The 50,837-nt window shown below is 43.4% G+C and overlaps 1 protein-coding gene across 1 annotated transcript; it reads right to left on the bottom strand.

The window, feature by feature from the left end:
• Nucleotides 1-13,062: 13,062 nt before the first annotated feature.
• Nucleotides 13,063-47,442, bottom strand: LOC104408320 (lysine-specific demethylase 2B-like; the record flags this gene model as incomplete). The annotated part of the gene is made up of 6 exons (XM_010017878.1): nt 13,063-13,149; nt 21,019-21,473; nt 29,342-29,468; nt 35,479-35,594; nt 46,308-46,461; nt 47,349-47,442. Coding segments are annotated over 6 exons (1,033 nt in total), but the record flags the coding sequence as incomplete, so codon positions are not given.
• Between the last annotated feature and the right edge of the window lie 3,395 nt (nt 47,443-50,837).

Genomic DNA, 50,837 nt, shown 5'->3' with positions numbered 1-50,837 from the left:
CTGCTGCCGGGGTCGGGACGGGAGGAGGGAACCTCCGTCCCTCGGGAGGAGGAAAGGCACCGAGCAAACTTCGGGATTTCAAGTGATCATGCCCCTGCTGCGGCAGAACCAGCGCCGGGAAAGGATGCGATAGGATGGGATACAAGGCAACCCCCGGCTTGCAGAGTTGCTCACATCTGGCCTCACGCTGCTTCCCGTACGGGCACCCCCTTTTCTGCTTGCTCCTGAGGAACCATTTCCAGCCCTACCCTGACCCACTACTCGGGTTTTCCTATAAAATATCCTCCCTGCAGTACGAGATGTTACCCGTCAGTCGATCAGGGACCTGTTCTAGATCCAAAGGTCACAGTAGGGCCAGCATCTCAACCGGACGCTGCCTTTGCCCTCGCGAGCTTGCAGCTGAGGGTCAAGACACACAGGCCTGGATTTGAGTGCTGAGATTTAAATTTCCCATTGGATTGATGGGCCTGCTTTCAGGGGAAATCCCGATTCCGTGCAAGTTGTTAGGATTTTGCCTCCGGCTCCTTACGCCCACAACACAGAATTAAATATTTGCATGTGCTGAGCAACCAAGAAGCCAGAAAGCAGCACACCTAATGGTCCCCGCATCAGGATTTTTGGCAAACTAGTTTCAGTTCAGTTCCCTGGTCTCAATTACCACATGGCCACACGAACACTTCAGGTAGGCCAGAAGAAGAGGCAGCAACAGGCAAGAGCTGATGGCAATGCTGCCTCAGGCCCACTCACAGCCCTTGGGACACCATCATCTGCACAAAGCCTGGTCACTCAAGTTTTAAGTAACAAAATACAGTCAAACTTTAAGCACTGTTTACAGGCGACTGCTGATAAAGCCAAGTGACTCATCTAATGATGTCCCTTCCTTATTTTGAGTACCTTATACATCCACTGCCTGTGTGCATGTCTGTCCTCTCACAAACTCAAACTATGGCTACGTGAGGGTCTTCTCCCAGTTCTGCTCATCTGTGATGCCAGGAGCGAAGCATTTACTCGCACCACATGATGGTTGGGTACGTTCAGCCTGTCTCCTCAGGTTTCTCTCTTCCCCCATTGTGTTCATACACAACCAGGAGCAGATGAAAGCTGAGGCACGAAAGGCATGTGCCTAAGGCCTTGGCTTTCAGAATCACAAGGTAATATCAGAATCCAGTGTTTTCTGGAGGAGAGAGGAAGGGGGGATGCATGTCTCATGACAGGGCTACAAAGGAGAGCTTTACACTATGAAGCAAGGGTAACCGGCACCATTACAGCAGCGACTGCGGTTCCATTATCCAGCCATCCTCCAGCAGAGGCAGGAGAACAGATGACATCCAGAAGGAGGATGCCTGATCCCACACCTGCCAAGACCCAAGTCTCCACCAGCCCATGCCAATTCCACGTGAGGCTCTACATAACCTGCCTCACACTTGTTCAGCCCTCCAGCTCCATAATCCAGACAGGAGAGAAAAGACAACTTGTGACATCCTCCAAGGACAATCCACCAGTCACACCATGGCAAAATGTCATTCACAGCACGTTAAGTCAAGACATAGATCATCCTACTCCTCTCATCTGCAACACGTACAGGCACTCCGGGTATTTGCATCAGCCTGTCTGGGCTGCAGCAGGTCACCAAGTATAACCCACACTAAAGCTCACTCCTCAGCCACCGGAGAGCGTGTTCCACTCTGCTGCTTACAACTGCAACCCAAGTGACAAATGAGCTCTAATTACGAAGCCCGCGTTAGGAGTGAAGCCGCACATGCCAACAAGATCTCCAAATCATTTCCAACTGCTAGGAAAACTTTGCTGAGATGGTGTTTCAAAAAGCCCATTTGGATAGGATATGATATAAAATAGTAAACTGGGAATTGGGGCAGGGGAACAACACAATAAAATCAACTTTTCTGAGGATAATCGCTCTCGAAAGATCTCATCTTGTACAAGAGCAGCTAACCATTCAAAGAAATATTTAATACACAGAAAGAACTATTAAGAGAGCGTTTTCCAGCTCAATTCTTTCAGCTTGTCTACACTAGAGAACACTAAATTACGACAAATAGTGAGCAACAGCGTGTATTTGACCAGCCTGGTGCAGTTTACATCAGCTTAGAAAGCAAAATAAACAGCCCTGACCCTGCTCACGCCTGTATCGGTATAACTGTGTCCACACTTCAGCTTTGCATGATATAATTCAGCCATAAATAACATCCTTAATTAAACTGCTGAATGAGCCTTAGTGAAAACTGCAGGAAAACAGACAGTACTTTCTATTCTCAACTGTTGCTTTGATTGCACCTCACCTGAAGTCATACATGTCTCATCAATATCATAATCTTCTCCACAGAAACCAATTACGTTGTCACAAACTGAGACAATAACCTCAAGCAAAGAATAAACAGCAGGAGCAGATCAGTGCCAAAGAACCAGATTTTATTCTCATGCAAATATCCTTAAGTAGTAAAACCAAGGCGGGGGGGGGAGGAAGACTACAACCCCTACCTTGTACTCACTTGGAGCATCTCTCCTACCAATCAATTTCAGCCAGTGCTGAACAGGATCTGTGTTTTCATATTAGACACCAGAGTTCATGATTCTGTGATTCTCAATATGAGGTGAAATCAAGTTTTTAATGTGGCACAAACACCTCTGATTAATCTTCCCTTGAAGTTTTTTATGTATCTCTATAGAATACTGCATTGAGCTGGTATTAGAAAAATATTTACAAGGAAGCAATTGGAAAACAACCTCAACCTTGTTTCTATGTAAGTCCTTGGGAAAAGAACTTGTGATTTGAGCTGCTGCTGCTTTCTGCAGGCCAGCACGTATGTTTCTGAAAAGGAAACCCACTGAGATGTTTATGAATCACTATTATTGACCTGTATCAGAATAAAAGAGTTACCCAATAGCTTTCCAGGGTTCATTGTTTTGGTGTAAGTGTCCATTCACTTGAAATACGATCTTAATGGTTGGGCCTGGGCAAATTTCATGACACTTTTCTCAAGAGTTCTAGCCAATATTTCAGTCACATTCTCAAACCAGCAATGACATTCTGACAACCTAAGTATCCATCTACCATCATGGTCTTACTACTTCCTACTGTCTATCTGAACTATGACATAAGAGTCATCACCGGATGCACTGAGTATCCATCACAATCTCTTTAATAATCAGTCTGATTGATCAACCTTTGATCAAATACTCAAGACAAGATATAATGATCGCTCCCTCCATGTAATACCTACTGCACATTCACTCCCTAACCAGCATCCACCACAGGAGAAGCAAAGGCAGCAAGGGTTGTATGACTATGTCCTGAAGGACAGCCATGGACTACTACAGTGCAGCAGAGGAGCAGCAGCCAAAACAGTAGCAGCCCAGACAGAATGTGCTGATAGTAACTCACTCCATCTCTCCAAGAGGCCTTAAAAACAAAGCACCCCTCCAAACCCCAACATCACGTCATCATAAAAATATAATAAAACTGCAGAGTATTAAAATATCAAGTTCATCTACAACAAAAGACAAGCTCTTCTCTGCCAGAAGAGCCGTGGTGTGATTGGGACTATCCACTGGGAAAGGAAGGAAACCCTGCCATGCCTCCTTCTTCCACTGATCCTTATGCCACGGAGTGTTTCCACAGCACAGTTTGTGTTTCTAAGAGCCATATTCTGTCAGTAAATGCAAAAACTAGTGAAATAGGCTCCTTAGAAGATAAGAAGCGACTGCCACGCTGTGGAGGAACATGCAAATAGATGTGGCTGAAAGAGTGGATTAACCAGAATATGTAACCTGCTTTCCTGGAAGTGCACTGACACACGGAACGCTGCAAGACAGTCACTTGTGTCCAACCTCTGGGCAGCAGCTTTAAAATCTAGAGACCAAACTCAAACATTCAGAGGCAAACAAATGGCGAGCAAGGGAAAAGCCCAAGTACAGTTTGCTCCATGAGCGCTCAGGTGCTCTGCTGACACCTACAAACCTGACTTAGATACGTAGGGAAACATCCAGGGTATAAACAACCAAACCACACCAGATTGTGCTTTTATCAGAATTTATCCATTTCTTCTTTTGTATTTGCTGATTTTCAAGAAGGAGAGCACTTCTGTACCTCTTCTATCTGGTCTACCAGTGCCTGCAGGAAAGTCACGAAGTTGAAACAAGACCTCATTTATATTCTCAGCAGCATTTAATTTCTATGTGCTATGGAACTCAAAGGAAGCCATCTTCTCAGGGACAGAACATACAATTCAATTCTGTTCTGAAAAGTGCACACAGGATTAATGTCCATAATTGTGCAGCACGTGGAATGACAAACGCCTTCCCCATTGCTCTGCCAATGTGCTTCGATCCAGAAACAAAACTATTAAATCTCAGATAAGTAACTCAAAGCTTGAATGGTTTTAATGTCAGGGTGGGGGAAAACATGAGGATGCTGGAACACTTAAACCTGATTCAGACCTGAGCTTGTTTGGTTTTGTTGGCCAACTCAGCACTGTAGACGATGTACACCAGCTCCTAGTGACAAAAACTAAGACCTGTCAACTCATTTCACACACACTAAGAAAAAGATCTTAAGACTAAAGTAGTTTTTATCTGCACTTTTACTGTCATGAAATAAAGAGAAAGCTGCTCTCTTGAAAAATGGGAGTCAAGACGTAGCTGGGAAGAATTCCTCTCACTGAATATTCATGCATATGGTAGAAGAATGACAATGGGACAGAACACATAAATCTTCTTGTGTGATACTTGGAGCACAACGGCTTGAAAATAGAGATGTCTGTTCATTTTCCCCAATCCATTCAAATTTCTACTCAGAGTCAAAATGGCTCTAATTTACCTGTTTGATGGATTAATCGCATAAAGGCATTGGTCAGATTTCAAAGCAAGCAGCTGAGAGTTGATAAGAAGGGAAAATATGAAGTCAAAGATGTAAGATTAAGAAGGTGCTCATTCAAGTCCTTGCTATTTATAATTACTCCCTGAAGGGACACAGTATTTCAAGTACAGCCTCTTAAGGTGAGAAATTATCTGTCAAGTCACCAGGCAAAGCTTTTAGGAAAACACTGAGGCAATACACAGTGAAGCTCTCTGGGCACGTTCTGTGTGATACACATACAGCAAAACCTGAAACTCCTCTGGCCTGCATGGAGTTACCACAGAAATGAATTTGTCTTGAGGATTAATGTTCATAAGAGACTGAAGCAAGGCTAAATAAAATAAACAAGCCAGGCAAGGAGCTGCCCCAGGAAAGCAAATGCTTGACAGAAACTCTTCACCAGCCTTTACTCCTTTGCACAGTGCCCAAAGCAGTCTTTGGTTCTGGTGTGTGAGTTTTTCTCCTGCTCCCAAATGCAGCAGGGAAAGGGCTCAGTTTGATAGAGCTGCTGTGGGAAGTCCCCTAAAAAAGAAATCCCCCAAACCTCAACTTTGTGGGTTTGTTTCTTAATAGATTTGTCAGGAGCCAGATGCGGGGTATCTTTCTGAATAGATTTCAGCTCTCTCCTACCACATGGCATCTACAATCCTACAGTAGTAAAAGAACAGAAATTATTCAAAATTATTTAAATCACTGATTCCAATCGCAATTTAAATCAGTGAAGAGAAAAACAAATTTGAATTTATTTTAATCCTCATTTTCTTTTGTACTTAAGTTATTTTCTGGAAGAGAAATTAATTATTAGCATCTGATAACTACCAAGAAATGTCTGATTTGCAGTAGATGATGAACTTCATAATCAGGACTTTTTATCAACAAAAGGATTCACAATACACACATGTTTGTATATGCAAATCTTCCTGCAGACTATTGGCATTTAGAATTGCTGTTGACACCAAGCAGAGATCAGGCACTGCTGTGTGAGATCACTTCAAACACCTTTAAGCTGGCGCCTGGCAAGGACAAATTGTGACAGTTTTAATCCCATTTTTGCTCCTGTGCCACTTGGAATGATGGATCTAAAACTTAGTTGAATCTCAACCAGAAGAATACATCTTACAACAAATTACACAACTGTTTTGCTGTATTTCTACTATTCCACCCCCCCTCCAATTCCCCCCCCCCCCCCCCCCCCGACTTTTTCCAGCACTAGAAGGACTCCATTTTACTTTAATGCTTAAGTACTTGTTTTTAATTGTCAGCATTTGCTTTCTAACACATTCATATTCCCACAGGAAGTACCCTGAATAGATCTCCAAGGACTGGTCTGTCTTAGGGGATTTGGCAGAGTTTTCCCACTACTACTACGAGGAATGTTGCTTTCCTGGTGGTAGCCCCTGGGCAGGCTCCTGAAACTGATGTTGTTTTGATGTTATGCCATTTCTACATGCTCAGATCTGTTGCAGACACCGCTCTGGTTAAAACACTAATTGCTGGAACTAGTACCTCACTGCTCCTGCTCCTGTGGGTGGAGCTGGCCCAGCAATAGCTATGGTAGGAATTCTTAGTAAGCAAGCAAGTAAAAACTGGAAGTATTTATTCAAAGGTTTTCAGGAATGTTCTCTGTCCACCTAGCACCTCTCCCCCCGCATTTAAAGAAAACCTGATGAAAAACAATGCTCAACACTTCTGAAAAATCACGTTAGTTTCAAGTCGAAGTTCAGCAAAACACTTTAATTTATGCTTTTACCCCCTCTTTTTTGCAGACCATCAAATTTATTGTGTCCACTGATTCTCTATCCATTTACTTACTATTTCTTGAGTTTGATCCAACACACACTGTTGTGTATAGGTTCACAGAATTGCAGCTATACATAAAGGAGCTCTGTTATTAAAAACTGGTAGATCTTCTTCCCTTCCCAGCACTTTTAATGTGAAATACCATGAAAAGGGAAAAAGGTTCCTTGCTGGAAAAAGCCAGCAGACACATGAACATGCTGAAGGACCTCGATGGGGTTCACATATAGAGATGGTGACTAATATCACTGCCTTTTATGACTTAAAATACAGGGTATTTCTAAGAGTCTAACACCGCTTTCACCACAGCTGTCTACCGGTTTTCTTACGTGCTGCTTAGTCCAGACTATGCACAATGAGCAGAAATCTTAATTCCAGCCTAAATCCATTTATGGTACGTTTATACTCACTTGTTCTCATGCCAACACTGTCCATTAGCTTAAATAACTCTTCCCATCCCCTGGTGCTTACACTCCCTGCAGTACTTAACAAACATCTCCCCCTTCATTGTGCCATGCTGAACAAGACATGTTCTTCCAGCCTCCACTCTTTAAACATCACATCTTTAATACTGTTTGTGTTTGTGGAGTCCCATATCCACCCGCATCTCAAAACTGCCTATACTGAAACTAGAACAGTGAGAGAAATGATCAAACATATGGTATGGTTTGTGTACCAGAAAAGATGGAAATTACCAGTGTTTTTCAGCTTGGGAGTGAGGTGGGGAAGACTGAGAAGCAGTAACAGGGATATAAAAAAATCAGTGATAGCACAGAGAAGATGAATAGAAATCTCATTCAGATTTCTGAAAATGCATGATACAGAGAGCATGAAGTGCATTTATCATATTAAAGGACATCTGAAACAACGTAAGGAGGTACTTATCTACATGGTGTAGGGATGCCACAGGATGCTGTGGAGATCAAAAAGATCAACAGGTTCCACAAAGTATTAGGCAAATTCATAGCGGGGTAAATATTCTACACCAGGAGACACTAAACAAAAGATGAAGAGACAATCTTCCAGCTTAACTGGAAAGATAAGCAAAGGAGAGATGGCTGCATGTCTGCTCTGTTTTTAACTCTTCATAGCTGTGCCTGGCCACCGTCAGAAACAGGACACCAGGCTATAAGGACTGGCTGGTGTGATGGGGCATGACTAGCTCAGCCTTCCCTCAGTCACACTCATCAGCCTTTTGCTCTGCCTCTCGCAGGTTATTCCTATGAGTTAATCCTTCTTTTCCAGATGCACGGATGTGTCTGTGAAAAAATGTGCCTAGTAAAAATAATGGATTAAAAAAGAAACTGCTTTAAGACAGAATTCACTAATGATGGGAATCGGATGCTGCCCATGGTAACAGGAGAGTAGAGTCAGAACTCCTCTCATTGCACCCTCAACCCCAAAACCAACAGCAAGAACCCAACCTGAGAGAGGTCTTCCTCTTGGGTGGTTTTTTATGATGACTTGTTCTTCCTGGTTCTCATGCACTGATTGATACAAAGCTATGAACATTATCTGCATTGACAACTGCAGGGAAAGTTGGGTTTTATAAAAACAAAAAACATAACCCAATTAAATTTTCAGTTTGTGGCCTTTACTAATTAATAGTACTCCTTTAAATAAGAATATTACCATTTCCTTGGTATATTTCTCCAGTACCTTCTCTTTAAATCAACAGGTAAAAATTACATGGAAAAGTGGATGAACGTCAGAAAAACGGCCACATACTGCAGCACTGCCAACCAGCTACTGACAATCCCTTCACCTCCTGCTCACCCCCAGACCTATATATGTTTGGACACTTTATCATTACAAATGCAATGGCTGCAGCTTTGAGCAGGTTAGAGAGATGAGAGTCTGGCTCATAGTCTGCATTTCTAACTCTTCACAGAGCAAGAGAGTCCAAACATATCTTAGTTCTTTATAGCTGCTCTTCATACAGACAACTAGAGATCTTTATCACAATAAAAACAGAAGGCACTGCCATAGAATGTAATTACATGCTACTATAGTTGACTGTTGTCTTCCAGAATAGGAAATGGTTTGAAAAATGCATAGTTTCTGCTTGGGCCATACTCTGAGTTCCTTAAATAAAACGCTGCCCTAATCCCTGTGCAGACAAAATGGGAACCCTCGTATTCTAGGGCTGAGCAATCTTGAGTGGGCTTCAAGGTCTGGCTTGATGTTGTCAACTTCTGCACCAGTGATCTGCCTTGTGTACAACACACTGGGGAAAATCAGGTGTAGGTTCTGGTCTCTCTTCACACCACCCAGAAGTTCACATCCCAGGGATGGGGAAGGAGTTAGTTTGTTAAGGTTATTTCTTACTCCTCTTTAGTCATTTAAGAACCCAAAATCTCAAGGCAGCACACCCTATGGAGTTCTTCCTTTTGGAAGGACAGCAGGCTATCATCACAAATCCCCCCAGATAACAGCACCCCACCAAGCAAAGGCAACTTACTGCTGCACAAGCCCCTGGCAAAGGAACAGGGGTGGGTTTCCATATCCTCAGCTGTATCCATGCTCTGCAGCCAGCTGGGTAAAATCTGCTGCCTACCCTGAAGGTGCATAAACTGTCAATCAGGCACCAGGACAAGTAGGTTTCAAACATCCACTTGGTCCCACATTCCTGATTCCTTGAAGAGGCCTAACGTAGGATCATTGTACACAGCAGAATCCTTGCTAAAGTCAAACAGTTTGGTAAATGAATCATTATCAGAGACTTCTGAAACTGGACTGCTTTCTCTCACTGTACAGCTAAAAGAAACAGGCAGGTTCTTGTTGCTTCTGAAAGAGCATTTGCAAAAAGGAAGAAAGAAAGGTGACTGCTGGAGAGTAATTATTGTGCTAAATGATTATCAATGAATTAGAAAGTACAAAAGACTCCAAAAAGCTCCATAAAGATGACTAAATATGATCGGGAAGAGGTGCCTATGAATCACACACCGTTTCTCCATTACCATAAAATAATAATGGTTCATACACTTTACTATAAAACTTTCTCTGAGGGTGTCACAGATCTGTATAAACACAAAGTTCACCTCCCAACCTCCCAGGATGGGAAGCACCATCTCCATAGGGAAAAGCCTAGGGAGCAGAAATGTGTCATTCAACTCATGTAACACAAAGAGGCTGCAGCAGAGCTGGGGACAGACCCTTGCCCCCCATTTTGAACACTGACCACAAGACCAAGCATCACCCGTTTGTTTTATCTCCTTTTGATTATTACTTTTGATTATTACTTCTGTTTCTTTTCTCAGTGAGTAATTTTTTTGGATGGCAAACAGCAGTATTTAACTGACAGTCCCAAATGCCTTTAGAAAAGGAAGATGGGAGTGATGTTGCACAACAGGACCACAACATCCAGATGGGTCTTCCTCGTACTCAGTTACACGTCTTGCCCATTACACCTTATCCACTGTGAAGTGTGATTCAACGTGTTTCTTCCCTAAACCCCAGGATTTCAAGCAACCATTCTGCAGCAGAGAACTGTGCACACTTGGCATGTCACACCAACAACACACAAAACAAACTGTGACTCAGTTTTCAAGGGAAATATTTGCTGCTTCAGAAATCATCTCGATTATTAAAGGCGCGTTCTTTCCAAAGCAAGTCAATGTAGCTAACCCCACCCTGCCACAACTTGGGATATTCACACAGTTTAAATCACTCCCTCTCCCTACTCCAGGCATCTTCTACTTCAACAAGAGTTCTCCCCCTCTGCTCTATGTTTTTCCTGCTCCATCCTTTTTCAGTACTTGCCTCTCTCCCCACCCTGCTCTCTAGTTGTTTCTAGTCTCTTCCCCTCCTTTCTTTACAGTCATTTCCATTTTCTTTGAAATGTATTGGCATTAAATGCTGGCTTTATCCTTCCTTCTCCATCTGCTGCTCTTGTCTTTCTAAATCTCTTCTAGAGCCTTCTCTTGGGAGAAAGCAAAAGCCATGTTTCACCATTTACTGCCTTCTCTTTCTGGATTTCAGTTCTCTTCTTTTTCTTTCTGCAATCAAACAATCCTCCTCTCCCTGGAAGCTGATATACCAGCTACAGTGTCTTCTTACCAGCCCCACAAGAGCTGGTACCGTGCTGCATTGTATCTGCTGCTCCTTTTGAACACAAGTATCCCAGGAAAGGCACTGTTAATAGTTGGCATTTCTCCTATATACTACAAGAGCAATACAAGAAAGCAAAATTACTGCTAGGTTTTACTCCCCCCTGCTTTGCACTCAACATTCATGGAACCTTCTTGGCCATGGGGACTTGCTCCACCAGCTACAGTGCAATTTTAAAGGGAGTTTCCCCCTCCCTAAGGGTTTTCTTCTCTGCAAAATCTTCTATTTCATTATCAGGACTTACAGGGAACAAAGGAGAAATAACCCAGCTTAACTGCTATTGCAGCCTTTACACAGATCTCCCCTAATTTATCTTTCCAGTGTATTTTCATTTGGGACTCAAAGGCTCAACACTAAGAGGTATCTTCCTTGCCTGTTCACTTGGCCTCTGTAAGTGGAAGATGACATGGACAGCTGCCAATTAGGAGAGCAACAACAAACTCCTTTTGGGAAGCAAGCAGCCATATCTGCACCTGCACCTTTTAACTAAAACATGAGACAGAATCCACACTGATCACAGATTAAACTAAGAAACTATGGTGAGAATGGTGAAAGGATTTTTTCCTGTCTGGGTTATTTCCAAACTTCAGTCCAAAGCCTGACTGTGAAAGTTTCCCTTGTATATGTTATTAGATGATGTGTTTAACTGTTATTGTACACTAACACTGCGAATGCTGCCTCCTAAAAGGTTTTGCTTTCAGAAAGGCTCAAGGAAAATAAAACCCAGAAAGTTAAAAAGAAACCCTTGCAGCCAGCACCATGGATTTGCAAAGAGGGATGAGATTTAAGTCACAAAAAACACAAATCTTTTACACTTACAGTTATGCTGCCAATGCACAGAAAAAAAGTACAAGAAATGAACCATTTATCAAGGATTCCAAAATAAAGTGAACAAGAGCATTAGCAAATGCCAAAGCTTATAAAAGCCTCAAAACACTAAGATCCACACTTCTTCCAGGAGCTCCAAAGATACAGCACAAGAGTCAGGGGTTTCTTAGCTTTGTTTTTTATGTTTCACACAGCAGCTTTTCTCTGGTCACAGAGATTTTGCTTTATTCAATGCCTGGAGTAGACTTTGACTGATGAACAATCAGCAGCTACCAAAGCAGTGGAGTGGAGACTCCGACACCTATTCCTCTCAAGGTTTTCCACTCTTGTTTTTAAACAAATGTTTTAAACACAAAGCATATTGTCATGGATTTATTACAAGCTAAAAAGGAAATATCTATTTAACAAGATACAACTTATCTGCAACGTGCTCAGCTAAAACCCAACAAGGAACCAAGAAGGAACATGATATGCTCATTCTGCCCCACTCTCCCTTGGCAGTTTGATGTTTATGTCTCCTGCTTCCCATCTGAAAACAGAATTCTCATGGCCACCAGTGCTAATCTGCAAAGCTGTGACAAGTGCGCCGGCACCGAGAGTGAGAACAGGGACAACAATTCACTCAATTATTTGAGAGTTCTCTGCAATAACAACAACAACAGATTTGCAGCTAGAAGCCTGATTTAACTGACTGACCCTTCCAGCGTTTCTAAAGAAATTATATATTATAAAACTAATTCAGTGAAAAAATGGAAGTAAAAATAGAAGCGATGAGACATCTTCCAAATAAGCAAAGCTGCTTTTACAGCATGCTGAATAACTGGAGTGTGGTAAACATACCACTGTTATAAATAACATCCAGCCTTTAACATTATTCTTTGGTTCATTATTTCAAGCTCTTTATAAGCATTAATGCAGCAAGCCTCACGGTTCTCCTGCACAGTGAAGAGATTTACTCCCATATATGGGAGGAAAAATGAAGATACAGGGACAGAAAACACCCCTCCACAGTTACAGTGGCACAACTGTGCTGAGAATTCATTCAGGAGGTCTCGTAGTGTAAGAGTAAAAAACATCCTCTCACACTCAGCTGTGAGTGCTGTTAAATGACCAGTTTGTACCTTAAGATTTACACATTGTTGAGCTTTACACGAACTCTGGCATCAACATTTTTACATGTAACCATGACTAGTAAACGACCAAGACACACACACACATTTTATACAGATCAGTATGGCCCAAACATACTGTTTTTAAATGGACACAAACAGCTTCTCCCTGCTGAGGGACTTCCATGTTCTGCTTCAGCACCTAACCATAAAACCTTTAAAAATCACATTTCATGTTAAAATTGCTAGCAGCTGCCAAGGTGTCACATACAGCACTTTGTCACGTTATAGGTAACTATACACCAGGACCCAGCACAACAGTAAGAAATTGTCTCTCATTACCTTTGGGGTCTTCTTGGGCCAGCTGACCACAGGGACACCCGAAATGGCAAGATTTTGGTCATCATCAGCATGTTCCTTCAGGATGTTCTGTTGCAAATGAAAAGGCCTTTATTAACCAGAGAAACATTTCCCCAGCGGAAGAGTGCAGAGTCTTACAGAAGACAATAATCTACTTTGATGAAAGACAGAGTGACAAGATCTCTGCTGTTACATCTCTGCAAGTTACTTTTGCTTCCAAACTTTCAATTCACACTGAAACTCTCACACCTGTCATTAAGATCCAAGCTGTGAAGTTTCCTGCAGAACAGACAGCAGAATTAGCCATGAATTACCTCAGATATTACAGACTGCTTTAAAATTGGTGTATCCAGAAGACTGGTGTGTTTCCACTGCTACCAGTCTAATACTAGTATGGTCTCTCCTACTAAACTGCAGCTCACTAAATCATAAAACAGTCACCACAACCAACACTTTCTCCACCAATTTAGGTTCTGCCACCATTATTTCTGCAGTCACAGGGCATCAAGTGTGTAGTTTAGGGTGATCCCCAGATGCCTGAACATTCCGGTAAGCCAAGATACAGAAGTGTGCACTGTAACCCCTCATCTTGTTGCACATGGCAAGTCCAGAGCACCATTATTTTCACTGGCCTTCCTTCCACACTGACCAGGGCAGAGCTGCTGTGATCTGGTTCACTTTATGTGCTCCAGTAACGCATTCAGGATCCTGAGTATGCACTGGGAAAGGATCTGACTCTGGCCATTAAGGAAAATAGATTTGTCTCCCTTCCTTCCTTCCTCCCCCACCAAATCCTTTTGCTTTGATGCACTGTCCTAGAAATTTCATGAGTGGGTTGCACTGCCTTACACAGTTTCTACCACTGTGAATCACTCCCATGACCATAAAACTCAACGCAGAGGTGGGAGAAGAGCTCTAACTGTACTCAATTGTGCAGCTGGGAATAGTCCACACTTGTTTCCCGTGACTCTCTACAGACTTACTAACCAAGCTACAGAGTTCTTCATTTAGAATTTAGGTAGCTGAAGACAACAACAAATGAAAACAAAAACCAAGTGGGAAGGAGGATTCTGCTGTGCTGCTGAAAACTGAAGCCCAAATAAGCACTAACAGATTAAGGGGTGTGGGGGGAGAAGGAAATGCTCCAATAAACCAAGTAAGAACTGCAGGTTGGAAATCACCTTGTAATAGAATTCAGGAGATAACCCCAGACTATGAAGTTCAACGGTGTTGCCACCAAGTATACAGACTTCTTGAAAACAGCTCAATTAGACAACAATAGGCACCAGGCTTTGTCAGTCCCCAGCGTAGAGCTTAATTATTAGAAACTTCACAGGCTATACAAGAAGAGCTTAAAATACAGTAATTGTTTTAATAGGAAGCACAGTTGGAATTCATCTGTAATCATCCAGCTAACGCCCGGAGTACGACGGCGTGTTCCAGGCCCCAGGAGCCTGAGCAGGCAGACTAGCATCCAAATTGGGGTTTGGAGGAGTGTCCCTGGGGCTGGTTTGCCTCCCTTGGGGCTCAGACAACCTGCTGGATTGAGCCCAATTCCCCAGACTGTGCTTAAATGAGAGATGCTAACCGACTAATAGACACTGCAGCACACCAGCACAGTGCTGCTGCTTCACATACCATCACACCACTAAAAGGCTCTTCTTGATACTGATTACTCCGAAAGCAGCACCCAGGACCAAAACAAGCCCAGTTTCGTCAGCCCAGCACTGTGGCTGCACTCAGGAGCTTGCATAGGCACAGCCTGGCTGGTGAGGAGTAAAATGCAGCTTGCCCCAACCTGACCATGATCAGTCTGTTGTGTACCTCCAGACCTGCGTTCTCCAAGTGAAAAGGCTAACAGCTTTCACACAGGGACTAGTCACTGGCAAATTAAGTCTTGGCTGAGCTGAGGTTAAGTGAGCACCTCTTTTCTCTCATGTCCTTTTTATTTTGAGAGAGCGATCACTGCATTAACTGAACTGTGACCACATTCTGAGCCACTTTTCAGTCCTAAAACCAGAGGGGTCTTTGTTATTCTGATAGCAAAGCCAAATTCTCCAGAGCAAGGTGGCAGCTTGAGAACCATATAAATAAAGGACAAATTAATCCCCCTTTACTTTGCTACTCTCAGATTTGAAAGCTTGTAAGACAGAAAACCTTAACATTTCCACTAACAACTGTCAGAGACAGCGAGTTCAATAGAAAGCAGAGTATATTCCAAGAACTTGGCAAGATAATGAAGGTTTCTTGTTATCGTATGTATCACGTGAAAATATTATCCAAAAAGAAATGTCAAACTATGGCAGTTTATCATCTCAGCCAGCTGAAAACAACGGATGTCTGAGCAGCAGAACCACAACCACTGAGTGCAGTGTCAAGTGGCAGCGCACAACAGGCTGGAGGAGGCAGACTTGTGTTCACCTGCTCAAAAAAACCAAGAGAAAGAGAAGATAAAGCAAAGCCACAGGGCTCCAGTTAGACACAAACTGCTGCTCAGCCAGCACAAGGCTGCCCGATGCACTACGCTTGAAGGCTGTGGTGACAACAGCAGGTCTGAAGGGAAGAAAGTGATTAAGCTTGTAAGAATTCAGCTTAGCCATTAATTTCAAAAGCACAGCAAGGAATGACTCCCCTGAACTGCATTCAGCAGAGGGAGTTTTTTCCCTGTCATCAGAATGAGAAGGGGGTAAGATTTCCTGGCAAGAAAAAGTAAGAACATATTTCAGTAGATATCATCTGTCTTGCACAAGAATCTTCTGCTGCTGCCAAGGAGATGCGGATATTTGACAAACTCTCTTCTTCCAACTGAGTTTCTTCTGCCTTAATGGACTTCCACAGTCCCTTCTGAAGAACAGCAGCATTTTTGCTTTGAAGTGGGGAAGGTCTGTGGCATTATTAGGAGGCAGATCTCCCAATCCTCTTCCCCAACAACGGCAAAGGAATTACCATCCCTCTGGTAACACAGCAGAAACGCTGTGTGCTGAAATCAGAGGCTGCACACAGACAAGTATCACTAGAGAAGTGTTTAATGTGGGATGCAGACTGGCACAATCAAAGGTCTGCTCAGCTTTACGTGTCCTGTGATGTGGGGTGCAAACACCACCAAGGAGTTAAGATGGTTACCTCTTTATTCCCTCCTTCATGCTTAAGTTCACCCCAACTGCATCTTTAGTAGACTGACATACTATTTAGCAACTAAATACGAAGTAGAAAAGCCACACAATGAAACTCTTCCAATCCCCAAGGCTACCATTTAAGAAAATTACTTCTCGGTGATTTTTTCCCCCTCCTCTTCCTCACCAGTGTAGGTACTTTTCCAACAGTTCAGCTGCTACTTAATTCTTAAATCCAGAGCTGGAGTTGTTGCACCATTTCCTATTTCACTTTGGGGCACGTATATATATGGAAAACAAGCTATGCCTGCAGGCTGCATGTGCTTCTAACAGCAGCACCACCAGCAAGGACGAGAGGGCAACGGCTGCAGCGTCTTCTGGCTGTTCCCCCTGCCAGCAAGCACCCTGCCAAGCCTTCTGTCCTTGTGCAGCTTGGGTCAGCTGAGCACTTTTGGGGAGGGTGTGTTGATCTGCACAACAATTTCCCCTCACATTTGCTGCACATACAGCTCGCACAGAGCCCATCCACAGACATTTGGATACAGAGAGTGTTGCATCTCCTTGGCTGATTGTTCAGATGCCATCTGCTGCGGAGCGAACGCTGCTGCCCGTAATCGCTGTTTGGAGGCCTCTGAGAAGCTCCTTTGGTGGTGAACACAAGTCTCATGTGAGGCAGTGCCCATACAGCAGAGCTCCAGCCAACAAGAATTTAATTCCTTGTTTGAGCTGAGGGAAGAACTGACCCACTCCCCAAGCGAGGCCCGTGTTATGCTCTGCAAATAAGCCTCCCTTGTGCTGCAGCACTCCATCGATCATGGTGATAAATGGGTTCTCAATCTGCAGAGGCATTAGCTTGGCACTTCTGGATTGCTGTGTCCCACTGGATAGTTGCAGTTAGTTAGGAGCTTAGATGACGTGTAAAGAATTTACACAGGCTTAGTTTGGTTTTCAGTCTCCCTTCTCCTAAGAAAAATAAATTACTTCAAAGAGTCTCACCTACTTGACATTAAATAGCTGTACATAGTTGTATTTACCACTAAGAGCAGTAATCCAGCTGCCCATCCTTTGCTGTATTCTTGCTCAGATGGGAAAGCATGGATTCTTAGTGAGTTACCTTGATTTGTGCTGTGAAACTTCACATCACCAAATAAAATGTTCTCCTTTCTCCAGTTTAACTACCCATATCCTATTTTCTGAAAACATTAATTATCTTAGTGAAGCACAAAGACAAACCTGAATGTCGTACAGAAAAGCTCCTGAGTGTATTTAATTAACAAATAAAACTGCCACTATAAACATGGATTTATTTTCTTCAGGAAGAAACCTGTTTAAGGCTTCCCAAGCAGACCAAGAGCTTTCAGACTCCGTCAGAGCAAGTTCTTGCCATGCTTTTGTCAAAAATAACTCCCAAATGGGTGCACTAAAAGGGTACTTTTTAAAGGCTGTATTATTAACACATCATATGCTCAAAAGTCAGGTTGCCCATGAAATAAACCTTGTGAATACAGTCACAGCATGTATGATCTGCACAGCTGCTTCTGCAGGATTTCTGCCTCCATGAAGCTACACAAATGACTGGTGCTCTGGATATCCATCAGGATGAGGCAAAGGTGCCAGGCTTCTGCTCACTCTGCTGCTAATGCTATCAGCAAAATCCCCGCGTTAATTCCTGTACAAATTGGAAAACTAGGAGCAAAGTAAGAATATGATTTAGTGGTCAAGGAGATAAATACCATCCTGGTAAAGTGGGCTGCGTTTCTTCCATCTCTAGATGATACAGGTCAAATCTTTCAAACGAGGTTTCCACAGGCACTCACTAGTTGTATGTTCCTACTCTTCCTCACACCTGGCTTGGAATCTAAATGCTAAGGATCAGAACTGCTGCTCTGCAGAAACATGAAGCAACTACAATTTTAATACTATTATCTTTTGCACATGTTGTTCTTAAATAATGCCAACTTTTCTGCAGATGACAACTGCAGCACGTAAAACCAGTCTCTAAAACTATGGTTAGTTTTATCTTAATCTCTTTTCACCTTAGTTCCCTACCTGTGAACCAGAGATAACAACAGCTCATCAGTTACCACTTGTGAAGCACGTGAGTAAGGCAGTGATGAGTATCACCAGGAACCCCAAGGGAACACTGGTATCACTGTTCCTCTGAGGGTCTGAACAGGATGACAATGTACCTAACACACACTGAAGAGCAAGGACAGAACAAAATGCTGAACAGCCACATTCTGCACACTAAGACAGACAGGAACCCTGCAAGGACCATTACACTAGATGACTCTTAAGGGGCTGAAACCAGTCACTTGGCAACTTTTCCATCAGCATGCTCTATCCTTTGAGGGTAGAGGCCCTAAACATACACTGATGCACTTGGTTTGGATTACTATTTTTTTTAAAAGCAAATAAACTGAATAAACCAAACTTCATGCTTTAGTATCACCTGGGTTACAAGGAAATAGGATGCTTTGGCTCTACCACATAAGTGAAAACAGTGTCAGAAAGAAGCAATAGGTTGTTGCATTCAGAATCCCAGATGGGAATGGGATACACTTCCTCAGTAGCTGCCTTGGACTATTTGCTGATGAGGAGCAAGGGAAGGCTTGGGCTGGGAATCCTGGATTCCACTCCTGACTTGAGAAGAGGAAAACTCAAGCCAACACTGACCCAACTCCTTCAGAGCACCTAAAAAGTGGATGATGGAGCTGTAAGGGGAGTTACAGAGGAAGCAGACTATGGGCTTTAATTCATTTACTATGCTGTAGTAACTCCCATTCTCTGGTAATTGAGGGCTACCTGTGGGCCAACACTGTAAACAAGATGGGTAAGAAATTTCCTTAACAGTTCTTTAGACATGGTTCAAGAAAATCTTCAATATCCTTTTGAAGGTCTTACTCTGCCTGATCAATCACAGGCTCACCCAACATACAGAGGTGATTCCAGAGAAAACAATTCTGCAGCACGGATGGTGTTTAGATGTGGTCATGGGCTCTTTAACCAGCAGGGAACCATCAGTATCCAGATGTTGGGCTACATCCCGATGGTTACAGCGTGTGCTGGCAAGGACAGAAAGTTCAGAAGCAGGCAGTTATCAAAGGAGATGGAACATCAAGACTGCAGCTCTGCGACATGCACAAAATAAATGGGCAGATGCCCACTTATTACCAGTTAAAGCACAGTATCACCAAAAAGGGCCTTTTTCTTAAATGTCCATTTGCAGTTCTCCATCTCTGCAGCCAGCAAAGCCACTGTTCCGGAGAGGAGTGAGAAAACATGTATCCCTACACAGTGCTTTAAACCAGATTCACATATGGTATCTTGCCGTGTTCTGCTAAGATGTCTCACATCGCACTGGAGTATGTCATCAAAAGAGCATGTATGATTCTGAACATCTGCACTGGTTATGATGTGTCGTACCTCCTTCTGGGATCTCAAGAAGGGGCAGTTTATTTTAAGTGAAAATAGGTTTGTGTTATCAAGAAAAGTAACACTGTCATTCCTTCTCCTTCACCACAAATTCAGCTCCTGGTCTTGAAGCTTCATTTTGATTTCTGATTAGAAAAGAACTGATCACAAAGAAAGCCAGGGAATCTATAGCTCCAACTTGGGGCATGTGTGTCCACTTTCATGGCTGATTTTGCAAGAAGAGACTTTCTGAGATCTTGTGGTTTACTAAAAGGAGCGCTGTGTATCACACTTCCAGGCTCCAAGATTGTGGGATATGGTTCCACTGCACGCTGCATATGTTCAGCCTGCTTTCTGAAGCCTTTCCTAAGCAGCTGTTATACTACTTGCACTAAAAAAAGCACAGGCTCCCCTTTTACCATATAAACACGTATTTTTCCCCTCAGATTGTGGCTTACACAGCTCTTGTGTATAGAACACAGGTAGCTGAAAAACCCCACTGTACATAGCACCAGCACAAAACTAGCAGTCCACACACAAGCCCAGGAATCAATACTCATAGCTCCAAATCAGGCCAAATTGCCATGAGCACAGGCTGACAAGTTTAGCCTTACATGACAAGTCTCATCAAAAGCATACAAAGAGTATGCTGCTCCCAGGTTTGATGTGAATTAACAGGCCTGTATCTGATACAGTGTGAAAACAAGACACAGAAAAGCTAATCAAGTAGCCCAAAGGGATGCCACGGATCAGGGGCAGGGCTGGGACTAAAAGCAGCAAGGCCATGTGGGTCTTCAGGAGGAATTTATCCCTAAGTCAGATGGGGTATCACGTCCAGTATACTAAAATCTAAAGAGTTCTGCCATTAGCGAGCATTCACTCCTCACATCATCTCCAAAAATAGTATGTTGTACCAGTGGAGAATAACTATCAACCTATAGAGGGCAACGGAGCAAAAGAAAATGAAAAGGTGAAAGGGAAAAAAGCAACTGAAAACATCAGACAAAACAGCTCTGAATTACAACCCAGTGCTTACAGTTTGTATGTCACTTATTAAGGTGTACTCAGAAAGACACTAGACCAAAACCAGCAGGTTAAGACTGTAAATGTATTACTCATTTGAGGTATTATTACACATGGGACACAACTGAGAGGATCTAAACTTTTGGCCACTACTGTAACAGCCAGGAAGGACCACATCAGTTAAACCAAACTGCAAACAGCCACCTCCCCACAGCAGGGATGGCTTCTGTTACAGCCTGTTTTCCCTCTCTCTGGCACTGGAGGCTGATATAAGCTGGTCACTACACACAAGCTGCCATCCCTCTGCTGAAGAGCTTTGCTTTCTGATCTGCTGTCTTCTGTGCCCACAGAATAGAGTTTGGGTGGCTCAGCAAGCCATCACACCTACCTTCATGTCCTCTAGGAGAGCCTGTGGATCTTCGATGCCTTCTGGAACACACTTCTTGTTCTCTGGGAGAGATTCAAGCTTTTCCACCAGGGCTTTCAAACCCTTCAGTTCAAATTCTGTGAGGTGAGTCCATTTGGTTGAAACTTCTGTAGCTGGAGACCCCGTTGGTGTTTTGGGATAGTCCGTGGGGGTCGTCGATTTCACACTGTCATCGGACTCATTGGACAAAGTTCTTTTTAGGTACCTCATTACTGTGGCTTTTTGCTTTCTTCCTGCACCCTCCTTCCCTTCTGAGTGTGTGCTGTTGGGTGAAGAGGAGCCATCCACCAAGGATTTGGAGTTCTTATCCAAGCTGTCATCCTTCTCCTCCCGGATATGGGCATCACAAGATTCTTCATCCATGTCTAACCACGAATCTGATGAGTAGCTGTCTGTGCTGCGTTTTCTTTTTGCATCTGGAAGTTAGAAAAAGAATGCTGAATTTCTAGCCAGTGTAAATCAACTTAAGCATTTCTCTATCACTGGAGCTAGGTGCTGCCTGTTGAAATGAGTATTGGATAACACCTAGTAAGTATGTGACAGGAATAGGCTTTTTTCAGCTGAATTCTAAGGGGGGGGGGGTGTTGTCTGTTTAACACTGGTTTTCATTAACATCTACTCAGCTCAAATGACTGGGAAACATTTAGGGAAAAATTATGCTTTCTTCAAAGCTCCAGCCCTCTATGCCTTCAATTAGGAGTAGGCAGAGCTCTTAAGTCACACACAATTAGTTTTCCCACAAATCCAAGAGAGACCAGATTCAGCAGCTTTACAGCTTTAAGAAGAGAGTTAGCACAGAAAGAAGAGGGGGAAAATGATGGGAGAAAGCACGTTGAAATGCTCTACATCATCATTCTTCCAGGAACTCTGCACAGCATAAAACCAGCTTCTCAATACTTCTCCTCTTTGAGAGCAACTGTTGGTAAATCAAGAACCCCCGCTTGTTACCACATGAATACTCACTGCTCTTCTAAGGCAGAGGATTACAATTGCACTTATTTTACAGACAAGAAGCTAAAACAGACTGAGAAATGCAGGAACTGTCACAGAGTTACATGACACTGGTTTCCTTAATGCCATCCCTGATACATTCTAGATACTTCTCAGGAAAATCTAAAGGCAAGTTTCTATGTCTAAAGAACTATTAATTGTAGTTTTATATTAGGTTTTCCCCTAAAACTTCAAGTGTTACCCAACTCTGTGCAATCAAGCATTGAAAGCAATGTAGGAAACTAGTGGCCAAGGTTCCCTAAAGCACACAACTCTTCTTATTTATTAGACACAATTTTCTTTACTAAGTGAACAACACTGAATGCTCAGGAATTCTGTGGAAAATACAGTTAACACTGGCAACACCCAGTGAAGTCCATGTGAATTTTAATGCTGGCCAAAATGGGTATGAGATCAAGCTGCAAACAAAAACACTCTGCAAAGGAAACAGAAGTCAGACAGAAAAAGTGAGTGAACAATTAATGAAAAGCTCCTTTCACAGCTCTCATGCTTTGCAATGCAGTAGCTTTGGATTAGGACAATGTGAATCATGCTTAAGGAAGGATTAAATGGACATTAATGAAAAAGCTCAGCATCCGGTTGTTTAACAGTGAGGTTCAAAACAAACGCTGAAGCCCAGTTCCAAGCTGGCAAATTCATCCTTATCACAGGATATATAGAAAATACATCTGAAAATATAGATGTTATCTGTCAGCTGGGTAACAAAGATGCAACAGGCAGCGGCAGAGTCACAGTCTGAGGGCAGCCTGTCCAGCTTTGCAGTTGTGGATAAAAACTCTAAGGCCAAACACCCCTCTGTGTGGCAGTGCCTAAGAGCAGAGTTGCCCACTTCATACCTCCCAGGGCAAGTGTGCTGTCACTAGAGTGTCTGCAAAAATCAAGCATCTCTTTCCATTCTCCTTCAGTCATGGTTGCAATTTTCCTCGGAATCAAAATGGCCATAAAATTACTCCTGAAAGGCACACTTAAGCTAAAATGCCTGTGAAAAGATGGCAGTGACAAAACCCACCAGGTACCAGCCAGGCTGGTCACAGCCAAATCCAGCTCCATCCACAGTGCAGGGTGATTTCCTCCCTGTATCCCTCCCAAAAAGCTTTTCCCTGAAGAAGTAGAGCACAGTTTATTTTGTGTGCTGAGGTGATGGCTTGCAACATTCCACAGCAACTCCTCCTCTCTGGGCTGTGCTAATACACCCCCATGCTTCTCCCAGAAAAATAAACAGGATTAGAAAATATCTTAACCAGAACATTTAAAAAACACTAGTTTATCCAACTTGGATTTAACAGTGTTTTTCCCTTTGTTCACAGTAACTAGCACACTTACCCACCTCACAGGGCTATATAATCAGCTTATGTCATTCTCCCGTTTTACAGCTGAGGAAACAGATGCTTGGGAGAAAGCACGACTTGCTCATTGTCACACATCAAATCTAGGGAAAAACCAGGAATCAGAATCCAGGCTCTTGGATCCAGGGCTGGAGCCCCTTCTCTAAGCCACACTGCCCTGGGTGAGCTATTTCACAACTGACTGAAGCACAAAAGCCCAGCCTGGATGGGAGAAGATGCCACTGACAGAAGGGGAAAGCAGATACACATCCCCTATGCTACCAGTACAGCATCATTAACAGAAACTGGTATGAATCCACATAAGGAAAATAGGTTTCTGTCTTCCTGTGCTGCAGCTCTGCTGAACAGGAACTAACGGCTCTAACTGGGGCAAATCACAAGTGTAGATAAGGCCTAAAGAAAGAGAAGGAGATCACGTTATGGAGGTGTGAATAATTTACTCCAAGTAATGCTTTGGTGCAAAGAGAAAACAGCCTTCGAGAGACATCTCCACTTTTTGTCTCTTGCTCTCATCTATGGAAACAAAAGGCAGGAGGAGGGGAGCTCCACAGCATACTGGGGGCCTATTCCCATCAGGAACAATCACGGGGGGGGGGCACCAATTCCATTCTGCCAGCTGCCACCCTTCCCTGCCACCGGCTGTCTGCACAGGACAGGGTTAGGGTAAGAACAGGCAGAAACCAATCTAAACCTCACCTCAAAATGAACCATCTCCAGACGAGCCCTGTTGTGGGCTGCTCTCTGAAAGCTGGGCAGTTACAGGATGCTCTGCCTAACTTTATCTTTGAGGACAGGGCTTACCTTTAACCTGAAGTGTATCAGTGTAGTCTGGAGCACGAGAGGATTACAGCACTGCTGCACCATCAGATTAAGAGTGGGCTTTCAAAAGACAACAACTGTCTGCTACTGCTGCTAATTCAAAAAGCAAGCAGCCACACAAAACACTCCCACAAGGGAATCAATAACAGAGGGATAGCTGCAAGATGAGGAAGGTTCAATTTTGTGTTTTCACGTGTTCTGTTGTAATGCAACATGCCATGATTTTTATCTATTCATTGTAACGAAAACAGCTTCTGACTGAGAGTTACTACCTGTGAGCAAGGCCCTACTAAGCATAATCTGCATTTACTCTGTTGAGAACTGCATTTTAAACTCTGTATTACCAGGGTTTCACTCACTTGGAGGTGTTAGGTTTATAAAGTCTCTCCATGAAGAAGTGCTGCTGCTATGTGCACCTGAGGTTTCTTCTTCTGAGCCAATGCACCAGCCAACACCAGGTCAGAACCCCGGTTGCAGAGTGATTATCCAGTCTGGGCTCCCATAGAATTTAGTGCAAAAAGACCTTTACCCCTCTCCATCTCAAAGCAAATAAAAGCAGCTTATACCAACCAACCAGAGGCATAACTCAGTGAAGAGGAGGAGCAGCACAAGCTTGACCACAGGACAGAGAGCTACAAATACCTTTTCTATAGCAGTTCAGTTCTCTGTGGGTTCTGAGCAAATCACTTAACTTTTCTCAGTTATCCACTTGTACAAGAAGGATAATTACACACAGTTTCTTTCCTTGCCAGAAAGCAACTTGCTGTATTGCAGAACTTAAAAGGGAGAGGGGTGAGGTGTAATTATGAAACCTTTCTAAACTCTTTAGAACAGCCTAGTGCAGAGTATCTACCTGGCCATTCCCAGCTCCAAACCTGACACACTGACTTGGGAGCAGCAGTTACTATTAGTCTGCTAAAGACAGCAATGACATTTTCATTAGCAGAAAAAACCTGAGCACACTGGCAATGGAGCACTGCATGGAGTGCCCCACAAGAAATCACTCAATATAGTCTAGTACCTGCCTATCATAAGCAAATCTATTCTATCCCCTGAGAAGAGGGAAGGGGAAGAAAGGACGGACATGGCTCCTTCTCTGTGCCAGAGGGCACATTTCCTTCGTCCATCAGGCTTAACATAGAGTTAGAGCCATTCTGTTAAAATTTTAGCAATGGGAAACTTAAAAGCTGCAGGCTACAGAAAAAGCACATTTCTGATAGCCCAGTATCTTCTCCCAATTACTCTTTGTCAGCTCACTCTCAAGATCCATATCTCACTGAAGGTCAATTGTGGTTGAAAACATCCAGTACAGACTCATTCATGATAAGAGTAAAAATAATGAAGACATATCCATCCTGAAACAGTGCATGTTCAAATCTAGGAGGAAGCCCAAATAAGATCCCTTTCTGATTTCAGCCAGCAGGACAAATGTCACAGTTGAGAGACGGACAAGGGAAAGAAAAGAGAGAAAGAGAGATTGTGTGCTTTTACAGCAGCCTGCGACTGCTGTCATGTCATCATTCCCCAGAGTGTTTGCTCTTCTGTGGAACAGATCTGAAAAAGAACAGTCTCACACACTAACTATGAGGCAGCTGCCTGAAAACTCATTCTAGGCCTGGAGAATGGGAAAGGAAGCCACGGTCATCATCTTCCAACTCGCTCAGAAACACATTTTATTTAAGGAGTGGGAAGACTCAAGGTTTCAGCCTTGCCAAACACTGAGGTGGGTTTAGGTTTTTTTCCCCTGTCTGAAGTTTTGGGAGTTGAGCCATTTAGAAACCAGAAATACAAAGGACAATGCAAGTTGCTATACTAGCACGTAACTATCAGAAGTACTGCAATACAATCACAAAAATACACTTTCATGAGTAGGCAATGCCTTGAAAGAGTCACTCTGAATTTAGCAACCTTCATGTCAAAGCAAACAAACACTATGCAATGAAAACAGAGTATGAAAAGTCTAAAGATATCCTTAAAACACAACTGCTGATGAGCTCAGGTTTCTGCGTGCTCCAAAGAGGTTCTTGTATCACTGCAGTAATCTCCTTTTTCTCACACAGGAGAACAGAGTCTCCACCAATTGTGTGCAAACTACCACCTTGGGAGTCTCAGAGACCATGGGCAGCATCCTGCGCTCTCTGCTGGACGTCCTCCTCAGCTTAGAACCAACTGTTGCTTCATAGCTTCTGAGATCCAGTAAGACCACTATATTAGAAAGTATATATACAAGAAAGCAGCACAACTCAAGGGTGAAAACTAGCAAGTTCTAGCACCCAAAAGGAAAGGTAGAAAGCAAACATTTAGAACTAATTATGACAAGGAAATGATTTAAAAACAAATAGAAGAAATATTAAATTATTCCAGAGAAATTTCTGAAAATGAATACAAGGATGTGAAGAATTTTTTCTTAAACCAAGGAGGACAGAAGACAATTAAATCTATTAAGGGGCCTGCAGAGAAGTATTTTGTTTCATTACTCTTGAAGAAGAACAATGGGAAATTACTCGTCAAGGGATACTCTCTCGTGGGAAATGAAGAAATTGCTTGCAGATAGAGAAGTCTCTAAGGAAGAGACAATTTAAGGACCTTAGCAGTTCTGAAGCTTAAAAAGTAACAGCAGGGTTTTGGAACACTGACCTCATGTGGATGTCCCATCCCACAGCAGGTGAATGATACTAAGATACACACACCACAGACCAAACAAGTGTAATTCTAGGGTTACAGTTCATAGAGGTCTGAGTCAAGAGGCTGGACACTGAGACCCGTTAAAAGACAAGTATTTGAAATGGTATTACACAGAACAAAGCAGCACAACAGCTTTGTAAAGGGAAGTAATGTACCCTTACTCCTTTGTATTTGGCAAATGCCAAAGCAAAAAAGATCCAGTAGATCCAGCAGATACAGATCTGGGCTTCTGAGCCACAATCTCCAGCTGAAGAACTATTTTAAGGTTAAGATTCTGCCAAGAAGTAAAAAGCCAGTTTCTGACAAAAAAAAAGAAAGAGTACACATCTGTCTCTCCTGGAGAGAAAGGCCCTGGCTGTCAATGGCAGAGATTGTATCAGCATGCTAATACTCTGAAGTCAAGAGATAGCAGGCAGGTGGATGAACTACACGCTGTCAGTAGACGCCTCCTCGGTAAGATGAACGTACCAATCCCTTCAACACAGTGAGAACAGCTCAAGATGTGCCCAGCCAGCCCCCCCCAGCCCCCAGGAGGGCTGCAGGTCAGCTCATCAATCCTACCGGCAACAAATACATTCAGTTCTCAGTAGGGTTAATTTTCAGTCAGATCACAGAGAGCAGCTGCACAATCTCTGGAGTTCCCAACACAGAAGAGTCTTGTGAGAGCAGCATGTTTCTCAAAGCGGCTTGAAACGACCATAAGACCATGCTCAAACAACAGCAAAACAGTTTCATATTCACTGTCCACAAAGCCAGCAACTGAAGCCACCAGAGGAGACAAATCCCTGACCATGTCACCACCAAACCATTTTCCATAGAGCCAGCCAGGCTCCTTTTCCTGATGCCTTTGCAGCTGGCACTCTTTGGTCATGCAAAACAATCCTTTTCCCTCCAGACAGTGGACATCTGTGGTCCCCAGTGAGCTTTAATATGATTTGAGTCTCTCGGCTAGTGCCTGGACTGAGGCACATTTCATTGGGATCACCAAACCATTACCAGTAATCACTGAGTTGGGCTGGAATTCACACTGGTGATTTAGCTGGAAAATATCCTGAACTATCCACCCTCCACATGCAATTTGTTCTGAAATCATACCTCGGGATCTGGCACCCCCACCCTGAAGGATGAGCCTCTTCCCATGCCAGTGGTTTACACAACAGGAGGTTGTTCCTTGTTTTCCAGTGAATGCAGTTATCAGAGTTCTGTCCCTGCTTTATGAAGAGCTGATCCAAGGGGCTAAATCATCCAAGAAGAATGGATGAACTTCCATAATGAGAAAAATTCCTCCACATAGAGTTCCTGCTTAATTAACCCTTCCAACCAGGGTCTCACAGAGCCAAGGAGAGACATGGAATATGCCAGATTCCCAGTACCCCAAGCAATTTCCCTGGTCTCTCTACACAGACTCTCAGCTCCCCCAAGTTATTCTTGGTCAGTAAAACTCACTGGAGAGTGATGTCTACCTCTTCAATCCCTTCTACCAAGAGTAATGCTGGTAGGTGATCAATTCCTTCCTCTGTCCAGAACCTGGGGCAGTTCCAACCACACCAGGTTCACTCCAAGTGGCACCTTAGGGTGCAGGAAGCACAGAGATTCTTCAGCTCTCCCTCCACACTTACCAAGAGCTGGTTAAGATTTAGCTGGTGCTTGTGCTACTTTCAGCCATTCCGCAACTAAAAGCAGGGAGGCCACATGGCCCATCCTCTTGTTCCATTAAAGGGAGGAAAAAGAGGGCAGTTCAGCAAGGCAGCGACTGGAATTGTCACACACTGATGTAAAGCTCGCATCAGTGCCAAGGTAATGCCTTCCTGCTGCAGGCACGTCTATCCATCTCTGCTATGGTCCATTTTCAGCTATTGCTGTAAAGGTTTCTTTGACCTCCCTGCACTTGGGTTATAGATCACAGAGATTTGTGTAGGTGTTTTCTGGGGTTTGTTATTCTGCAGAACTAGAAGTCAGTCACCAAACAGAAAGAACTACAGCAGAGATTAAAGAGAAGAGGAAGAAGCCAGGTTTAGTGACCACAGTGCATTCCACAGAAGAGACTCTCTATAAAAGGACTAACCATCCATCCCACCAGCACAGTTGCGATGCGCACATTTCTGGCTACTAAGGTACTGTGCCAAACACGGCAGTAAATCATCTACTGTTTGGCAGATCATCTCCACACAAACACTACTGAAACCAAGGAACAAACGCATCCAAAAATTATTTTTCTAGGATCCACTTGCTAAGGGAATGTTCAACAAATATAACTCGAAGTAGGTTGGTAATTCATGGAAATGCTGAAGAGTCGAGACCTTCCCCACCCCAAAATTAAGAAACAGGTCTCCAATCCATAATCTGCTTTGCAGAAAGCAAAGCAGCAACCAGCCTAAGGTGCCAGCACCAGCTCTGAACATGCACTCAAAGGATTCACTCACCAATTAACATTGATTCTTTCTGGTACTCTTTGCTGAGGTGGCAGCGCTGGGTCACACAGGACACGTATCTCTCCAGAACATACCAGCACATTTCATAGTAGAAAGGATAACGGAATTTGGCATGCACCTGAAAGCAAGATCAACACTGTCAGTCCATGGGGAAGGGAGAGAAGTTTGCAGCACAAGGGCCAGTCATCATTCTCATCGTGTTATCAAGAGCACAAACAGTATGCAGGAGGGGGAGGGGAGAGGATGGGAGCAGAGTGAGATGTATGCCTTCAGCATACCAAATGAGGAGCCTGCCTGCCTGCCTGCCATCATAGCATCATTTCTTGGTTCACTAATTTGTATCCTCTTGGGGTGGTGGGAGAGGAAAGGGTTTGTGTTCTTGGGAAATCGTGAAACTGATGGATGGCCCCTACAGCATTATTCACCTCCTGTATAAACATAGGGTGGTCACATACAGATGTTAGTCACTAGAACTCAAGTTAAAATAAAAGTGGGTTTGTTTTATTTCCTAAACACTATGATTTTTATCAAAATGGCAACATTACCTAAAATGAGTCCAGCAGGAAATACACCTTTTCCAATTGTGGCCTTCACAACAATTTGATTAAACAAATGAACGCACAAAATCTTGATTACTGGTACCTACACATTAAAAGTAAAAATCCCCTCCTGTGGTTTACACTTTTGCCACAAACAGAATAGAAAAGCAGGGTTTTAACAAAAGATTCTGTCAAGCTGTGCACTTTTTCTTACATTGCAGACCTGTTGTTCTCACACAAAAAGCTTATTCTCCAACACTGTGTATTTGTGAAATTATTTCAGATTCAAAAGAAAACAAAGTGGGTTTCCTTCCTTTGCTACACAGTTTTCTATCTATGGGAGGTCGCTATACCAAAGAAGAATGTGGGAAGCTCCTAAAATGCAAGACCAAATGCAGATTTACTGGGATTTGTTAAAATGGATGCCATGCACCTTGCATGCTCTTGCACTTACGCTGCACACTTCTTTCTCCTGGTGGCACACAGGAATTTGCACGTTGCAGGCTTACATGCATGCACTGCACTGGGATTGCAGGAACTGCTTTAAGGCTTTCTGGGCATATGAACTGCTCACCTAGCCAAGAGGTGTCCCCCCACCTTTAATGGGCTGCACCAAAAGGGAGCAACATCTTGGAATGCTCATTTTTAAAAACCAAAACCAGAACAACCACCCCAGCTCACCCCAAAGACTGAACAGAACCACTAACCCAGCACCTGGAAACTCAGATTCACCTCTGCAAAGCTGCTGAGACATCTGCCTGGTGTTAAAAGCATCCACTTGAGCTTATGAGTGGCTTCTTCTAACACCCATATCTGAAAACTGTCCCCAAGGTGGACAAAGAACTTGTCTCTGCTCCCAGGGCACAGGCAACACAACACACTTTTAGCAGTAAACCAAAACGTAACAAAGGGGAAAGAAATAACCTGTAATGTCCCACTAAATGGATCACAGGGAAGGATTTAAATACTCCGTGGCAATTCCCAGAAGTTCAGATCTCTTAAATTCAACACAAATGTAGCTAATCTGAGCTGTGTGTTGCTATGGGTCATGCATCCAGCAGTGTTATACCTTTGTATAGCAAAGTTGATTGTTACAAAGCATACATACCACAAAGAGAAGGGGGGGAAAGACAAAAAAGGCAAAACCCAACCAACATCTCCCTAAATGTGAGAACATTTAACCCCAGGGCCTTTTTGCACTGGAGAATATCTTCCCCTTGGTTTACTTATTTGTCATAAAGAAGAGATCAAGTCACTTATCACTATTATGGAACACAGGGGAAATCAGCCATGCTAAAATATATGCTAATAAAGGAACTCAAATTTGTCCAAGAGAGCACTGCAGGAAACAAAATTTGCAAAGAATTGACTTACAAACAGGGAGCCGCCTTCCACCCCTCAGCCTTCAAAAGGTTTTCAGCCACATGCCTGGGAATATTAAAGACATCATTGCTCAACATTTGTTGACAGATTCTGAGCTTCACCAAATTTAGTTGTTACCAATGTTAATTCAGTGTGAAAGACAAGGAAGTAATGCATGCAGTGCTCCCATTATGTATATCAATCTTTAATATTCAATTTGAGTTCCTAATTGCCTCACTATCAATGTTCCAACCCACAGCAAATCCCTCCATGCCTCTGTAGTGCACTATGTGCTGGGAAGGCTCTGCTGTTACAAACCTTCAGAAGGAAGAGCTACTATATGTAGCAAGAGATACTGTGCAAAGATCAACAGTGCCTTCTGCCAGTAAAGCAAGTCTAACAGTGCTTTAGAAGTCTTTTAAAGTTTGCCTTATGGAAAAGTATAGAGAATTATGTTCTTTATGATATCCTTGGACATTTATTAATTATAATGGATGGGAACTGCGTTATGTACATGTCCATACTTTTTCCATTGTACACTTAGGGTCAAATGAACTCTTAGGGGGAGGAGGAATAAAAGAAAGAAAGAAAGAAAGAAATTAAAAATGTTCTGTGATGAATTTAAAGTGTAATATCTGATACAGACATTGCCAGAGGACTAAATCCCCCACCAGCAGGGAAATACACTGGATCATCTAATAGGCATTTCCAGCTCTAACTTCTGTGATTAATAATTTACAATCCACTGAATATATTTTTTAATTATTCCTGTATAGTGAGAAAAACCCTCTCTGGAATATGATCCATTTCTTCAGTGGAAAGTGAAATTGAGAGACTTACATCCCTCTCCAAAAGCAAGCCAAAAAACCCTGAACAAGGCACACATTTTCCTTAAGGAAGTGTTAGGCTCTTCCACAATGTCCATTAAAATCATTACAAACTCCACTGTGTTTAATCAATCCAATCATAATATGGAAAAACAATGTCTGAGTGTTTATAAAATAATGAATCTATCCACTTAGAATGGTCTTTTACACTCCAGAAAACACAACCAGTAGCAAACACCATCATCTGTGAGTGACCACCTTACGTATCTATTTTGAGTGCTTCTGGCCCTATCCATGCTCAAATATTTTAAGGCAGTTAAATTTAGATGAGTTGGGAGTAAGTTGGACACATTCTTCCTCTTCAGTACTACGGAGCTATAGCATCCCTACGCCAAGATGATGGATCTCTGCATGGCAGTCTGCTTTGCAGTTATTAGAATCACAGAATGTTTAGGGTTGGAAAGGACCTTAAGATCATCTAGTTCCAACCCCCTTGCTGGTCTAGCAGAGGAGCTAAACAGCTCGGCCTGTTTGACTAGCTGTTAACTGGCCTCTAGGAAAGCCAGACTGCAAAATGAGAGGCTCTACAAACTATAAGGCTGGAGAATGTTTGTTTACCTCAATTGCACATTAGGAGCTGTTGCCAACAATAGACACGGTTTTTATTACTCCTTAAAACTATTTTTAAATGGCTATAACCCTCTTCAAAAGTCTCCCAGGGATATGAGAAATTAAGCTGGAATAAGCATGACAAGTATATAAACCAGGCAATTTTATCAGGCTGTAAATCAGCGTTACCGTTTCAACCATCGTCTCAGCTGCTAAGACAATAACAACTACACCTAGCATAAAAATGACTTTTGAGTATCAGCAAAGATGATTAAGCATTATACAGCAGGTTTAAACACAGTGAAACCTCCATAAAATCATCTCTGTGCAAAATGAAGAGGGGAAAACACACCTGTATTACACTTTGCTTTGAGTGTGGCATATTACTTCATCAATCCCATCATGTAATTTACTTCTGTGCCATACACAACGGGGAGATCAATAGTGATGAGGAACTCATTTGCAGTATGTTCACTCTGGTGAATTTGTGTGAGCTACACACTGTACTGAGCCTGCTATACCAGCCAGGGGATGAATAGGATTATTTGAACAAAGACATTACAAACTTTGGTTGGCAAAGCAAACAACGTAGTACGCGCTGGAACCCTGTTTTGAAAACATTCACTCCTTCAAGACTCCCATGTGATATTTTTAGGTGGTGTGGGGTATTATTTCTAAATAACAGTACTGATTTGCCTGCCTTTTATCATACTTCTGCATGCCTTAGTTGCACATCTTATATTTTGAAGAAAATCTAAACTGACAAGAGGGAAGGTCTGATTTGGGACTTCCAAATGCTGCAGCACCCCCTTCCAAAAAGCTGTGACAGGACATTTCCAGAGGCAGATGCCCAGCTCCCAGAACCTCCCCAGAGGATCAGGGTGTTAGTGACTTTTAAAAGGCATTTCAGTATAACTAGCTGGCAAGGTCCTAAAAGTTAGCAAAAAATATTTGACTGTTACAGGGAGTTCTACCTCCTGGTATAAAAGCTTAAGAGATCAAAGCTGCACCCAGCTTCCCAAGAAGAAGGGCCTGACATGAAGCGCTACTGAGCAGTTACAACCCAATCTGTGTGATCTTGGGTTGCTCAAGTCCTGTGGGAACAAAACATCAGCTTTTACACAGCTTCAGGAAAAAGAGCATTTCCTTCCCATCTTCCCCATAGACATCAATGGAAATAACTTGGTTCTGGCATCAATCCTTCCTCCCAGTCTCCTCCATTCTCTGTACAAATTCCCTGTGCTAGCATCCTTCTGGCAACAACACACCCTCCCCTTCAGCACGTATATGAGCATATATTGCTGGTTCTGATCCACAGTGACTTTGAAAACCTCCCTGTGCCCTGGAGTTCTGTCTAACTACAGTGAGCCTCTTCCTGCCTCTGCCATCATAACCTTTTCCTGTCCAAGTCCCTTCACACTTCCTTAAGACACTGGATATCCTTTCCTAGGGACACCTGTTCAAGATCAGGCTGAACTCCGCTCCAGTTCTCTACCTCCACTTCTTCTCTCTGCTACATTCCCTCCATTCCAATTCCCCTAAATTTCAGCTTTTGTCTTCATCTCTCTTCCACTGAGAATTCATTTTTTCTGCTTAATATTCCATCTCTTCATTAAAATCACCCCAGGAAGCCAATGGCTCCCACCACTGTTTTGCAATGGGAAGATTACCAGGCCCTGTACCCCCTGCAAAGTAAGGGAGGGTGAGGGGAGGACCCCCCTCCTTTCACAGACTCAGAGATGGATTTCAAAACAACACATATTTGCTCCATGCCTACACATTCTCACTGCAAAGAAAACAATTTGGGGTAAAAGCCAAACCAGAATTGTGCCCTCTTGTAGAGGTGAGCAACAGCGAACTGTACCAAAGAATTGCAACTTCGTACCATTTTGCCAGCCCCAATCTCCATTAACACCATAACCAGCACTTGTTCCAGTGGTTTACCAGCACTGGCTCAGTGCAGTGCCTCCAAAACAGTCAGCCAAAGTCCCCATCTGAATTTGCACATACCACTGACCCATTTTTGCACAGGAATGCTACAGTTGCCTTGCACAGCCCATTTAATAGCCTAATAAAACAGTGGCACATCCTTCAGATTCTGCTACTTCATGAATCTGCTTCATGAGGCATATGATGACTGCTGTTTATTAATCAAGGGTAACCTTTCCACTCCAAACAAGGAGGCCACACGGTAACCTCCTCCAGGAGGCAGTACTCCTTCCATCAGGTAGGTGCTACAACCAGATGAACATCACAGCGTTCAGATTAATGTCCCACCCCAGACTCTTTTTATTCCAAGCAATTCTTGCATAGTATTGAGTCACTGTAGAAGAAAATCCTGCACAGTACGTAAGAAACATGTGGTTTCATACACAACTTCTGTGCAGCTTCGGGCAGGAGAACCATCCTAGTCCCATGAATTCTCCAGGCTCGGATATCCACTCCAGGTGTGCACAGAGAGATGACAAGCAGGGGGTTACTGGTGCTGGTACAAAGGTCTGTAAAGCGCAGTATGTTTTCATGCAAAAGGGAAGGTGTTTGATGAAAGTTTAACAGACAAAAGACACAAAAGGGACATGTCTGTGGGAAGCAGGGAAAACAGATGAGTAAATCCCACTAAAAATAGCCAACATTTGAAAGTCTCATTACTTCGTGTTTACCTCTTGTTTCAACAACTCTGACACGGAGATCCCGTCAGTTCTTGTTTGTCAGAAGGGAATACGACAGAGAGACTATGACAGATCACAGCCACAAAGAACTGTTCATTTAAAAGAGAATCAAGTGTCCTTACCCTTGTTCTGTCCTCAATTTCATAGATGCGAAGCTGCATGGGAACATTAAAGCTATGCAGGATATTTCCACCAAACACCAGAGAATCTACTGGAGTATAAACCGCATGTATCCACCCTAGAGAGGGAAAGCAAAGAACTGAGAATGCCTCGTGCTATGTAGCATTACAGAGCAACTCGCAATCAAGTTGTAACCACCCCACAAACCCCACTCTGCAGGGGATGAGAGGTTAAAAGGTATGCTCATAGCCACATTTTAAGACTAGTCATAGCAGAACAACATCTTATGATGCAGTCTTAGAGCCCTCTGTAAATTGGGTTCTTCTATTTATTCACGGCACAGTTACAGTGTTTACTGGGAACACACAAGCTTGTGACTCAACCACATCCATGACTAAGAAGTAAATTCAGTCTGTTCGATACACTTGGCTTTCAGATCTATCTACTGGCACCTCCAGTAGGGTTGCAAATCATGTTAGCAGTGGTGGTGGGCTAGGGCTGTGGAACTGGACTGAGTCACACCAAACTTTTCACACCAGCACCAGAGCATCCATCTTCAGATGTCAACAGCTTCAAATGATTACCAGCAGCCCTCCTTTGGAGGTGAAAGTTTCACATCCTATTATCAACTTCCTGAAGCAACCAAAAAGGTTTTTCACTGCAAGCTGTAACTGAAGGGATTTAACATTCCTAGTACTGGAGCTGATGAGGCTGTTCTGACCCAGTCCTGCAAAGGACTGAATTCGTCTCACAGGCTCCAAAGTGAGGGAAGAAAACCCAGGCATAACAGTTCAGGCAGCCACGCTCCAGCTCTTCTGTTTCTGCATTGTTTGCTTGGTATGTCAGCAGCAGAAGCACTGGCTATGCAAGACTGTAGCCTCTGATCTCTGCAGTGAAAAAGGAATTGATCCTGCTAATGATCTGGGACCCACAGAGACCTGACACTTTTTTTTCTTCTTTTTTAATGAAAAGCATTACAATTTATAAGCCAGCAGACAGCAAAGCAACAAAGGGGGCAGTCAATTTTCTCCTAACTGTGCAGTACTTTCCATTAAAGCTGTGGCAGCTTTCCTTCACTTCCAGATCAGTGAGGGAGCAGGAAAATACCATTCAGTTCTCCAGCTAGCAGCCTCGAAAGCTCTCCTCTGCACCAATCTTTAGACCATAAAGGCCTGCAAAGCTGCATCTGAGAAGTCCTTGAGCCACAGCAGATGGCAAAACTGGGGCTTTCCTTTAACAGATTATTGGTAGGAGAGAGACAGGAAGGAAAAGAAATCAGCACTTGAATTTTCTCCCTGGAAACAAAAGCTTATTGCCCTGGATAGTTGTCCCTGAATTTCAGAATCACAGAACGGTTGAGGCTGGAAGGGAGCTCTAGAGGGGCACCTCCCCTGCTCCAGCAGGGCCACCTAGAGCCAGCTGCCCAGAACTATGGCCAGATGGCTTTTCAGTACCTCCTAGGTTGGAGACTCCACAACCCCTCTGGGCAACCTGTTCCAGCGCTCAGTCACAGCTCTGATTCCACATGATAAATGTCACGCATATAAAAACAGCAGGTGGCTCAGAGCTCTGGCACTCTCGGTATTATTGCATCTTTCCTGCTCCAGTTAGTGTAATTTTGGTTACAGAGTCACTCACAACGATCCAGCCTGCTTATTTCTTCCAAATCAAGACCAACCAACTAGAGAGGAAGGGGTTTTTGTCACATAAGGGTAGTGTGGCAACTACATACATCAATACTCTAAAAACTCTTCACGGCTGAAGGAGTTCACCACACGAAATCCATCAGTCTGTACTAAAAGCAAACTACTGGAAACATAAATGATCTTCCTGCTCCTAGTCTTTGGGAAAGAAAAAAGATCCAAGGTCAAGGAAGCTGGGGCCACCGCTTCCACTAGGTAATCAAAGATTGATGTGGTTGGGGGAAAGAATGGAAACCATGTGCTGAAGCAAATCTGTTGCTGGGTCCCCAAAGCCAACTTACTGGGTAGGTGCTGAAACACAGGGTCAATCTGTGTGACAATTCACCTTCACTGTCAGGTTTAGAGCTGAACAAACCGAAGCTCAAAAAAGTGAAATGACCAAGTGAGTGGTGGCAGAAGACAGCTCAGAAACAGCCAGTTAGAGCAGAACACTGAGGAGTCCTCCCCAGCACTTCCCACTGCAGTTCTCAGCACAGAGCAGCCAATGTACCGCTCAACAAACATACCTGAGCTGGCAGATGCAACAAGTTATTTTAATGGAATCATCAACATCATTCTAAATACAATTTGTTATCAAATATTATCAAGTAAAAGGAGTAAGTGAGCTGAAACCTGGCTTTTTAGACCTGTATGAAAGGTAGAAAGGAGATACCCTTCATTTTGCAAGACACAAAACGAAATCCCATGCACGCAGTTGTTCCTCAAGTGTATGATTTACTGCAACCACACAGCTGCCTCCTCCTTCAAATTCTATTTCCTTAGTGAAAATTTCCCACTGGAGTGCAGTATTTCATTGTTTCTTGCTCTTCAGATTTCACTCCTCACATCTTCCCTGACCTCTTGACTTGGCCCCCACTAGATGCCAAGGGTCTTTGCGTTAATAACCACTAGACTTCCCTAGTAGCATCCCAATAATTTGGGGTGATGTGAAAGGGTCTATCACTGGCTTGTGCCAATGCCCCACAAATGGTGTCCCAGACATAAACCCTCAACAGAAAGATTAACCAGCATTAATACAGTTTTGACCCTGTCTTGTTGAAGAACTGGCAGAGGTACAAACCAAAAGTCTTCTGTAAAGTATCTGAGACACCCTCTGGTTCTGCAGATAATGTTTTTAATTCCCTACTTACATTTATAATCCAAGTCTAAACTCATCTCAGAAAGAGTTAGTACCTTCAACTCCTAACTTCTGAACCAACTAAACACCAGGTCCTTCAAGAAGCGTGTATTTCTAGTAACAAGACTGAAAATGCTACTTTTTATGAGCCAGTTCTCAATAACAAAACCCTGTGGTAACAAAGCACTAAAATTCATCACGGTTGGGAAAACACAAATAAACCAAAGGCTAAGCAACAAGCAGAAAGCCATTAACTGTAAAGTCCTTGGAAGTAAAGTTCCTACCCCTAGCCAAAGCAAGGTGTGGGATTACTTCCAGGCATAGCTCAGGGATGGGTAAGGACAATGCCTGTAGGTACCACCCCTTCACTGTTGAACACGTTGAGCTTGGCACCAGCTAAGTCCCAGGGAAGCCCCAGATCCCCAGCAGCTCAAGTGCTCTCACAGCCCCTCTGCCAGCTCCAGGATACAGCCCTGTCAGAGGAATCACCTGCTCATAAGAGATTTTGACCACTCAGCTGTATCACAGTTTTCAGTCACACACTGCATCCCAAAATAGTTTTGACTTGCCCTGAGGAACATACATGGAATATTAAAACTGCAGAGACAAAAGCATAGGGCACTATGGGCAAGATCAGACAAAGAAGATGGAGAATTGACAAGGTAGAAAAACCACAGGAAGATTGGCACAGACATTACAAAGGGGGGGAAAACCCCCAAACTCCTGTTCTAATATTAACGAGGCTGTGTACAGAGAAAAACTGAAGAGGCCAGCACCAGAAAAGTAGAAGTAGGAGGAAAAAGATGAGTAGAAAACAGGAAAGAGTTTCCATGAGTGTAGTATTGGAGAACTAAGCTCTGAAACAGATAAGCTTGGACGGCACATTTAGTTCATTCCCACAGCTTAGATACAAGCACAACTCAAACTGAAGAGGATAAGTGTTCATTGTGACCATTTGCAACAAAGAACACCCATCTTTTAAGCCTCCCAACTGCAAAGGTTTTTAAAGAGGAAGACAGACCTCCAGAATAGGAGCAAGCTGCAAGTATGCTTAAGACAAAAGGGACAGCCAAGGAGCTGCTTTAAAATCATCCACACCGACACATCTGCCTGTCTCACCTTCAGCCATGCCATTACTTTTCACTGGATGAATTGACAGGTCTGTTGACACATATGATCACATCACTCTGTGCTGTCGTGTCTGCATCTTTCAGTTCTCACAGCAAAAACTTGCCACACAGCCTCCGATACAGACACCTCTGAAGTGAGTGCCACCAGTTCTCCCCTCCATGACTGCTTTCTACCACTGACACAAGCCCTACAGCTACTGCACAAACCCTGTGTGCCTCATGGCTTAGTGCAAGACAGGAGGTAACATCTCTCCCTTTGGTGATACTCTCAAAGCCTGTAATATTCTCCAAAACAACTGAAGGAAATACAGAATAAAATGGCATAATTTTTCCTTAATGGTAAAAAAAGGACAGGAGTGATAACAGAACAAACAGACTGAAAAAGTCACAAGTCAGTGGAATAAGATATTGCTCACTTTTGGCTGAAAGACACAAACTAAAGCACCTGCTCAACATTATCTAAGTCTATGATTAAATCCTATACATGAAAGACACACATTGTGTGGCTTCAAGGATTAGTCATGAACTAGAAAACTCTTCCTCATGGGTGACCAGTTTCAAACCAGCCTGTGCTGACAGCGGTGAGTGGATGTGGATCCAGCCCATCCTTCCCCCACAGGCTGGTCCCAGAGCTGGGGGCTGGAGCAGTGGAGCAGCTCCATGGCCACAGCCACCACACAGTCCTGCCCTGGGAGCAGAGGACTCCTGACCATGCACCAGCCATGAGCTCAGCTAAATGGGGATAAACAGCTTTGGGAGTACAGACACCGCAGAGTCACTGGTCACAATCCTCATTTCAGGCCTCAACAAGACAATTGTCCATTTATTGTTTTCCTCAAGTGTTTTTCTCTTCCCAAAGCCATCCTAGTTTATGAAGCCAAGCCAACATCGAGCAGGAATTCTATTCAGGAGGCTCAGAAATACTCTCAGCTGATTTACAGTTACGAATTACTCCACCACTAAGATACACTTGAATATTTAGATGTTATCTTCTCTAGTAAATCAAGAAGGTAAAATTAACAGTAACAAAAGCTCTCCTGAGCAGTTAAAAGAAAGATACGATCTCATTATCTTTTGGATTTTACAAAACAAGTATTATTAAACACTACAAACTTGTTAGAAGATTTCAGGGGGCTGCAAAGTTCCTCCTGTATCTTCAAGGATGCAATCACCCATCCGAGAGTAATAAAAAAGACTATTAAGTCATAAAGCTATGGGGCAAACAGACTACAAGCTCCAAGCCAAACCCATGGTGCATCTGTTTCCATTAGCACTGAACACATATTTGTGATATAGAAGGCATATATATTTTCCTGCAGCTTGGGGTGGAATAGATGAAATTTATATGTCTCAAAAATAAGAAGTGACTAAAGACACAACCTCAGAGTGGGCACTGCCAGCAAATGAAACACTCTCTCATCTCAAAAGAAGGATGATTGCACTGTAATAGTGCCCACGACCAAATGTATCAAGAAAACATCATGTTTACAGTTTAAAAGTCAAAAAAACTATTAATTTTGCCCCAGTAGTAAAAGCAATACAGGAACTCTCAATCTGATATCATTTGACAAGAATTAGGTAGAGCACTGCAGAGGAATAGAACTAAAAATCCAACATTATGCTGTCACCTCCTATCTGAAAGCAGACACCAAGGGCAAAAAAACTCTCCTCACTGATCCTCTCCACTGATTTTCACCACTTGGTCCCTAAAGGTTCCAGGCTTGGAGCTTCCATTAATGTCAGTGGAAGCTCCCGAAACAGGGAAAGCTAAAGAGCAACCAAAAATAGCCAGGCAGCTCTGCAGCCCCAGCACAACTCCCTGCAAAAGATCTACCGGTCAGATTTTAATAGCCTGTCATTCTCCTTGCTATAAAGACTCTACGCTACCTTCTGGCCCCATCACGTAAGAATTCATCAAATACTGACTGGCAGAGCAGAGGTGACCTAAGACCACACACTCCTAACGGGCAGAATCCTACTGATAACCACGGATAGAGCATCTGAAGCACTTCAAATCCTTGCAAATGGCTGCCTGGAGTCCAGCACAGAACTTCTCTGTCTCCTTTCCTTCCCAGAAACATTCATCTGAAAAAGTCATTATTTCTGTATTTGACTGGAAGCAAGAACTTTGGAGCACTCTCATGTTACCATAATAATCACCACAGACCAACAAGAATATTGTGTTAAGACTGCGGCTCATTCTTCACCTCTCAAGAAACTGAGAGACTATAATAGCATCTTTCCATGTCAAAGGCCCCAAAGTGCATTATAAAGAATGTAAGAAAAATAAAGTAAGACTAACAGCTTACTCCTCAGTGGAACACTACCAACTCTGAGGTGAAACACAACTGTTGTAAAACAGCAACTCTAGTGAGAACTTTGGAGAGGAACCCGAAAGGGACACCACGACCAGTTTACAGTAAGTTACCCTGCCTGGACTTTGACCATAGGAATGCCTAATAAATCAGCACTGTAAAATTCTTCTACAATATCTAATCAAGTGGCAAGTGACTTCTTGGACCATTGTTTTATGGACCGTGTAGTGGTCTATTACTGAGACCATTACCTCCAGAGTTAAAGAACAGAGAAGAGTCAATACGGCCCAGCTACTCGAGGATTTGTGCTCGCCCACAAACACAACTCCCTGAGCTACCACAGTTCACACACATCACGTTTCATCTCTTCAACACACTCATCACATTAAAGCTACATGTTTGGAAAACCTACAGTACAAACACCCTTGCAGAGTCAACCCAAAACCATCCCTGCTCATGAGTCTCCTGCCCCCGACCAGCAGCAGAGGCTCAGAAGAGGACTGTAAGTAACCCTTGGTAGCGTTCACCATCTCCTATCAGAGTGTGCTTGCAAACTTCCTTAGAGCAACCACACTGCAAAGCCTGGAATCAAACTGTACCCCCAGTAAAGGTGGCAGCTTCCTTGGAGGTCACCAAAACTGGTCTTCACAAGAAGAGAAGAAAAATCCAAGTTTATCCATATCCTGGCAGACCACATTATCAGTAACAATCCAGAACTGGCTCAAGTTCACCTTTTCAAGTCACAAAATGGTTACACCCTTATTTTACAATAGTAACAGAGACAAATACCGCAAGACACATTTTCCACAAGAGACTACTCACTGGCCTGCTTTTCTATGTCCCAATTCTGCATGTGCAAACTCTCTTGAACGTGAAGCACAAGTCTCTACACCAAGCATATATAGACATGTGTGAAAGGTCTTTGTTTTTGAGAGATGCCTGGTGGGAAATTGAGGAAAAAAGCAAACAAGCTCAATATATTTCCAACTACTGCAATACCTTGTTTGTGGAGGGCAACAGGGAAGGGGAAGGACAATATCCATGTCAGAGCTCCACCACTTACAATCAAAATGACATATTCAACAAGACTAAGAGACTCAAAAGAGTGAATGGATTGAAAAAGGATTAATACTTTGTGTATGCTTCGTTTTGAGCTTGGGTTTAAGTAACAACAGAGTTTTTAGGAGTACACAGGAGAAACTAACGTGGTCTTCAGATAATCCAGATGAAAGGGAATCCAATGCATGATGTGCCTACAGTAATCCTGAGCTGAACAAACCTGAGGGATGCTGCCCAAACACTGTCCCTTAGTGATAAGAGATACCCAAACTGCTTCTCCACAACACCTCCACGATGGACTCCAAACACCTCACACATCCTCCCTGCAAGTCATCACTGGACACACTCATGGTATGGAAGAAAGCTACAGCACAATTAATACTGGACAAGCTCCAGCTTTGATTGTGACTGATAAAATTCCATTGTTTCCCTCCTGAGACAGTAACTGAACACTGAGATTATGCTTTTCCTCCTCCAGGTCATCACAGTTTATACCTGAAAAGAGAAGCACACTCTATAAAGAACTTGCCTTCTATTTGGCATGTAGGTCAGATATTCAGTAATCCACTACAGCAGAGTAAGATGTGTTACCCTGACTAAATTTCACCTCTGTTGAACACTTAACCAAAGATCAAACATTGCTGAGGGTAACACACACAGTGAAAACACTCCCAGGCCTGCAGCATTCCTTCCCAAAACCTTCCTGCATAAGGACGAGTTCTCCCCCAACCTGGGAAAACAACAGTCAAGTTTCTAGAGAAAAAGAAATACTCATTTGCTGACATTGGTAACAAGTACAGCTTCCTCCCCTCTTGAGCCTTCAGCTGGTTTAACACCTTGAATCCACGTCTAACCTCAGCAGGACACAATGTGGTGTATGTCTATCAATCAACAATTATGCTGACATCGGTTTAAACAATTATATTAATGGCAGAAGCCAGATTCCTGGTTGATTTTATCACTTTACCAGAGTTGATCATCCTTGACTCATCAGTGGGAACTGGGAAGGTGGGAGGTGAGAACTTGTAATGGTGCTTTGCTTGTTTGGAGAAGTCCTCTGAGGCCATCAGGAGCACAGCTCGGCTCTGACGCAAGGCCCCACACAGTATCCCTCAGAAGCTCACTCCCCCCAGCCCATACTTCAGAGGGACTCCTGAAATGCTGCAAGAGGCACCTTGGCCTGAAACAACTCACTATGCTGACAATACCTTGCTCAATTTCTCCTTGATACCAGAGCTGTAATCATGTCTCTCTGCACTTGGCAGGTTAGAAGCACAGGTAGAAATTAACTGGTTTAAACTTAATCCTGAAAGGATGATGGCAGTGAGGGAGAAGAAAATACCCTGAGGCCCTGGTGAGCACTATAATTACGCTTTCTGCAAGAATAATTCCCATTCTTGTCCAAGTGGTTTGTAGTTCCAAGGCTTTACTGGATCTACTGCTGATCTGATCCCAGATTTCCAGAGAAACCTTCCATCTCCCACAAGCTTGTGATCTCACTCCCTCACGTGTCTTGTTACAGTCTTCTCTACCTACTTCATCCTTACACTGCTATGGTATAACCACCCCCAAAAATTACTTAAAAACAGGAGCAGAACAGGATATTTTATGGAAAAGGTCCTTTCCTGAAATGTTCCCCATTCACAGCCCAGCTGAGCACAAGCTGTATCACTCCACACTTTCCATGCCCAGACCTGTAATTAGAACACATTTTCCTCATGGATGAGTTGAGGCTGGTCAAGAGTTTATCAGGCTTAACGGAAAGTATGGGACGCACTGATTTTGTAGGCACCCGTTACTGGAACCTCAACACTATGAGCACTTATAAAGTACCTACAAAACACATTCAAACATTAACTAATGTGACAGGCACATAAACCAGTGCAAAGGGGTTGTAGGAATTGACCTATTTTACACAGCCACACTCAGTTCACTGACCTGGAACAGCCTTTAATTAGGCATTTCCATGCTCTTAAAACAAACATAGAAATAATGCCCTTTCACATAAATAAGAGATTTGCAAATAAGTTTTCTGAATGAAACACAGCAGAGCCAAAACCCCTGAATCCATGAGTTGCTTAGAGGAATTATTCATTTGTGCCTTTCAACTACAGCACAGAGCCTAAAGTGTTTGAGGTATCAGCATTTCTGTACTTTGGGCCTTCCTGAGAAAACAGAAACTGAAGTCAAACCCCACATTTGCAATCACTTCAGCCACCATGTTACAGCTGCGTCCTGTACAAGCTCCCACAACTTGCTGTATTCCGACTGCTGAATGACTAAACTAACATACAGAAAGTCTTATTCGTAGGAGGCTGTTCGCAAGGGAACGAAGATAAATACAAAGATGCAGTAACGGGATCAAAGCAAACAGCTCAGGCACACTCAAACACCCAGTTCAAACAGTAACAGCACATTCTGACCTGTTTCAAGGGAAGACCTAATTCCTTTATAATGGATTAACTCCTCCACCTTCAAAGTCATTTTGCCTGTCACCTCCCAGGCTGATTCTTATCCAGTACTTACAACTGATACTAACAACGCTCCCTAGTTGACAAGAACATCATTGCTGTCTTCCCATAACCTTCATTCTCTGACTCCAGGATTGAAAAACAACAATCCTATCTCCACAGAGTCATTCTACCACTGAAAAACTACCAATCTGTCTTCCTGTCACTTACAATAGCTACCTGTATGTCCCTGGTAAGATCCACTAAATAGACAGAATGTGTTTTATCATTATAGACTAACTTACAGTCCCATAATAGCCAAAGAAAGCAAAGTCTGGTATCATCTCACTATCCTTAATCCAAGTTAGGCAGGAACAGAAAGGGCTGAAGCCACCAGCCTTGAAAGCAGCAACTATTTGGTTGCTTTGCAAGAAGAGCCTGAATCATCCAACACAGCTATTGAGGTGGGCAGTAGTGTAAAATTAAGTATGGCTGGGCTACTGGAAGGTGTCCAGATTCACACAATCTCCATCAGCAGAAATTCTGGAGAATTATGACAATAAAATGAAGTTGTTTCCCCAAGAAGCAACCCTGAGGGAGCACGGGGCCTGCTCTTCCATGGACTGGAATCTCTGCTGAGATCCATCAGGGAATCAAGACCCACCTCTGGCTTACAGACAGGCAAAGCAGAGGGTTACTGAACTGCAGGTGAAACTTGCCAGGAGAGATCACAAAACCAGAAGAATATTTTTTTCCAAGAAAGGTAACAACAGCAAAAGTCAGTATGACTCTGATGAGAGGTGGTGGACTGACAGCCCCAAAGCTCCAAGTCCTCTCTCCTTTTGCCCAGCACATCACAAGAGATCACTGCACACACTTCCTCACAGTACACTTTCCATCAGTCTGCATATTTAAGTGCGCTCAGACCCTAGCCTGTCTTCTGCTACAGCAAATGAAGAGTCAATGCAGGGTTTAGAGGTGAAGAATAGTTTTACAGAGAGCTGTAAGTCAACCACAATTCCAGCAATTCAAAACCCAGTCAGTTAACAAGTGCTACCTGAAGGAATGAAGAACGTATAGCCTTGTTTCAGCTCAATTCTTTGGCATCGTTCCACCCTGTCTCCCAGAAAGATATCACTTTGCTTTCCTGAGAGCACCCATTCTTCATAAAGTTCTAGATTCTGCAGAGTAGGCGGAATCAGCCAGAAGATCTAAAAATAAAAGAAAGATTTAACTATTACCACCAGTCAACAAAAATACAAATCTGAGAGGCTCCAACAAGGTTATCATGTATTAGACAAACAAACGTGGAACACCAAGCCTGCTTTCTGCATAAAACACAGGTTTCCCAGGTATTGTGCACGGAAGCACACAGCAGGCAGCAGCAGCAACTAGTCCATGTGCTGGATGTGGCAAGGTAACTGTCAGTCGGCATCTCTCTTCCATGAAACATCCTACTCAGAAGATGCCTGCACAATTTACTTGCTGTTTAAAAGAGTGTGTTGGTACAGTACAACTTCAGTGGACTATATAGATGAACAGTACCTGTGACCCATTTATTTCAGTTCCCAAAATACCCTGTCTATACTACAATTGGGAAGAACAGCCTAAAACAGTACAGATGCAAATATAGCTGTCCATGCTATATATGACAATGTTTCTGTATCCTGTAGTATTTCAGTTCCAGCATAGAGTGCATGTGCACACTAAAGGAACATGGAATCTCTAAAAGAGAACAGCAGCTCTAGATACAGGAGACTTGAGGGCACTCTGACCCAACAAGGGTATACACAGTCACATACTCACTGCAGGACACTTCTAAACCATGCAGCAATAGCAAGCCTAAAAGCACCACCACCAGCAAAGAACTCAGTTTGTATTTCAAGTAAATTACTGGTCTGTTTCCTTAAGGTGAATGGTGTCCTTCTAGTTCAGCAAACCCTGCACACACCACCAAAGGGAGCTGAAATAGACTGATCGCTGACTAGCCCCCTCCCCCAAAAAAGGAGAAAATAAAGGAAAAGCTAAAGCAAGCAACCCTTCCTCTCCAAAAGAGGCATAGAGAAATAAACCCAAATATCAAACACGGTTCACCTACCTTCCCCCCACGGAAAACGTGATACCACACTGAAGTGCCACCAAAATCAATATGAAAATCAGTGAAGCATCCTTTCACACTCATCAAACAGTACCTGTAAAGCAGAGTGAAGGACAAAAATGAATCAGTCTGGAACAGGTTTTTCCCACATCTTAATTTGCAGAGATTAACTGCGTGTGCGATACTACTGCCAACAATTAAGTTCCAGCATTTACAGAACTGGATTTGTCTCATGAAGTAACCAGAAGTAGGTTTCTGCTGAGAAACATCTGAGTTTGCTATTCACACAACTGGAACGAAAGCTTTCAGAGTTAAGGAACGCAAAAAACATTAAAAGTTATGCTGTTCACAAGTATTTCTTATGGCACGGCCAGTCCCCGGGGTGAGCTGGTTAATGCTCTCCTCCACTGCTCAAAGAGCCATAACCTTCACCAGAAGTTGTACACAAATGGCTTCAAAGAGCAAAGTTTTGAAAAATCTCATTTGCTTAATAAATCCTCCTGAATGTTCTTTACTACTTGCTATTTCTGCAAAGATTGGGGGACAGAAACCTCATTTGGCAAATCAACTCCTTTTTGTTCACATTTCTAGGCATTTCTGCATCAAAATACATCAAGGAACGAGCTGGCAGCATCGCTAAGTATCAAATCCACTCTTTTTTCTTAATGCTGTCTTGGTTCAGGTTTTCAAAGCAGTTTAAAGTCAGCATCACTGGAAAGAGATAAGAGCTTTCATCTCGCTGCACGAATCTCAAGCCTCCAGCCACCATCTGTAACTAATGGCCGAATTACAGCCGCCCTCCTCACTAGAGGCACCTTTGCAAACGCAGGAAACACACACCACTTAACCCACTAACCTCTTTTCCTTGTTCCGGTCTCCGTTTCATGGCTTTTTTTTTTAGGTTGGGTTTTGTTTGGGGGTTGGGGTTTTGTTGGAAGGGGGATTATGGAAACAGTACGAGAAGGGAATTCGTAAAAAAAAAAAAAAAAGGAAGAAAGAAAGAAAAAAGGCTTCATTTAACTGTATCTTTTTCTCATCACATTCAGGTAGAGAGAATCTCAGCAGTATGCAGACGGCGTGCAAAAGTCCCTCTAGATGATAGGCTGGAAAGGACCTTACCATGTGTCTGCAGAAGGCTGGCAAATCAGAGCGACTATAGGTACATAAGAGCCCGCTGCCTAGCAACCACATCCCGAGCCCGAGTTGACAGAATGAGACGCAATGCTGTCATGAAGACAGTCAATTTGTGGGCTTCAAAAAAGGTCCTGCGCCTTCATCTCACAATTAAAACCTCTCCTTGTGTAATTCCACGTCTCTCCTCTTGCCCGCTCTGGAATTGTGTTGGGGTTTTTTTATCCTTCGGAAGCAGGAAGAGAGCTTTTTCTGCCCCTGGGGTATTTCAGATGCTTCAAAAATCACAGCTCGCCAAGAAGCTGTCTACACTCTCAATATGCTCCACTTCAAAATATGAGTCCTTCCCTCCCAAACACATTTTTTTTTTTGTTAATTTCTCCTTTTTATGTTTTCTCTACCAAGATGTTGTTGATTACAAGTCAGATAGAATTTAAAAACAATAAAAGAAGCCCAGAAAGGAAGTGGCCTTTCTTCCAGCCAAATTGCACAAAGTCACAGATTGAATAATTGCTCATAAAACGCGCACAAAAAAAAACCCAACATGGAAATTCTCAGTTTATGGGCAGTGTTGGGTATTAAAGGTTCATGTTGGTTTCAAGTGAGAAAATCCAAATCCTTAAGGAACCAATTATTCTCTGTTTCCAAAAGGTCAGATGTAAAATACATCACACTAACAAAATTGTTCTAAGACAGTGCTACCTACCAACAACCACCCGTTCACATCAAGAGATTCCAAAAGAGCACAAACGGCCCAAGCATCAGCAGGTTTTATTTATTCCTCAGTAGTCCACAACCTAAACTTGAAGCTGTTGATCTGTTTATGTTCAGAGAGGAAATAACAGGATTGAACGCTCTGTCAAATCAAAGTGCTTAAAAACAAGTTTTGTGAGAAACACCAAGGTGGATGTTACCACGAACACGCAACACTCTTCTTCCCCCCCCCCCCCATTTTCCCCTCTGTTTTCTTGAAACTCCCCTAAACACAACAGTTTTCATTCCAATAAAGGTGGGGTTAGTGAAAGAGACACACATGGTGATTAATAAAAACCCTACAAAGCATCTGGAAAAAGAAACAAACAGCTTTTATTTCCATCCACAAACGAGCCCTGCCATTTCATTTCTGCTGTTAACCTGACAGGCCTGCTTTTGTCCAACCCCACCAGCCACCTAAAGGCTCAGGAGCCTGAAAAAGCCATCTTCCGCCATACAGCTCTCTCCCTTGTTGCCAGAGTCTGGCACAATGCCTTTGCATTGACCTCTACAGCTTCCTCTTCCAATGTACACCGCAGTCACATGGTCCCAGCACAGCTCCACGCCACAGCTAATCTTATACACGGCTCAGCTCCAACCCCAGCAAGCGCCTTCTCATCACTAACAGCTGCTAATTTGGGGAACGACTCCACTTTTCAGGTTTTTCCTTAACAACAAATATAAATAAATAAATAGGGATTTGGGGGAGGGAGGGAAGCACCAGAACACAGCATCCATGTTGAAAGAAATCTAGAAACTCCATCCCACTGCGTGTGCTCTGGTGGTCGCAGCTTTCTGCCTTCAGCGCCCTGGGCCACAGCAGGTAAAGTGGGTTACAGGAACACAACCCCAAGCAGGGCATAGGGAGACAGCCTGGCCAGTTACACCCTGAAACAACAGGCGATGCAAAAGATACCCCAACTTTAATATTTTCTTCCACAACTGCTACCACATCCACTCCTGCACGCTCCACTTTACCTCCCTGCACAGCCTCAGTCAGGGTTTTAAAACATGCAGCTGCTTGTAATCTGTTGTGGGGGAGCTTCCCTTCCCCATGAAGAGTTTGGGTTATTCTCTTCCCAAGCCTGAAATTGTTCAAGTTGGTGTATTGTTATCTTGTAGGAAGGATTTGTGGTGCGGGGAAAAGGGGAACTTCCCCCCCAGAGAAAAATCACTGGAAATCTGTTAGAGAAATGATGCGAGGAAACATGGAGTAACCTGCAAACTCACAGGGAAGAACAAGCACAGAGATATCCCCCCCCCCTCCCCCCCAAAGAAAAAAAAAGAGACACAGAGGGAGATCCCCCCCAAAGAAAAAAAAAAAGAGACACAGAGGGAGATGATATACGAATGAAGCTGAACCACTGAGCAAACACAGCGAGCTGGGAGCGCAGAAACAACGCAGAGCCACCGCTCCCTGAGCCAGCGCAGACACCACGCTCCCAGGCAAACCCACAATGCACTCGCCACGCATAGCTACGAACCCGCAAGCAAACACAGAAACAAAGACAGCGACGGACACGCCGGGATGCGAAGGCAACGGGCGGGGGCCGCAGGGGCGCAGCGGTACATGCACATGGACTCGGGGAGACACGCGAGCACACG

Source organism: Nestor notabilis, unplaced genomic scaffold (assembly GCF_000696875.1).
Source record: "Nestor notabilis isolate BGI_N333 unplaced genomic scaffold, ASM69687v1 scaffold24427, whole genome shotgun sequence".
Taxonomy (NCBI): Eukaryota; Metazoa; Chordata; class Aves; order Psittaciformes; family Psittacidae; genus Nestor; species Nestor notabilis.
Note: the sequence above shows the minus strand (reverse complement) of the source record. Positions and strands in the feature narration are given on the sequence as shown.